Source organism: Ictidomys tridecemlineatus, chromosome 5 (genome assembly GCF_052094955.1).
Source record: "Ictidomys tridecemlineatus isolate mIctTri1 chromosome 5, mIctTri1.hap1, whole genome shotgun sequence".
Classification (NCBI taxonomy): Eukaryota; Metazoa; Chordata; class Mammalia; order Rodentia; family Sciuridae; genus Ictidomys; species Ictidomys tridecemlineatus.
Window position 1 is genome coordinate 197976707 of NC_135481.1, and position 70925 is coordinate 198047631.

Here is a 70925-nt window from a genome sequence, read left to right on the forward strand (position 1 = left end):
AAATCTCAATGGATTCAAAAGAAGGTGTGTGTCCTTCCTCCTTGGCCTGAGGGCACTGGCTAGACTAGGACCTGCAAGGCTGATTTCTGGGCTCACACGGAGTACACTGTAGTCTGGGCCACTTCCTCTTTCAATTCACACAAGAGGAACATAAATAAAAAGGTACTTAAGTGAGTAATTTGCAGACCATTCCCAGGAAACCAGAACGCGTGCACACAGGAGAGAGTGTGCGAGCACGCCGGTACTGTACCTTTAACATCACAGAACGGAAAGCAATTAAAAAAAAAAATCAATTAGGGAATGGGTGAAATTTAAGGTAAACCACACAATTCTCCAGAGCAGGAGACTTCAACCGCAGCTGGCCTAGAGCGTCTAGAATATTTATTCTCTGGCCCCGTGAGAGAGAGTTTTCCAACCCTGCTCTAGAGAACCAAAATGCATTCATGCAGGTGTGTCTTCAAGGTATAAAATTTTAATATGTTGTGGAAGAAAAAACAAGATTCGCAAGTGTGTGTGCAATATGATACGTTCTATTTTAAGTAAGTCTAAAACAAAACAGTGACACGGGTACATATGTGTGGACAAAAAAGTTCAAAACTCAGAGGAAGGATCTGAGGACTTCAGAACCCGGGCAGCGGGCAGGGCCGGGAGGAGCGGGAGGCCCATGTTAGCAGTACGTCAGCTTGTACGGCAGTCCCGAGTCTCAACAGGAACACTTGTTAAAGCTCCACGTTTTCATGCATAATTTAGAATAAGAACTATCTGATATAACAGTTGCAAAAAAAAGTCCCACCTCAGTGGGAAGATGGGCTAAGAATGTGAGCCAAGCTCAGCTAACACGGGTGGACATGGCTGAGCAGGAGTCGGACACACAGGACTGTTAGGCAGGGGTCATTTTAAGCTGCAATGTGTTAGGACAGCACCTCTTAGAGTCAGGCTGTGGGAACAGGATCCCACCATGTTCCACCTGTCCACTGGGCACGGTGCTATGGACAGTTCTGTGCCCTCCTCGACCCCCCCCCAACAAAGGCTGACAGCAAACTCTTCGAGGGACACTTCCTTGTCTGTTTCCACCTCTGCCTCCCTAGCACCTGTCACTGTTCCTCAGATCAACTGGCTATTTGTCCTACCTGGGCTGGAATAAATACAAGCCTCTATGTTCTCAGCGATGAACCTAAAATATTGATTTTAGAAATGTCAGCTGTGCAGGAAAAAAGTACACAACAGCCATCTGGTGCTTTTCATCCCCCAAGTTCAGAACTCCAGTGAACTCTACGGCAGGCGGACTCAACCGAAGAACAGAAACTAGACCTGCACTTGCCGATGTGGGAGAGAGTGTTAGGAGACATTTGAATGCCAAGCGGGTCAATCAGGGCATAATTGCCTCTGATAGACACTCCAGAAATCAGAAACATTCCCCATGTAGAGCTGAGTGCCACTTGAGAAGATGACAGCTTTCCTCGCCTTTGAAAGCATCAAAGACAGCCAAAGCATCCACTCCCCACCTGAGCCTCGCCATCCAGCACGGGTCTACAAGCCCGGAATGCAGAGGGGGAGCCGCAGGGGAGCCGCACTGTGGGCTGAAGGCAGGCCAGAGAGGCACAGACCCCCTCTCCAACAGGAGCACAGGCCCAGCCAGACCCAGAGGTTCCCGTGCCACCAGAGCCAGCCAGGCGCAGCAGACAGGCTGGGTCTCGGCCCTCACAGCACCTCCACCTCCACGGGACTGTGTCTCTTCACCTCCTGCACTCCCACCAAAGCTCTCCTGCGGGTTGACTTCAAACTTCACAACAAATCGCACAAAGTCCTTGTGAGAGCTGATACTTTTTTTTTTTCCAGGTCAAACATTAACACCTAATTAGAATTAATGTTAGCAGTTACTTGGCCCAGAGCAGAGGAGCGAAGGGACCATTATGAAGCAAGGTCATGCCTCTGGTTAAAACGTGTGATTACTTTAATTGCTTGTTTTAGAAGTTTCGACCACAGGTAAATGCACCTGCAGCTCCAGGAAGATTAAGTCTTGGGGGCTGGAGGTGTTGCTTACCGGCAGAGCGCTTGCCTGGCGTGGGCAAGGCCCAGCTCAATCCTCAACACTGCACAGAAAACAAAACGACGGAGCTGTTGATTAAGTCCTACCACTCAACTCCTCCATTTTTGTCTGAAAGAAAACTTGCATCCTCCTTCCAGAAAGGGTTTGTCAATGTTTTCATTGCTGGTTTGTTCTGCAGGGCCGGGGAGGAAACCCAGGGCTTGGGATGCGCTCACCAGCCCCTTGTCAATGAATTTTTAATTAAGCATTTATTTTGAGATAGCGATGGATTCACACACTGTTATTAGAGGTGCTCTGCATGCTCTTTACCCACCCCTTCGAGGTGCCCTGCTGAGCTGTAGCACTCCCACTACTAGGCTACTGGCATTGATTCCCCAGAGGATGAGCAGCTCCATCCCATCAGGGTCTTCCCCATGGTCTTTTATAGTCACAGCCACTCCCTCCCCACTCCTCCTGGCAGCCACCAATCTGTCCTCCATTGCTACAGGTTGCCATTTTAGGAATCTATAAAATTAGCAGAGAGTGTGCAGTCTTTGAGGCTGGGCTTTCTTCACACAACAGAATTCCCTCATGCTTCATCCCCGTTTGTGCATGTGTCAGTGGCTGGTGGGTTTACTGCTGAGTCATACCCCACCCCATGGCACGGGATGTGACAGTCTGCTTAAACCTCCACTCGCTGGATGTGTTTTCCCTTAGGAGTTATCATAAATGGAGCTACCATGAACATCCACGTGCAGGATTTTGTGTGAACCTATTTTCATTTTCTGGGACAAATGTCCCAAAGTGCAATGGCTGGGTGACATGGTGGATGCACGCTCAGGTTTATGAGAAATTGCCCAACCGTTTTCCAGAGTGGCTACACTACTCGACATTCCCACGCGCAGTATGTAGTGTGTCGGTGACATAGGCCTCTGCCCTTCAGTCCAGGAACGCCCCTGCGGGGAATCTATGCTCAGGTGACAGATTAAAATATGGAAAACCAAGAGATAAAAGTGCTTGACCCAGTGGACTGTTTGAACTCCGTGAAAGGGTCTGAAGCAAGTTAGATGGCTTTTTTACATTTAAGCCTAGGAGGAAAACATGTTGAAGTTTTATTTATGGAAAATAGAGTCAAGTGGAAAACAACGCATTGGCCTGTGTTTCTCAGGCAACAGTCCTGCTAAGCAGAGTATTTGTCTTGAACATACAGCTGAGTCCTCGGCACCACAGAGCACGTACTCTCCAGGGAGGAAAACAAGCCTGTAAACTGGGAAGAGACCTTCGTAAATACAAGCCTAACTGGACGTGAGAACTCAGGGACTGCTGGGGCCCGAGCCAGTTCTTGGGCTGTAGATGGGCCGAGGGTCCCAGAGAGCCTCCTACACGTGACATCAAGAGGGGAGCAGTGGGTGCAGTGGAAGGGTGACGCCGTGAGGAAAGGGGGCGTGGAGGAGGCTGTCATCCCCTTCATAGTGCACGGGAGGCCCAGCCTCAGAGGATCGTCAGCAGCTCCGTCTCCCTTCAGGCGGAACCCGAAGAAGATCTTTCTCAGCAATTGCATTTTTTGAGGAAATAGTTTTATTCTTTTAAAAGAGAAAGCGGCATCCCAACCAGCTAGCATCACAGGGGAAAGATCTTAATAACATTTCCTGTATCTTCAGGGTCTTTGGAGTTTGCTGTTGTTCTACTTTCAGGAAGCTCAATATACAGACATCTGAAGCAGAGACCACTTGGGTCCTGTGCAGCGTGTCCGGGGATCTGTGTTGCAGAAGCATCCATCAAAGAAGTTCTTGGAGCAGAATTCAGTCCATTTTTAAAAAGATCACAAACAGGAAATGAACTCCCAATTGAATCTTTCCTGCAGGAAAAAAAACACAGCACTTCCAGCTTAGTGTGAGTTGGGGCTGCCTTTCCCAGCCCCAAGCCTGCTTCTCCCTGGACCAGCTGGGGGAGAGGAGGGGCGCCTCTTCCAGACACCCCTGGTGTGTGCCTCCTCTGCACCTGGGCAGCCGGAAGCTCGGGGATTTTATAGCAAGGGAAGAAGATTCAACAACTCCAGCCCTTGGCGACCATTTTTGAAATCACAAATCTGTTGACCTATTTGACACCTTTCCCCCCTGGTGGAGAAGAAAAAGCTTCCTGGTCACATTTTGGAGCTAAACTGGGCTTGGGCTCAAACCCTCTTCCTGTCTTGGGAACTAAGGGCACCTAGCCTCACTGGGCTCCAGGTATCCCCCTGGAATTAGGACCTGGTCCAGCACCCAGGGCTGCCATGAGGACCACAGGAGGGTACGAATGTGTCATGAGCTGGAGACTCTGGAGGCTTGGGGTTGCCATCAATGCTTGTCACCCTCCTGTGGCTGCAGGTCACACATGGCTGGGGAGTCCCCAGCCTTGCTTTCCTTCAGATTCATTCACCGGCTCATCAAGCACCTGTTAGCTCCCACTGGGCCTCTGCCACCTCTCAACACTGCAGACAGAGCAGGGAGGTGCCAGGAAGCCAGGGTCGGGGCACTGCCTTCTGATCCAGAGAGAGGCTGCAGCATGTCACGGCTAGGCATGACCCAACCACGGAGATCAAACAAAGGCCAGCGCAGAGCGAGTGTGCGGCACAGGACGGCCTGGACGGGCCCCTTGGGAAAGGTGGTCATGCCCAGGGGAGGTCTATGAAAACCAGCAGGTTGGAGGGGATTGGCAAGGTGCTAGGCGATGGCCAAGGCTGTCTGTTCTGGTTATTCCTGCTGGTGAGGGCACTCCCCCCAGGGCAGCGGTGCCCCACCCTCATCCTGCTCTGCCCCCGTGCTTCTCCACCGCCCATCCCCCCAGCTGGAGGGCAGGGCCTTGATTTTGTCTTCTTCTGTCCTCTGGCAACTAGGGGGCATTTCTTCCAGGAAATATTTCTCCTCTACAAAAGTTGGTGAGTTGTGGAGGGAAAAGGAAGAAAACTAAATAGGGTGGTCTCCAAACCGTTGCCCCTACAGCTGTCCCAGGACTGTGGTGACTGAGGAAGGGGGAGGGGGCTGGCCCAGAGACCACAGGCCTCTGCAGCCAAGCCCCACCCAGTGCTTCAAAAGAGCCGGGGCCTGGCTTCATGCTGTCCCTGCAGGGCCCCAGGTGCACCTCCTGGCCATGCGTGTCCATCCCTTGTCATTCCACCTGGCTGCCCTCCGATGGGAGTCCTGGTGAAGCTCTGGACTGTCTGGCCCCTCCAGCCTCAGTGTCCCTTCCCAGGCTTCTGCTGGGTCTGGGTTGGTGCCTGGGCCACAAGGCTGTAGGCGTGGGGTGGACCTTTGAGGGCACAGGCCTGCTGCTGTCCGCTTTCTGTGCTGGTCTGTCTGTTGTTCCTGCTGGTCTCCACGATGCCCAGTGCAGAGGTGCCCACAGTGCCTCTCCGGGGTCTCAGGTGGGTCAGGCACACTGCCACCTGCCGAGCGGTGGTTCAATGTTGACGGAGGGTGAAGGCAACGATCAGGATGTCTGCGGGAGCCGTGCTGCTCCGGAGCAATCCAGAGTCTGCCTCGTTTCCTTCACATGGCCAGTTCTGCACTGGGACGCCGCCACGTGTCAGCAAGGTGACTCCCAGCCAGGTACCTGCTCTTCGTAATTGGAATGAGACGATAATAACTTTGTTGAACATTCTAGGTAGCGATGGTTTGGGGTTCCACACTCCAAGATGCAGCACTTCCCAGGGGTGTCCAGGCTCTGAGCCCACGTCTTTTACCCATGTGAAGGAAGGAAGAAGGGGACATGATGGACTCCATGTGGCTATTGGGACAGGCGGATACAAAGAGAAGAAAGCACAGGTGTGGGGTTCTGGACAGCGTGAGCCCCAAGTCCGGCACTGCTATCTCCTGTGGAAGCTCCAGCATCCCTGTGGTCACCACCGTCACATGGACCCACCATCAGGGCACCCAGTGGCCACCCTCAGTGTCCTCATTACCCTGGGGCCCCAGACAGGCTGTGACACTCTCGGTCACGGTCTTCAAAAGACGCAGCCAGCTCTGTCTGTTTGAGAGGCAGCCTGAGGAAGGAAGGTAAACCATCACTAGGAAGACCGCCCGTCGCACGCCAGTGGAGGCGCGGCCACCTGTCCAGGGCTGGTCATTAGCTCAGAATCACCGTGCTCCTAAGACCTGGTTCTGAGCCCTGGGCAGACCTCAGCTCACCCCGGAGATGGAACGTGAAACAGGATCAAGATGAAAGCGGCCAGAGACCGGAACGTGGGTGCTGTCTGCAGCTTAACGGCCCCTCATTTTGTGCAGCTGGAAGAGAAGCCCCATTCACAAATGACAATCAAATAGAGAGTTTTAAACAAGCATCTTCTAGGACGTTGGTTTACAGGGGAGGAAATGAATTGCTGTATCCTGCCAAATGATTGCAGCACCTACAAAACGGGAAGGTCGTTTTTCTGCTGAAATGTCATGGTGAGATTTTTAAAATAGATTCCCTGTGCGGTTTTAATAATGTCGAGGTTAAAGATAAGGGGGAAAAACTAGTTAACGAGGAATGTGCAGCTGAAGCATTGCTGTTGAAAGTGGACCTCAGGAGCACCTGAGTTATGTCAGTGTGACACCTCACCCTGGCACTGCTAATATCTTTGCATTTTCTATATTCATAATTAATAACAATCGGCCCTCAGCTCCAGGCTGATGGACCTGCTCCTACCTCCCTGCCGTCTTTCATGAAAGTAGTCCCCAGAGGCTTTGGGAGAAGGGAGAGGGAACAGGAAGTGGGTAAGGCCCTGCGAGACACTCAAAATAAAATACACAAGGTCTAGTCTTGGGTGGACGTTCCTCGGGGTCCATCCAAATTCTCTTGAGCTGACCCCAGGACAAAAAGCCCTCGGCAGGCAGGATTGGACCTCAGGACCCGACTCTCCTGCTGCTGTAGGTTAGTGATGGAACCGTCCAGCCGGCTCCTGGACAGGGCTGAGGGAAGGATCCTGGGCAGTGGCAGCTGCGAATGCTTCGGGCATGGTGTCTGGAAGTCACCAGCTGCTCCGTGCGGCCTGCATTCTGTGGGTGTCTGCCTAACTCTAGCAAATCCCTTTTCTACCTGACCTGAGTGTATCATCAGGATGCTTTCCCAGGACCGCTTATTGCTGCTACTTAAGGTGCACGGAGAGGCCCGCGGTGGAGGAGGCCAGCTCTCTGAGGTGCTCCTGGCTTCTCATTAATGGGGTGGGGTGGGCAATCTCCGTGGAGTTTGCTTTCCACAGCCAGTTCTCCAGCAGGGGAGGCTGGAGAGACATTTTCCTGCCGCCCCCTCAGCTCCTGTCTTTCCTAGCCATGTCCAGTTACTTCAGCTTGGCCAGTTCTGCACCCTCCAGCCTCCCTTGGCTTCCAAGAAGGTTGTGAGACATTTTTTTTTCTTAATAGAAAGTATGGGGAGGGAGTCTGGGAGTGGCTGTGGTTGGCCCCTGAGTCGAGCAGCTGTGAGCAGGAAGGGGCCAGGTAGGACAGCGGAGGACAGGGGAGAGGAGCCATCTGGCCTCACCCCTGGCACCCACCCTGCTGCACCAGGGCTCCGTGGTCATCCTCCCTGTCTTTCTCCTCCTCCTCTCTCCCCAGGGTCCTCGCTGTGGTGAACTGCCTACCATGTCCTTTCATGGTTTTAAAATGTGTTCTCCATAAATGTAATGGTTCCTAGTAAATACATAAATATTCTGTTTTTCAGGGTTCTTAATATGACATGATTCTTAATATTACATAAGTGGTGTGCTGTGGTCCCATGACCAGCCGCCTTCTCTCCTCCCCCTCAGTGTGAAGGGTCTGAGCTAACTAGTGGAGGCAGCTGCAGGTCATTGACCACCACGTCCTCTGCTGTCCTGTGGGCCCCACCCTCTGGACATCCCCCCTCGGGGGCCCAGGAGCTGTTCCCCTCCACCATCCTCTGGACAGTGCCGGGAGGCTCAGGTCTTCTTCCTTGGCACCCAGCTCTGCCTCTCACACTCGTCTGGGAGCTGTGCTCCTGGAACACGGCGTGTCACTGTACCATCTTCTCCCAGCTCGCCCGCTCCATCTGAGTCCTCCCAGCCACAAAACGAAGTTCCATTCTCCACGCCATCCACGCCAGCGCTGGGCGCCGAGGTCCGCTCTGTGTTCCTGGCTGCAGGTTCTTCACCACCAGTGAGTCACACGTTTCCCTCTGCTTGGTCCCCACTGCCCTCCCTCTTCTGTGGATGGTCTGTTCGTATCTCATGTCCTTCATGCTCCTATCAGTGGCTCGCCCTGCTCGGGGCGTGCCTGGGCGTGACCTGTGCCCTGTGCTCTGGGCACCCTCTTTGCTCAGTCACTTGCGCTGTCAGCTGGAACCCCAGCGTGTCCTTGGCTTTGTCAATGAAACCTTGTATTTTTCGGATGTTTTCCATTGAAATGGGGTAAGTTCACATTCGTTTGCTTTGTGGTTGTGTCTTTTAAGTCTAATTCAAGAATGTTTTTCCCCATTCAGGGCCGGGTCACGGCCTCGTGGGGCGCTGAGTTCCACTCTCAGGAGTGAGCCTGTGCTCCATCGGGCCTCCCCGGGGTATGGGGGAAGGTGAGGAGGCAGCGGCAGCGGCTTCAGGGGCGCAGGCAGACACCCTGGTGTCCTGGACCCCCGCCCAGGGGCTTCTGCTTCCCTCTTCTCTTCTGGTCCCTGTCCCCTTGGTCCCCAGGAGACTGCTTTTATATAACAATGGATATATAAAAGGCATCATTTTGAAACAGTAAGTGATCATTTGCTTGGGCTTTTGTCATGTCACGTAAGTCCCCAGGGGCTGGGGATGTGGCTCCTCAGTAGAGACTTGCCAGCACACAGGAGGCTCTGGACTCAACTCCTAGTATTTAAAAAAAATCCCTTTTATTGTTAATTTGCTAGAAGATTTTTTTTTAAATTATACTTGGATGCCGAGTTTTACATATGTGTATCTATTGATGGGCTCCTTATCTACAGATTTCCTATGTTTGCTATGTTCAATTAGCAAATGGCACGTGAGCAGCCTGACACGGAGTGGGCGTGCGGGCACTCAGCTTGCTGGGGTTTCAGGCAGGATCCAGCACCTGGGCTGTGGCGTGGGAGAGGGGGTCTCAGGCCCATGCTGTGACCAAGTCCACCCTTTGCTTCCAGGCTCCGGGCCATGAAGTCCAGCTCGGCAGGGCTTCTCTTCTGAGGATACCTGCCTTTTTGAGGTGATGGTGCTTAGCAGGAATACTGTAAGGCGTCCTCCCACGGATTTCTACCCTCTTCATTTGTCACTGACTTTGCTCGTGGGCCTGAGGAGCATGTCTGTGGTCCAGCTGACACGCACCCCTCGAGTGGTAGAGGTACCGTCCCTCTCCCAGGGCAGGGCCTCCTTAAGCGGGAACAAGCTGTGTCTGGCGCCCATTCTGTTAGGAATTTTCTCATGTCTTTCAGCAAGTGTCCATTGCACACCAGAACTGACCAGCTGCTCAGAGTGAGCCAGATGTCCTTCCCAAAGCTCAGGACCATATGGGCCGTAAGAACGTTGCTGACTCAGACTTTTGGGTAGGATTTTGTAACACTGTACACAGGATAAAAAATAAATCACTGATGAATCCTCTTAAAATATCCCTGGAAAGCACAGGTAAAATTTAGTCAAGGATCTAAGAGATGATCTTAGTAACACTCCCACCCACCCTGGGTCACCTTGCAGAGTGTGACGGTCCCGAGCCGCGCCTGGCCCCGAGCACGTGGTGGGACCTGACTGTGGCAGTATGTTGCAAACAGTGCACGCACTGTACTCGAAGCCCAGTTTCAGAACGTGCACTGAGTGGTCCCTCTCAGTGGATGTGCCTTTCTCACTGGCCCTGGGGGGTAACTGCCAAGCCTTCTGAAATAGCTGGAGAGCATTTCAACATTACTCACTTTTTTTTTTTTTAAAGTTCTGCAAGATTTTTTTAAACATGTCTTTATAATTACATCCATGACCACAAGACAACTGGGAAAGAGACCAAAGTGTGATTACAACAAAATATCTCTAGGGAAATGGATCTCACTGGAACTAGGCATCACCTACGTATGCCAGCCTGCCTTTGGGGAGACAGGGATGGCGGAGTTGTCCTGAGCCCTGAGGATGACTGAGTAACACCCCAAAGACAAGTCCACTTGGAACCTTGGGGACTTGTGCCTGTGGGCTTCCCTGGGACAGGGTCTCTGCACTGTGAGAGGTCCTACTGCACTGTGGAGGGGCGTGGCCTGCATCTAGTGATGAACTGACCTTACAAAGGACAGAAGAGGAGAGGACCGGAGCTCACGAAGCAGGAAGGTCATGGGAAGACTCAGGCAGAGGCTGGAGCCAAGCAGCTGAGCCAAAGGGGCACCTGGAGCCCACAGAAGGCTCCTGCCCTAGAGCTCATGGGGGGACACAGCCTGCTCCGAGCCTGATGTCAGATTGCTGCCCTACAGAACAACGAGAGAATGAATTCCTGTTCTTAGAAGGCACCGGAGTTATGGTATTTGGTCCTGACAGCCTCAGAAACTAATGTAGGTCACATCTTGTTTGGCATTGCTACCCCTGGGTGATAGGAAGCAGTGACTCTGATTGACAGATCATGAGCCAAAACAAAAGGAAACAAACAAAACCTCCAGCCTGTGTCGATGACGGTCACAAGGACACTGGTTAAGGTGCGTAGAATGGAACCCAATGCCAATCAGAAAACCAGGAGCAGAGACGGAGGGCATGGGCCCAGCTTCCCCTTGTTCCCCAGAGACTGCACACCCCTGGGGCCGCCCAAGCTGCGGAGCCCGCGGCCTCTTTCCCATTCGGGGGCTCCCAGAACTGGGGGCTTCTGTGGCACAGAGACCCCACACAGGCATCTCTGCCACACTTGAGAGTGGACACAGTGAGGGTGCTGAGCCGTGTTCATGGTGACCTGCAAGGAGAGGTCAGCAGAATGTGAGCAATCCTTCAGAGTTCCTAAGGCACAGCCTGGGTGAGAGTCCCTTGAGAGCAGCCAGGAGGTTGTGAGAGGGGACGGGCGTTTCAGGCCAGAGCCAGCCAGGCCAGCAGCAGAGGTGCCCTGGTGGGGCCGGACGGTGCAGCCACTGTTGGTGTTTGATGATGGGATGGAGACCGCCCTAGGGAGGCTGAGAGGGTGCCCCAAACCCAAAAGAGGAGGTAGAGTCCAAGCTCCCATGATAAAGAAGAAGGCGGGGGGGGGGGGGCGGGAAGTAGCTGCAGCTTCAGTCCCTGGAAGGCGGAAGCCCCTTGCTCACTTTACCCTCCACCCAGCACCTGGAACACCTGCTCCGTGAATTAAATCCACTCTTTTCTGCAGTCTGATGTTAGATTTCTATGTTTTATTTCAAAGATGCCAGCAAGAAACATATCTTCATGCCCTTGGGCCTAGGAACATCCCAGGAATCGGACCAGAACTTCACCTGGAAAATCTGTCAGTTGTCCTGACTTAGGGAAGGAGATTTTATTTTTTTATAAGTTTGTGCAAAAGCCACCGTCCCCATTATCATGCTACCTACAGCCTGGTGGGAGATAGACCATTTAATCAAACAACACACAAGTACAAGTGTTACTGAGCCCAGATGCGGAGGCTCATCCCATGGGGAATCCAGGGTCTGAGAGGCGAGTGTGGGGGACAGCATCTTCAGTGCCGAGCGATGGGCAGGAGAGGGCTGTGCTCACTGAGCAGCTCCCCTGCTCTGGGGCTGAGGGTTGCAGACGCAGTGCAGGGATCACGAGGCCCAGGGACAGGCTGGTCCAGGGAGGGTACTCGTGCCCCACCTGGTGGTGCCTGGCGATCTCCCGGGAGCTCAGGTGCCACCTCCCTCTCCTTTCTGGATCTGGAGTTTCCAGTCATGGTGGCTGTAGGTGTCTGTAGCCTTGAAGTGGGAGAGAGAGAAAGCAGGCGAGTCTGGGTCAAGTTAATCTTTTGTTTCAGTTTGGACAAAACATTTCTCAAAAGTTCAACATGTCTCCAGGCAGAGCAGAGCAGAACTGACCCCAAGGTTAAGGCAGCAAAGGGGACAGACCCGATAGGAGGACAGAGGCCAAGACTTGTTCCTGCTCCTGTCACCCAGGGGACATCTGCAGGCCCAGGCGTTGGTGTTCTCAGCAAATCAGCCTTCAGGTCCCTGAGGAGTGACCGAGACCACCTCCGTCATCCTGACCCACAGCTCAGAGGCCTCATCTACAGCAAAGCCAGGGGGACACTAGTAATGCATGGCCCAGCCTGTGGCCTTCAAAATCGGTCATTTTTATGCCAATTAAGAGAACGTGGGGTGTGAGGGCTTATTTAGGTTCAGTAACAAATCTCCACTGACAGCTGCAATTAGTCGTGTAGCATGAGGTTGTTGAGATGCATCCCGAGAGGTTCCCTGTGGTCAGGAGTCGGCAAGTCCTCCCCAGAAGGTAACAGCAAGCTGAGGCCTCAGCTAGCAACCAGGGGAGAGGGCAGGGCGTTCCAGGGAGCCACAGGCACAGAGAACCATGAATGTCTCATGCCAGATCCAGGTATTTCACACCCTCAAGGGACGCTGGGATTGGTGGTCTTCACCTGTGCTCCCTGCACAAAGCCTCACACCCTCTGGAAATGCAAGTTCCTGAGCTCCATCCATAGCAGCCTAGCAGGAAATCCTGGAGTGCTGCATGGAGGTGCCGCCGGAGTTCCAAGCAGAAGTCCTCTGCTGAGCCTGTCCCTCTTTCCTGCAGCCCCCTCCTCTGTCTCCAGGCACTGGTTCTGCCCACGCCCTCAAGGCCAAACCAAGAAGGAACTTTCCATAAGGCTCCCATGCGGCTCCCCCACCGGCACCAGGAAGTCCTCCACTCTCTTTGCCACGTGACAATAAGGAAAGGTGAAGACATGAGCGAGTGAGCAGAATGAGCACGCGAAGCCACAAATGTCCCCCCCACTGCCCACTCTCACTGACATCTCCAGTCCTAGTTCTAGATGGTGTCACTTACCTATGTTTTAGAATATCAGAGACATGCCAAAGAGATCCTGTCCTGGAGCAAAACTCATGTAAGCACCCTGAGCGTGCCCTGTCCCCACAGAATCCTCTCAAACAGCCACACTGCCCACCCCCGTCTCACGCCAGCAGCGGCCAGTTGGTGAAGGACCAGCTCTTGCTGCTGGGGCGACCACCCTTGCAGGCCAGCAGACTCTCCCGTGGGGCCCACCTGTTTGCCCCTGTGGTTAGCTCCCCTTCACCCAGAACGGACTCAAGTAGGGTTCACGGCTCAGGAATCTGACGTCAGGGTGAAAACAATTGCTGTAAGCAGAACCAAAGACCCTTGACCAGGCTGCCCGGCACATGGAGATTTCCTTGGCCAACAATACACAGGGGCAGGGGAAGACTTATTATAAGACAAGAAAACAGTGACCAGCCCCCAGCTCCTGGGCAGGAGGGTGAGGGAGTGTATTCAGATTCCACGTCTGTGTCAGCAGAGAAGTTAGGGTCTTGTTAGCCCCGGCTGGACGGCGACAGCAGCTCTTGTTTCTTCCCCTGCCTAAGGTGAAGATGATGAATGGGTTGCCGAAGGAATCCTGCAGTAAGCTTTTCCAATCCGAGTGTCCCTTGAGCTAACCATGTAACTGCTCACGACTGCACAACCGAAGATATTGATGAACAGTTTCATGACTCATTTGGGCAGATCCATGAAGCCAATTACTTCATAAGGCAGCTTTTCATCACGGCTACCTTCGATCCTCCATGGCCGGCTCATTGATTAGAGTTTGCCAGGGAGAGTGAGCGCGACAATCTGGGATCCAAAGCTGCTGACGGAGCATCTGGACATCAGGCTGGTGCCCCGACAGTGCGCGCACGGTTCTCCAGGCTGCCTTAATTATCCGGCCATTAGATAAGGACTAGCAGTTTGATGAGAAGTGGAAGAAAATCCACCGTCACAGTAGACAGAACACCTAATTCTGAGCTTCTGGTGGGATTCATCTGGAACTGCCCACCCCCACGTCTTATTGAAGAATTGGAACGCTGGACGCAGACACACATTTATGCATCATTTGCTCTGTTTGCAGGAGTCAGTTAAATTAAAATTTCAAAGTGAAAAAAGAAACACAACAGCACTTAATTTTGATTTTCCTAATTTAGTACAATAGAATTACGTTGAAGGACAGTGTCAGGGGTGCAGTGTGCTAGAAGCAAGGGGAACAGTCTGCAGCTACCAAAGGCACGTGCTCCACGCACATGCTTAATTGGGAAGTCAGGTGCAGATAAGACCTTTTTCAAATGATGTATTTTTGCACAGTTTGCTGTCCTTTAACCTTGCACAGATGCATAATTAATAGAGAGATGTATTCACTTAAATACGGACTTTTGGAGACTGCCTGCGGGCATCCATTCCATCTCAGAGATCCAATGGGTGTGACACTCTTGACATACTGCCATTGGAGTACAGAGTGGTTACTGCTGAGGAAGAAGCTTCTTTTGAGCAAAAACAAAAACAAAAAAAAGGAGGCAGGTGGTAGCTTCCTCTAGTGAGGACATTGAGCTTCCTTGGAATCAGTGACATTTAGTAGGACTTCAAAAGAGAATCATGCACAGAAAATCACAGCGGGTGTGCTTTCTCAGAAATACTGTTAATTTATTCTAGATTTTTTAAATCACTGCAAGAAATGTGAAAATGGTTTCCATACATCCCACACCTGTTTCCCTATTATTTTTAACAAAATTATCGAGATGTGATCCTCATAACATAAAATTCACCCACAAAGAACACACAACTCGACAGCTTGCCAAGATCTATAGACATGCAGCCGTCATGTAGCCAATTTAGTACATTACACCACCAGAGAAGGAAGACGGTTCTTCCATCCCTCACCCCGTCTTTCCTCCACAGCCCGAGGCAAGCACTGATCTGCTTCCTAGCCCTCAACGGTGTCAGTCTCTGATTTGGCTGCAAATCTTCACGTAAATGGAGTTGGGCAATGTGCCGTCCCTGGTGACCGGCTGCTTCCTGCAAGGATGCTTCCAAGGCTCAGTCGTTGCATAGTGTATGTCACTACTTTATTCCTTTTTATTGCCAAATTATATTCTCTGTGTAAGGATGCCGCAATTGATCTAATCACTTGCTCATTGATGATGTTCATGCTGTGTCTACTTTTTGGCCCATGAGAGGATCACTACCATGGACTTTAATGCTCAGGTTTCCTGGGAACACGTATTTCATTTCTCTTGAGTATACACCTGGGAGTGGAATTGCCAAGTCCTATTGTCACCAGAACAGGTGTGAGGAGTTCCTGGAGAGGGGTCCTTGACTTGGGATGAGTAGAGTCCTTGATATATGACATAAAATTCAGCACCTGCCAGTTGGAGACACAGAGAGATTCATTTAGAAAAGCAGATGAACATTTTAGGGAGAATGAGGCTACTGTGTGTCAGAGGGACACTTTTGGGGTCCCAGGGTCTTCTTTTACAGGAAACCGGGTGAGAGGTGGGTGTGGGAAAGTGTGTGGCATCAGCCAGGTGATCACAAGAGGGCTCATGGGGCCTGGCATTCCCAGGATCCTCAGACTTCATGCTGAGCCTGAAATTCACAGGTTTCCCAGGAATCTGGGAGTGCTGAGGGCCTGGGAGAAGAACCAGCCTGGGGAGGGATGGGCCTCGGAAAGTCGCAGAACCTGAATGAAACTGTGTCTCCCAGCCATTCCTTCTGTCTCCTTTCTACCTATTTTAAAATTCTCTGTCTGCCTCCAGAGAAATCTGGAGACTCTATGCTGGAACTTAGAGGCCCTGCCAGACGGTCTCCGAGGTGGCCGCCCTCCCGTGCTCTCCCCCAGCACGGTGGGCACCCGTCACCCCTCTGCACGGCCCTCGTCCTCGTCCACCTCTGACTGCAGCATGGCCGTGAGGGTGGCCTGCCCCTGTGGTTGGGCTTGGTGTCGTGATTCTTGGACGTGCCGATGTCTACTTTAAGGAAAGTCTGTTGGTGCTTTGGCCACTTTTGTTTTGCTCTCACAGCTTCCGTGGTTGCTGGGTACACTCTGTTTCCGTGCTCGAGCTGAGCAGCCCTGTGTACGATACGTGCACACGCCCTTCCTTCCCAGGCACTAGCCTTTAGCTTTTATGTCTAAGAGGTCTTTGACTAACCGAGGACGGGAGGGTTTACACCTCTGCGTTCTTCTCAGGTTTACAGTCTTCAATCCTGCAGGCAGGTCCTTGATGCCCTTGGTTAATTTTTGTGGGACAATAGGGGGTCAAATAACTCCTCCATGAGGACTCTCCTGGTCCTAGCGCTGTCTGTTGAAAGGCGCCTTGCTTCCTCTTGGAAAGCCACCTGACCATGCAGGCAGGTTCCCACAGTCTCGGTCCTGTCTGGTTGGCCTGTCTGTCTGTCCACGCAGCACTGTCTCACTGTTCTGGTAGTTGGCTTTGCAGTGGGTTTTGTCATCAGGCCATGTGAGGCCTGCAAAATTTTTCCTATCTTTCAAAACGGCCTTAGCTATCCAGGGTGACTTAAATGTCCATATAAACCTTGCTATCAGCTTGGTAATTTCTGAAAATCAGCCATCTGGGGTTTTGATAAGATTGCCTTGGAGTTGCAGATCAATTTGAGTAGAATCAATAATGATTAATATCAATTAAATACTTTTTATACTGAGTCTACTGATTTATGAACAGGTATTTTTTCTGAAAGGCTGTCTTCTAACATAGTTTGGACTTTTAAAAATTCTTCCACCATGTTTTATGGTACATAGTACATTACTATAATAAAATACCTGAAACTGGGTAATTTGGTCAAGAAAGAGGTTAGTTTAAGTCACAGTTTTAGATGCTGAAAGTCCCTATAAATTCCCCCCTGGTGAAGGCCTAATGTTAGATGGCATTGTGGTAGTACCACAGGCAAGAGGGACAGGTCACAAGACAAAAAGAGCCGCAGTGGGTTGGGATCAGGCTGCTGTATTATAGCAGGTCTCTGGAGAGAGCAAATCGAGAAACAACAGGAAGATTCCTCTGTGACCTAAGGAGCTTTCACCAGGCCTCAACTCTCAAAAGTGCCCCCAACCCTGGGCGCCAGGCTTCTCATATAAGAACCCTTAGGGGACATGCTCAAGCCATGTCCAACCACAGCACTGTGTTAATGATCTATTTTTATTTCTATCACAAGTTGAACTGTTTTGTTAAATTCATTTTTTTTGTTCATTCATTGTAATGTACAGAAGTAGAACTGATTTGTGTGTTTATCTTTTACGCTGGAACTTGACAAATTTAGTTATTATTTCTAATAATATGTTATTGGGTTCATTAGAATTTTCTACATTAAGGATCATGTCATCCTCAAAGAGAGAGAGTTTTCTTTCTTTCTTAGTCTGGATGTTTTGAGCTTTATTTCTTGCTGATTGCCTTGGTAGAACTCCACTACAATTCTAGCTGAATTAAACCGGCAAAAATGGTGGGTATGTTTTGTTCCTAATCTTACAAGAAAGAATTCAGTCTTTTATCACCAAGTTTGAAGTAATGGAGGATGTTTTCATAGGTGCCCTTTCTATTCCTATGTTTTATCAAATGTTATATCAGGATGAGGAAGTGCTCTTTCCTGAGTGTTTTTTTAAATGTTAATTAAGATAATTATGTGGTTTTGTTCCTTCCTTGATTGTACTGGTATGGTGTGATGCCGTAATCGACTTTTAGAGGTTGAACTAACCTTGCATTCTTGGGAATAAATCCCACAGGCTTGGTGTATGATTCTTTTTTATATATAGCAGAATTTGTTTTGCTAATATTTTGTTGAGGACTTTTCACATCTGTGGAAGAGGTTTCCAAGCTTGTCTGAGTTCAGAGTCCATTGTGAGCATCTGTTAACATCACCGTTATCTCATAAGAGATAATGTTATGTAGTTTTTTCCCTTGTGATGAGATCATTTAGTTTTGTTATCAATATCTTTAATGCTAGCCTTGAAGTATGAGTTAGGAAATGTTCTCCCCTCTTCTATCTTTTTTCCAAGATTTTGTGAAGAATAGATTGGTGGATAATATCTCATTATTGAGACCCAGGCTTTTCATTGTGAGTTTTTATTTGTTTTATTTTGGTTAACTCTACTTTTTACAAGTTTTGTATTTACAGAAAAATTACAAAGACAGCACAATCTTATGTGGCCCACACTCAATTTGCTAACACAGAGCATGGTTGTCAGGTAGGTTAATTGCCTCACAGATTCAAAGGATGAAACCATGAACACAAGGCTGAGAATGAATTAATGGATTTATTAGATTAAGAGAAGGAAATAATGGAAGGAAGGAAGGGAGGAAGGAAGGGGGGGAGGGAGGGAGGGAGGAAAGAACAAGGGAGGGAGGGAGGGAGGGAGGAAGGAAGGGGAACTCCCAAACAGGGAGGGTCCCAAGTGTGAGATGCCAATGGGTGTCTGTTATCTAGGGTTTTTTAAGGGCTCAATCTGTCCATATAGATTGGTGGGGTATAGGCTTCAAAAAAAGGCCAACAAATCTAATTTGTCTTCTTCAACAAATATGGGGAGACCAGTTTCAAAGCAGTTTTAACACAAGAGTGGGGGTGAGAGTTTGTGGGTGCGTGAGGAAGTGCTTTAGAGAGGATTTTGAGGTCCGCTGATGCTAGGGGTGGGGGTAAATATGGTAGAGCTCTCGGGGCAATGGCAGGATGTCCTCATGACCCGATGTCTCCTGCCAGAATGGCATGGTCTCCTTCCTCTTTCCCCTACCTGAGCCCTTATCCAGTCTGCCTACGGATGGTCTACTTCCTGCCTCAATTTCACCTGTTATTCACATCCAGCTTTAGCATGGTAAATAGTCTAGCTCATGAGCCAATATTGGTGTCTCCTTTGTAACCAAGCCCATACTTTATTCGGGTTACCTTGGCACAGTGGCACATGCGTGCTATCTTTCCTGAGATGTTCTTTGGCAAGCAATAATCTAAAATATGTTTCTCCACCTATGGATTCTTTTCTAGATTTTACCAGAGCACATTTTGTGCACATCATAGGTTAAAGTGTGATTTGGTATTTACTGTCATAGTCACTGTCAAGAGGTGTGACAGTCATTGTCAAGAGGTCTTAGATGTTCACAAAAGCTTTTAGTCATGAATTCTCTATTATATATTTTAGACCTAAGAGGCAGCACTGGAGTAGAGTATCTACTACTCCATGTCTAGGAAAGCACTGGTTCCTTCATGCTGCACACGTTGCTGGATGCCTGGGTGTGCCCAGTGGGGTTCTGAGTCCTGTTTCTGTTCCAAAGGACCATGTCTAGGCAGGTGGCCTTCCCAGCCCTTTCCTGAGGATGCCATTCCAGGATTTTAAAACCTCTGAATCACAGTGAAGATGTGCCATCAAAAAGCTGGACAATCACATTCTTGGCTCAGAATAAATCAGAGACCTTTAAATCAGAGACCCCCAAGGTGTGCAGCATGTGCAGCACGAGATACATGTGAAACCAGATCTCTGTGGCTCCTAGGCAAGCAGTGTGGGTGCCTCTGCTCACCGGGGCCTGAGTACCACTAGCTGGCCCTTGTCAACTTGAACCCTCGTCGCACTGAGTGTCTACAGCGTTCCCACGTCATGGTGTTCAGGGGACATCTCCAAAATGTGATGTTTTAAAAGTCACATTTGTGGAAATGCCTTTATACTCCTACACACACAATAAAGACCACGTGCCCATAAGAAATTCCTCTGTACATAAGGAATGTGTAAATGTGCTAATTTTAAAAGCCCCAAACCTAAGGGGGAAAAAAAAAAGAATCCCAGAGGGAATGATGTCAGAGTTAGAATTGTGGATGTGTGAAACCTACAGACACTTCACGTGTTCAAAAATACAAATTTCAAAGGGAAGAAATATCAAACCCCCAAACTGAAAACAAGCTGGAACAAATGGACCTAATTTTATATCAAAGTGGTAACATAATAACACAGGGAAGAATTATTCCAAGAAATCTTTGAAAATGGCAACCTGACGAAATCCTTGGTGGTTATGTTCAAAGGATAAAAGAGCTACAGAGAAATCTTAAAATTCACTCCGAGGCTTTATTGTTAGCAGTAAATTGAGTATCATAATTTTGACACCATCTAATGTATCTTTTAGAATAAATAGCTAGTTTGGAGTTAGTGCAAATATATACAAATATGTATACATATTACATCAAAAAAAGGTAAGAAAATAAATTATGCCTTGATAGATTTGAATTGGAGATAGGAATAACAAGTCATGTTTTAAAGTATGTACACACACACACATGCACACAACACATGCACACATGCACACACAGGTGTACACACGTATACTGGCACACACTATCCACCAAGAGGCTTTGGAAGGCATGACCCAGCAGGGTCAACAGCACACAAGCCGGGACTTGGTTCCTAAATCCATTTCCACTAAGAAAGACAGGGCTCAAAAGCATGCAAAGGTATGTCAAAGGCAATTCCATTCGCTAAATGTGGGATAATTCCAGCATCCTCCAAAAAACAAGCAACAAAAATGCTTCTTATTGTGAAATATAAAAGATAAAACACATGAGCCCTCAATAATATTAAAATGTACACAAAGCAGAGCAAACACCAATTAGGAAGCCCACGGTGCCGTGGGAGGCGAGGTCTGGCCAGGTCTTCCTGGGGAAGGGGTCTGAATGTGGCTGCAGGGTGCTGTGAGGGCATCAGCTCCCCTGGAGGCCAGGGTGCTAGGAGTGACCCTTTCACTCAAGGGGCAGTTCTGATGGGGACACTCTGAGGTCCCTCCCCTCCAGGGGGGCAGAGGATGTTGCCTGACCCTGTGTGCATACTGATTGCTAAGTGACCCCTGAGCCCTGCTCCATTTGGGCATGGTCTAGTGTAGAATCCCCACTGTGACCAGGAGAAAGGCAGAGCCCTGTCACTACCCACCGCTAAAGTGACCCCACAACCGTTCCTTACCCTGAAAGTGGGTCATGTGCCCAGAACACGTCTATCCTCAGTTAACAAGGACAACTCCTGTTTGGAGAAAGTAGCAAGAGTTAAATGAGGACAGAGTGCGAGGTTTAGGGAGTCACCCCTTCACCCTCTCCCTTCACCCTCTCCAAGTGGGGATCACCAACAAGGGCTTCAAGCAGCAGAGAGGGCCGCTGGGCTTCCCTGCTGTCTGCGAAGGGGATGGTAAGTATGTACTGTGAGGTCAGCCAGTGGCCATCTGTGGAGCCGTCCACTAGTTGATGCTTCCTGGTGAAAGCCAGAAGGGGGTAAACAACATCACCTGTGGTGTGGTCTTGTTCAAGAAAACATGGAACCTAAAGTAAATCAAAGCGTTGGTCGTTACTGTTGGCTTAGGGAATCCAGGGTTACGGGCTTGCTTGTCCCAGTGGTGGCCATCCTCATGCCAGAATGTGGGGCAATCTATAAGGTATCTGACATCGTCTCTGCAAAATCGTTACCTTAATTAAAAGAAAGAAAGGCAGCAGAGGTGGTCAGGTGGGGACAACAGGAAATAGGCGATAGATTAAACACCATGCCTGCCCACCCGCCCTGGACATCCATCCCCCGGGGCGTGGGAAGGACCTGCCGGAGTCTGGGCCGCCCTCTGGTGGGCACATTCTCAGCCTAGTGCTTCTGCACCCTTCTCCCTGAGAGCTGGGAGTGCCCAGTGGACCCCTGCCACTGTCTGACCCACTACGTCACCCTCTCAGGAGACGGGATCTCAGCGTCCTTACTGACACCCCCGTCACCATCTCTGGGTGAGGGAGGAGGCAGCCACAAGTCCAACCCTACACTGGCATTGCTGGTACTGGCCTTTCCAACTTGCAGTGACTGGACAGGGTGGTTGCTGGTCAAGGGAACCCAGGTATTTTTTGCAGGCTACTGGGAAAGAGTTATACTCTGTTACTCTACGTCAACCCTGGGGATGCCTGCCTGAGCCTCCAGGCCCATCCTCACCACAACAAGGGCAGAGGCCGGGTACAGTCCAGGAATGACGCAGCTGCAAGATGTACACAGACCCAGCGGAGAGGGACCCGCCTCTCCTGGCCCCTAGATCCAAACACACTTGAAGGCAGCTCTCTGGACTTCCCGGGAGTCTGAGCCCCCTGAGAGTCCCGTGCTTTACTACAGCTGATTTGAATAGCGTTTCTTTTCCTTGTGGTTAAGAAGGTGCTGAGTGAAGTAGATGTACCAGAGAACGTGTGAGCTTCATTTACTTAGAAAACTTAGTAGGAAAAAAGACGTGAATTTTTATTTTTAAACTTTAATTATGAAACATTTTAAATAAGCATAAAAGTTCAGATTATAATAGATGAGCCCTGTACCTACCCTGTGAACAAATAGAACACTTTGTCCCGTGGGCTTCAGTGTTCCTTACCAGAGCACAGTGTGGCTTGAAATGCAAGACAGGGCGTGGATTGTCTTTTATTGGTTCTGTCTCATGGGCTCTGAGGTATTTTTCTTATATTCTTTCCAGATTAGCAGATTTCAGCATATGTGCTGGGAAACATTAAAAAATATACATTGGGTCTACACTTTATCACAAATGATAGCATTTGAAAACATTAACTCATCCAATGATAGCACGCATCAGCACCAGCTGACCCTGCGCTCTTCCCGAATAGTGTGTATCGGAGCTTGTTCCTTATCATACCTGGCGAGGCCTCATTTCTTCTAAGAGCTGAAGTTTCCATGGCAGCAGCTCTGTTGATTCACCTCTACTTTGTGTCCAATATTTTGCTAAAGTGCACGATGTTGCAACAAATAACCTTGTACATTCCACACGGTGCAAGTGCAGGGCTGAGCTAGCGCACCTCTCTGGGAGTGAAAAGTCGGAGTCAAAGGGTTTTATATAGTTGTAATTTTGATACATCTAACCAAATTGTCCAGTGTAAAAGTCATTTCCATGTAAACTCCCCCTGGATATGTAAAAGGAATCTTCCTCACATGCCTGTGCAGTACCCATTGTCAGATCTTTGTTAATGTGACCCGAGGAGAAAGGGTATTTCTCCCTTGGCATGGAGCACCACTTCTCGTGGTTAGATGCGAGAGGTCCATCTTCTGTGATTTCCCGGCATTTCCGTGTTCATTTCTCTATTGGACTCAAGGAGAAGATGGTGTCTACCAGCTGAGGAGAGGGGCCTGGCACTGCCCTTCCCAGGATCAAGCTGGGTGGCAGCTAGTCTGGGGACTCCACTGGCCTCTCAAACTCAGGAGAGGTTTCTGTTGGTTAAAGGTCTCAGAGAGAGGTTCTTTACCACGGCAGCCCCAGAGGACTCAGGCAGATGGATTTCCCATGGTGAGGGCCTTAAGAACCGGTCCCGCTGCCCTCCAGTCGGAAGCTGATCCTGTTTCTAGGGCTTCTGCCCCCCCCCCCTTCGGTGGGTAAGCTCCATTTGAGAGGGACGATGCACTTCAGGAAGGACTAGGAGGGGCCATCTGAGCAGGTAGCCTGCTCTCCCTGGGGCTTGCTCCTGCCCATCCCGGCCACCTTCCTCTAGGGAGCGCTGACCCTGTCAAAAGGCACGCTGGCAGCTTGGAGGAGCAGGAAGCTCTCCCTAGCAGTACTGTGGGCACCTGTGTTCACTCCACTCCGCCTCCATGGATATGTCCAGTTACCGCGTCTAGGGCGGATGAAAAGCCCTCCTCTCTAGTTAGCGGTGTGCTGCCTTTACCCGGGAGCCACCCCCGCCCAGGCAGCAGCCCTGCATGGCCCTGGCAGCACTGCCCAGGCTCTGGCAAGACACAGTCTCCCAGCAAACCCACTGGCACCCCCCACCAGCACAGCCTTGGGAGGCCTGCCCTCCAGCTTTGGTGACCCGACTTGTTTCCCAGTCGAGCTCCTGGGCTGAGTGTTAACTCACTTGGTCCTGCTCCAATGCTCAGGCTCATGCCGTAGTAGCTTGAACTCACTTGTTGTGAGTTGATAGTGGAAGTGTTTGATTAAACAGCCAGCCTGTTCCTTTCCTCATTGCATTTAGATTTGAGTTAACAAAAAGCCACCACTGAGTAGTTGGTCACAGATCAAAGAATTAGAGCTGCTGGGCCTTTGAAGCCCCAGTACAAACACACGGGATGGCGCTCCGAGGCGGTGGTGTAGCTTTGGAACACTACGAGGCTTCTGTGACCACGAACAGTGTTTAAAGTTTAAATGGCTCTTGAATGAGTTCTTTCCCCATCTCCCCTCCTGTCCTCTTGCCACAATTAGACCATGGGCTCAGCTCATCAGCATGGCACAGAACATGGTGATCCTGGCCCTTGTGCAGGCCAGATGCAGGGGAGGCAAGAAGGGGCATTGACCTTCTGGCTCCCGTGCCCTTTTGGTCCCCTCCCCAGGGATTTCTTCTGGGCATTTGCTACAAGTTCCCTTAACATGTACCCAGGCTCTGGGACATAGGAAGTATCAACAAACACTTGCTTAATAAATAAAGTATCTCTAAAATGGTGGGCTAGGCTAATCAGACCAGCCCTGAGAAGCACACAGCAAGAACAATCATGTACACATTTAAAATTCTGCAAGAATACAGTAGGAAGTCAATGAGGTAGTGAAGGATGCCTGGGAAGCAGGGAAGGCAAGTGACTCTGCAGGATGGTCCTCTGTGGCATCAGAGTGAGCTGTCACGGGCCTGCAGCTCAGCTTCCAGCTGTCTCGGCCGTGGACTCTGGGTGGAGGTGAACCCAGATTGCTGCTGCGAACAGAGAGAGCACTCGCCGGGCTCCGAGCCGTTTCTACAACTGTGAAAACAGAGTGTCTGGCTCCTTGTGCAGAAGAACCAGGCACATGAGGTGGCAAAATGACAAGGAGAAAACACAGAGACTCAACATCCAGAAATTCTAAAGAAAACAAAAAAAACAATGAAACCTGCAACTACCATTAATTCCAAGGAAGCAGAAGCTGTGGGGAATGTCTACAAAGGAACTCGGAAAATATTTGGAAAAGGAATCAATTTGCTATTGCAAAATGTAAAACTATGTCAACAAGCATGTAGAAATCCAGCAATGCATCTAACGTAAACTAGATGCAGAATAATTAGTGGAGTCCATGAAAGATCAGAGGTCAATATCAAGAGTGAATCACGGAGCAAGAATTACAGAAAATGCAAAAGAGGGCACAGGGGGCCTTGGGGCTCGAGGCACACAAGTGTGCTGGATGCAGAGAGAAGAGAGGGCGGGGGAGGAAATAGACAGGAATGGCATTGTGCTGCAGAGCGCTTTCCAAAGCTCATAAAAGACAAAAGTCACAAATCTAGAATCTTCACAAACCAAACATAGTAAACAAACAAAAATATGCACCAAAGTACACGGTAGTAAATCTTCTGAAAACCAAAGGCAAAGGGATTTTAAACATTCTCAAAAAATGCCAGAGGAAAGGAGCCAGATTCCTTCAAAAGAGCAATGTTGACTGGAATTGACAACTCTCAGCAGAAGAGACGCACGCCAAAAACAGGTTAAATACACACGATGGGGCTGAAGCGAAATGGCTGGCAAGCCTAAAATCTGCCCAGCACAATAGAGCCCTGGTGAGGGAGAGGAAAGAAGCACGTGTTCAGACGGATGTGACCTGAACAATTCCGCCCATCACGCCAGCTCTGGAGGAAATACCCAAGTCCCCGTTCAGATGGCAGAGCTGCCCAAAGGGAGGTCGGAGAAAAATCAGGAGCTGGAAATGCTGAGGAGGGGCCGGCCGACCAGGAGGGCGACGCCACTCCCTGCTGGCGTCTCTCAGAGCAGCGCGTCTCACCAAGGACCAGCCCTCCTCACAGGTGCATTTCACTCCACATATGCCCGTTTTGGCCTCAGACAAAGACTCGAGGGAACCCCTGGGCTGATTTCTGGAGCTCTTTTCTGCCCCTCAAATTCTGCATGAATCTGTCTCAGCTCAGCATGTCCCCAGGTCACTCTGGTCCCCCTCCTGTGCTGGGCGCCAACGGCTTCCGGCAGGGAGCCTGGGCAGCGGGGGGCCCATCTGGCTCATGCCTCTCCTGCACCTGCGGCTCATTTCCATTCATGGTCCACTGTGAAATCCCCAGGTTTCTACCATTAACTTGACAGTGACGCACACCGTCCTTCATTCATGAAAACAGCCAATGGTGCCTGCTAACATCCCCTAGGACTCATGTGCTGTCCATGGACACCTGACTCTACAGTGCAAACTAACTAGACATGACCACATACCTACACGGTGGCCCCCAACCGGGAGAAAAGACGGTCAGTAGAATCAGACTCCAAAACGGCGTGATAATGCAGTTGGAGTTCTAGGGCGCCAGTCCGACTGTCGTAACGGGCGGCCACTGCTCAAGGGTGTCGGGAAACAGAAGGAGGAGAGCAGAGTTAATATAGGAAGGTGGAACTTCTGGAGGATAAGAGGTCACTGGGGGATCAGGAGCCCAGAGAAGGCCCCGTGCAGGTCCACAGGAGACTCCAGGTCCTGGGAGCCTGGGAGAGCTGTGGAGAAGACTTCTCACATGGACTATGGTCCGTCAGTTATGTGTCCAGAGGGACAGAAAGGACACCAGGTGTCCACATAACACCAACACTCGTCCAGCTGAGCTACAGACCTAAACCAGTGTGAAGGACGGACGAGGAAAGGTTCAAAGGGTGCACAGGGTGACTTCATGACCTCAGGAGTCGGGAAAACACTGTCTTAAAGCCCAGAGTACTCCAAAGCACAAATCAGAATGAAAAAAATATATTTCTACATTTGTGTAGTTGAAACCAAGCACTCCTTTCTCTCAAAGACACTACTAAATGAGAAAGGCCGCCAGGGGGTAAAGATAGTTATGAGGCACCTAACCTGTGAAAAGTGCCTGTCTAGGATGCACAAGGGCCCCTCACATCAGCAGTAGAAGGCCAGGCAGAAGGTGGGCTGGCCCTCTGCCGGAAGACGGTCAGGGGGTGTCATGAGGTGTCCCCCAAAAGCTCATGTGTAAGGAAATGTAAGAAGAAGATTCAGAGGAGAAATGATGGGGTTGTCAGAGTTGGGTCTTAACCTAGTCAGTAATTTCAACCCTGGGAGGAATTAACTGAGTGGTAACTGAAGTGGTGGGTTGGGAGGAGGTGGTTATGGGGGCCTGGCTTTGGGCATCTATTTGTATCTGGAGCGTAGAGTCTCTCTCTGCGTCCTGATCACCAGGTGAGCTGCTTCCCTTTGCCCCACACTCTGCCATGATGTTCAGCCGCACCTCGAGCCCTGAGAAATGGAGCCAGCCTTCTATGGACTAAGGCCTCCGAAACCCTGGGCCCTCAAATCAAGTGTTCCTCCCCATAGTTGTTTTGGTCGGGTCCTTTAGTCTTAGCAGCAAAAAATCTGACTAAACTGGTGGTGATGAGACTACCTGAACGTCACTGGCGGTCAAGGAAACGCCACGCCACCCACGTGAGTCAGCTCCCAGGCCCAGAGGAATGGCTGAGGGGAGCAAATCCAGGCACAGGCCCGGATGTGGGGCCAGAGAGTCCAGCACGCTGAACCGAAGGGAGCAGTCGCCCTGGGTGAAATCTTGGCCTCTGGCACCACACCAGCACTGTGGCCACCCACTCCACTGCTTCTCAGCACCCGTCTCTCACACAGGAAGTAAGGACGGACCAGCTTCAGCCCAAGAAGAACACCTGGTGAATCTCAGGTACACAGAAGAGTGGGCGGGCCTTACCTCGCACTCACACAGCGAGCCTGATAGTCCTAGGTTTGTTTGACGGAACTTGTAGGAACAGGAAGACAGGGTTATGGTAACAGGTGGAAGGGCAAACTCCCCTGGGCTGCGGAGAAGGAGGGGAGGGGTGGCAGGCGCGGCGGGGTGCAGAATGCCCAGTTCCCTCATCTGGCCATGGAGCCTGCGAGTCATCTAGTGACCCGTCCCTGGGACACATGTTGGGCATCTGTGCTCTTGTTATGTCACACTCATAACAGAGAAGTTACAGAAATGAGGGAAAGAAAAACAGCTCAGGGTTTGTGTCAGATGTTCTCCAAGGCAAAGCACTCCACCAACGGAAAGTTCCAGAAGGAGAAGGGAGACCCAAAGCCACACCCAAAGCGGCAGAAGAGGAGGAGTGGTGGGGTAGCTCCCTCACGGTCCAGGGACAAATTCTGATGTGGAAGAGGCTGGCGAAGAATCCAATTAGAGAGCCTCTGGTGAGGGAGGGTAGACAGGTAGATGGAAAATGGCAGACAGGATGATAGATGGATAGATGACAGGTTGATAGAAAGATGGTCAATTGATTGGTTGATGGATGGACTGACGGACTGATTTTAAACACGGTGTTACACATGTGTCCAGCTGTGGGAGGCTGAAGCAGGAGGACGGCAAGCTCAAGGCCAGCCTCAGCAACTTAGTCGCAAAACAAAAAACAAAAAGGGCTGGAGACGTAGCTCAGTGGTAGAGCACACCCCGGGTTCAATCCCCAGTACCAAAAAAAAAAAAAAAACAAAACCAAAAAAACAAGAAAACAAAGTATTTTAAACAACAAAGCTTTATTTGTTAAAAAGTTTTAAAGAAGGTTTACCAATGAGCAGTTTGTCAAATGAGTGGGATAAGCACTTACAATCTCCCATTTAGGGATGATCACCGGACGCTGTGGTGTGTGCTCTATGTCTCCATATCCATTTCAGGGTGTTTATCTATGTGAGCTCAATGAGAAGTGTTCAATAAATGCTATTTTCTTCCTTGCCTTCATCATAGGAAATTGCTTTTATTATCTAGTTTGAAACCTGTGATTCTGATCCAATGCTATAATACACTCTAATATAAAAGAGAGGAAGTTCTCTTTGTTTTTTATTCTAAAACTTTGACATTATGGAACTCAATAGCTGGTGGATGTAGAGTGGTGCTGTTTGGATGTGCATATGATCATTACCATCTAACATTGACTGAGCACCCACTGGAGAAAAGCCAGTGCATCACACACCACGGAGCAGCGTGTCAGAGGAAGGGGTGCCCTGGCAGCCTGCAGGGAGGAACCGTGGGTGGAGAGAAGCCGCTCTGCTTGGGGGGAGTGGGGGGGGGAGGTCTGGCTCCCGGGACCTTCTGCGTACATTCTTATGCCGTGCTTATTTAGGAAGCAAGGAACGACAGATTAAAGGGGGGATAGGGGGTGGGGGGAGAAGAGAACCAGTCACTTCCAACTCAGGAGAAATCAAAAAGGGCAACGCTGTTCTCTTCTCCTCTGGACTCTCCTGGGCCACTCCCTCCTGGTCCTCAAGCCTGGGGCTGGGGAAGCCCATGTGGAGTCTCCTGAGCTGCCCAGCTGCCCTCCAACTGCCCCGGCCTTCCCAGGGGAGGCTGGGGCTCCTGGGCCCGCAAGCACAGTTCTCCTTCCTGCCTGGAAGTTCTGTGCCGCCAGTCTTCCCCGCCTGCCCTTCGGGAACCCCCGGCACTTCCCTGCTCCGGCACTTCCCTGCTCCGCCACCTCTCCTGAGTCAAGCTGTGGCGTTCCTGTGCCTCTGCCTCCGCTCCCCCGCTCCCCCGGCACACGCCCTCCCTCACGCTGGCTCAGCCCCCACCGTGCTCATCATGTCCTTCTGCTGCGACTCTCACGACCTCTGAACAGGAGACCCGCCAGGCTATATCCAAGGTCAAAGGCCTTTCTGACTCCCAGCACCCCTAGGACGACGCGGAAATCAACAAGAGAGGAGCCCCGACTCCTCCCGGGTGGGATGCAGGTACTGCGACCAGGGGCCTGAATCCCCTTGCATGCCGTTTCATTCCCTGTCTCCCTGACTTTATTTATTAGCCTGAAATATATTCCTGTTTTCATTTCAGTTACAGCAAACTTCTTGTTGGGGACCGCAAATCAAGTCAAGATGGCGCCGGGCAGTTGGCCAGGAGGAGTGGTTTGTGAGGCAACGCCACGGAGCCATTAAGATGGTGGGGATTCCTTATTGGCTGATGGCCATAACTGAAGGATGCTAACTGAGTCAAGCTGTGTGTAACCAGTCAGGTATATATACCTCTGCTGTTTTGCAATAAGGCGGCTCCTGCTACCTTGGGTTCCCGCTCAGTTCCCACTGAGTTTCCCCGCCATAAAGCAGTTTCCGCTTCCACCTTCAAGTTGCTTGTCACCTCCCGGTTATTGTGCCCAGCTGGACTGCAGCAACTTCTGTTTATCTTCCAAGGTCAAACGCAAAATTCACCCTTAGTTCCCTCCCTTTCCACAAACTTCACCACACGTATTTCTGTTGCAGTCCTGCCTGGAACCTCCTCTCGTCACCTTGTGTGCCACTCACCTGTCAAGACGCTGGGAGCACTCTAGCAGGGCGTGCCTCCGCCTGCTCTCCTCTCAGCTCTGGGGTCAGAGGGGGGCCAGACGCACCTGTCTTTGGACCCTGCATCCCAGTGGTGGACAGCAGACATGGTCACTTCAGGGAGTTGGGAAAACCGAGTACTGGGGCAGGAGATGACCTTTCAGAGGGTGCGGCGTGGGGAGACCTCCCTCCTGGTCGAAGGTGAGTACAGGTCTGAATTAGAAGGAGGAGCCGGGCCTGTCAGGAGGCGGGGAGGCTCCAGAGGAAGGCATGGTGGTCTGCAAGTGGGGAGAAATCAAAAAGGGCAACGCAGAGCCCAGCAGGGCTCCCTGCAAGGAGGGCAGGCCCCGAAGAGCAAGGCGATGAGGACGAGGACACAGGGCGACACCACGGCCCTCTCCTGTGACTTCTGCAGAGGCTCCTGGGTGGCCCTGGGTGTCAGGAGACAGTGTTCCCTGAGGGCAGTGCACCTTCTGCTCACACCAAACTGCTTCACTTCCTGCAGGGCCTCCGCCCTGCTTGGCCCCAGCGCCCCTCCGTCCTCTGTTACCGATGTCACACATGTCACTTTCACAAGCTCTTAGCCCTGCTACAGTTGTCGCCTCCGACTGGCAGGACTGAGAACCCCGCGGAGCAGGTTTCTGCCCTCCCTCGTCTTGTCCCAGGAGCGGCCTGGCCCGCTTATTCCAGGAAGGTAGGTAGCTGGTGGTGCGTTCTCTGGTTCTGGTGTTGTTTGAGAAACAGAAGCATTTTCCTTTGTGACTCATACACTCAGTGTCAAGTCTGTCCTGACAAAGTTTTTTCCAGATTTTTAGGGCTTCTTTCTCGCCGTCTGGCGCAGTTTCTGATGAGAATCTTCTGTTTCGGCGTCTACCTTTCCTTCCTCTACCCCAGTGTCTCTGTCCTTTGAGTCCCTTCGAGGTTTTCTACTTACCTTTGGTCTCCGGTGGCGGGAGGAGGACATGTCTAGGTGATTCTCAGGTTTCTGAAACGTGAGTCTCTCGTGGCTGGTTCTCTGGACTTCTTGGGTCTGTGGCCTGTGCCCCTAGTGACATTTGGAAGGTGCCGGTCACGGCCTCTCCTGTGTGTCTCGTGCACGTCCTGACGTCCCTTCTGGGACTCAGTTACTCCTCTGTGGTCTTCCGTCTTCCCACGTCTCTGGGCTGCTCTGCTGATTGGTTCTCATCTCTGAATTTCTCTCAGGCAATTGACCTTCTGAATGCACTGATTTCCCCCGGATGCGTGTTGAGTCTGCCCAGGGAGTTCTTTAGCTCCGTCACCCTGATTTTTACTCCCAGTCTCCCTCCAGAAGTACCCCGTGTGTCCCTGTGTGCTGTTCCCTTCCAGGAGAGGCTTGGACACATTCATCACGATGGGTTAACTCTCTGTTATTCCAACACCTGAGCCATCCCGAGTCGTGTCTGTGGGTCACCTCTGCTGTTCGGCAGTGTTTCTGCCTGTGTTGCTCTTGGTTTGTACATGTTGGTGACTTGTCTGTCCAGGGTGGGACAGGGCAGACGGGCTTCAGTGGCTCTGGTGTCTCTGTGTGGGCAACCCCCCTGGCAGTGGGTGGGGACTGGGCCCAGCCAGCAACCAGTGGCTCTGGGTCTTGTTGTTGCCATGGCTACCAGCCTCATCACTCCGAGTTCCCGTGTGCTTTAGGTGGGATGGGGTGCTGGAGATGTTCTTAGTGATTCTCGGCTACCCTAGGCTTTGGGACTTCCCTGGGCACCTGTGTCTCCAGAAGGGTCTCTCCATGTTCCCGCCCCTCTCCTGGGTGGCCAGCTGTGGCTCCTGTGTGTGTGCTAGTCTGGGATGGGGACAAACCCCTTCTTACACCCTTTGTCTTAGAAAGGCCCTGTGTGCCTGGGTCTGCGGGTGGGACTTTCTCACAGACACTACCTCTCCTCGCACCAGGGGACCTGTGTGCTCACGGGGCCTGCGCAGGCACCTGAGTCTGTCCATTCTGTCTGGTGCAGCTGCCATGGTGACTCAGAGACCCTGCTCCATGCTCCCGGCCTGCACATCTGCTCACGCTCCTCAAGCGTCACTTCTGTGTGGACGGTCCTTAAATGGAGCCTCCGTGATCTGAGACACGGTCCCTGGTTTATTTCCCCTAAGCCAGCACATGCTCATCTGTGCTTCTGGCACCCGAGGTGCACATTTGTGGCTTTCACCCTTAGGAAATGTGAGTTCCTAGTTCTGTGGAAGGGCAGTCTTAGTTACTTGCATGCTGTGTCTCAAGGACTCAGTGCTTCCCAGGGGCTCACACATCAGGGGCCACGAGACTGATGAACAGATGCGCTGACCATCGTTAAGTGAATAAACCCTCGGCTGCTCATCCAGAAGTGTCCTGAGTGCATCGGCCCGTCACAGGATCAGATCCATGGCATGTCACCACCTGCGATGAGCACGATGGGGCTCCCACTTCTGTAAACCCAAGTGCACATCTCTATCCAGCGGTGTGGCGGGCAGGGCTCATTTTCCAGGTGGCAGTGACCCAACCTCATGCACAGTAGTCTCAGCTGTGCCCTAGCAGAAGCCAGCAAAGTGAAGACTTTGGGTTTTGAGTGCAGTGTGGTGAGAAGATTCCATGCAGCAGTGAACACAAAAGCAGTCGAAAAACATGATAAGAACGCCATGGCTCTGTGCCAATAAAACTTTATTGACACAAACAGACACGATGCACTTTCTGGTCTAGGCTGTAGTTTGCAGATCCCTGCTCTGTGGGATTATTGCCGGCTCCTTTAGGTCTTCTTTCAGAGGCCCACAGTTTTACCTGTAACCATCACATAACTTACATTTTAAATCAGATTATTCCAAACATACACCTGCAATTTTGTGCAATTAAGTTCAGCAATGTTTGCATGACAGGCTATCAGATGGACAGAAACTTCATTCCCTATTAAATACAGTTTATTGACCTATACTACACATTAGGCATCGGACTGCGTGCACTGTGCCCTTAATCTCCTCATTCCTACGCGGCAGGGAAGGAGGCAGTCACACAGTGGTGGTGCGGTGACCTGCGGTACTTACACCAGGTGCCGTCACTCTTGCTTTTTTGCATTTGTCTCCCAGGTTCTCTGGCAACAAGCTTGTCCCCAGCACATGCTAAATGAGTCCTGCTGCGTCTAACTGGAGTAGACATTCAGGCACGTGGAACAGTTCTCTTTCGTTCCAAGAAGAGGCATTTCTGGAGCTACCCCCCGAGTGCCAGGGCTTCTCCTCCTACCCAAGGGACTCCAGGGGGAAGCACTGTGTGTGACACTGCACTAGAGGATCTCTCCATTCAAGGAGTGGCTCTTGTCATTACATGGGATTCTTTGTGGACCTCGTCAGCCCAACCAGCTGGGGCACAGAGCCCAGTAGCCGCTGGGCCGTCCACCGCTTCAGCTGTGACATAGATCCATCAGCCTCGCAGACAGGAGACCAGGAGGAGATCTGCTTGTCTCTCTAGAGGGGGACGCACAGGTGAGCAGGTCAAATGTCAGAACGGGCCACAGGTGAAAGAGTGCATTTTCCATGGAAGTCCTAGATTACGGCAAGCCTGGAGGGAAGGTGTCATCAGAAGGCACCTCCAGCCTCATCGTCACCACCACGAGCTCCTGAGAAATCAATCTCTGTGCTATTTGAGCACCAGTTGAGTGCATGATGGCATTATGGTTGCCAAATGTTCAAGGGAGTTCAAGGTGACCAACCAGGACATCCTAGAGAGCACACTACATGTGCATGGAGGGAGAGTCCAGACTCCGCTAGGTCCCCTCCTCATGCAAGATCATCATATTCAATCAGGGCATGACTTCCCCTGCACAGAAAGATCCCCATCAACTCAGTGCCCACGGAAGGAGGAAAGAGACAAGGCCACCTGTGCACTAGCAGCAGCCCAGCTGTCCCTCTCCACAGCCTGGGGTCTGGCCACAGCCCTAGGAGCTTCTGTGGATGCCTATGACCACATTCCCCGTTGTTCCCTACCAAGCAAGGGGCATCCTGAGAGGCCGTGGGACGAGCCCTCTCACCTCTACAGTTTTCCCAGTCTGTGTGGCACTCTGTCCCACAATGACACACCGAGTGAAGGTGCTGGGACTGTGAACACAGGCCACTCCCCCAGCTGGGCAGGAGTCTAAGGACGCAGCCACCAAGCCTGCTGAATCTGGGGCTGGAGGAAGCACACAGGAGGGCTCCTCTTCTAAGGTTCCCTCCGGATGGAAATGAGGAGGTGGAGGAGGCGGGCCGCAGGCAGCTGTGGAGAACTGCAGCTCACCTTGATGTCCCCAAGGCTGATGTCACTGAGTGGCTGCACATGAGATGTCTGGACATTCAGGGACACAGAATTGCTTTCCTCTGATTGGAGTTCTTGAGAAATCAGTGTCTGCACTGCACATAGACCCCTGGGAGTTTATTTCATCCCTGAACCCCCAGTCTTCAGAAATTCTCCTTGTACTAATGAACTAGTGGTGACCTGACCCGACTTTCAGAGTCTGCTTGGAGGGCAGGTGGAGGAGTGTCCAGCCTGACTCGAGAGCTCAGTCGCGGGGCGCACCTGGGAGCCTGGGTCTGTGTTGACCCCACTCAGCCAGACCTGCACGATTATGAGCTTCCTGCTGTGTTGGATTGGTCCCTGCACAGCTCTGAAACGTGCCTCAGCCTTATCTTCCTGTCCTAAATTGGAAGCAGGGTTTGAAAAGGCATATTAACCAGAAAAAGAAAGAATACATATTCTCAAGCAGATGTGATTTGAGGGTTGAGTTCCTAGGTTTCTAAGACCCTGGAATAAATATGTATCACATGTGGTCCTGTGCTGTTCTCAGGGTGTCCTGTTCTCATTCTAAATAGGCCTGAAGTCCCAGCTGCTCCATTGCATGAAGCCGGGGGATGGCAGGTTCAAGGTCAGCCTCTGCACCTTAGCAAGAAGCCATCGCAAACAAGCAAACATTCCCTGTCATTTCTCAGGTGAATAAATGTGAACTGACAAGAATCTATTTCCTGGTGTTGACTGCAGGAATATGGTCCTGCTCCTTCCTGGGGCATGAAGACTTGCAATGCCCGGCCTCCTGCTCGGGAGGTTTCCTGTCTGGTGGAAATGGAGCTCTCCCCAGAGCACATCCCAAGTCCCACAGGCCAGGGCAGGGGTGTGGCAGAGTGCTCCTCCACTGCCTCTGAGGCTTTGCCTGGAGGAAGGGTCACGTGGGACCCAGTGCTCAGCTCAGTGGGTGACATTCCAGAAGGTGGAGATTGGCTGGGTCCCCCCAAGGTTCTTTCCTCACCGCCCCCCTCTCTGCTCTACACTCAGTGACTGGGCGAGCGGGAGCTCATTCCAACTGTTGCCACTAGAGACCAACTGGCTTCCTCAGGACCATGGTGAAACCCAGGCAGATGGGCCAGGTGGGGTCCAGAGGATGGAGCCCTCCCTCCACCCTTATCAAGATTACCTGTCCCGCTCCAACCTGTGGCTAAGGTCACCTGTCCCAGGGATTGTCCCTCCCTACAGGGAGTTGTTAATGACACCCCTTTCTGCCCGTGTTACCCCACCTTGGCCCCTCCAGCCCATCTGGCCATCCCACCCGCATCTCCTGGGCCAGGTCATGTACAGGAAGGAGAAAGATAAGGGGCAGAGAGCAGGAGAACAAAGGAGGCCTAGGACCTATAAAAAGGAGGACACCCTCACGTCTTGGGACACCAGGATGCCACCTGTGGCCCCCACCTCCCTCCTGGAAGAAGTCTGTCACCCCTTTTAAATAACCCTGCTCTATACGCTTGCCTCAGCCTGCTTCTCTAACGTTCAGACTCCAACATGGGAGGCACAGGGCTCCTCAAGGTAACCAGCCACCATCCTCACTCCTGGGCCTGCGGTCTGGCTTCTGGTATGGGCAAAGCCCTTCGCTGGCAGCCGGTACAGTGTTGGCCATGGGCCCCTTTTCAGTGAGGACTGAGCTGTGCTGATGTCACGCGGCCTGCTCCAGTGCAGGACGGGCCAGCTGGCTTATTCTGCTGCTCAGGAGGGTTGTCTGAAGCCACCTCTGTGATGTGGGCCTTTGCTGCTCCTGGGTACCCTGCGATTCACCTCCCCGAGGCCATTTCTGGCCGCCTCTGATATTAATCACCAAAGTGCATGAATCAGCCTTGGAAGCTGGGAGTACAAAGGCAGCCAGTCCCTTGCAGGATGCAGGTGAACGCTGACCAAATAGCCCCATCCCTCCAGGCCCAAGGACCTTAACCCTTCCTTTAGCATTTTCCACAGTATGGTCCACTTTGGCCCTACTGGACTCTAATGAACAAACAGTGGCTGTCCCCCACAGGTCTCTCAGAGCCCTTCACCTGCTGGACTGCTCTGACTCCTCCGGAGGCAGGTATAGTCCCCAGGTTGGCCAGCACGTCCTGTGGGGCTGCTGTTTGTTTATTAGAGTCCAGCAGGGCCAGGCGGACCATACTTTGGGAGATGCTGAAAAGGAAGGAATACACAGTGGACTCTCACTATTCATGCTCTCAAGTCCCAGGAGCACAATCGGTGAATGCCAACCAGCTGCTACTAGGGGTCATGGATCGATGACAGTTCACACAGGGGCGGAATAGTGTTTGTCTTAAATCATAAAACAACTTATCTTGGTGGATTCTATTTTCTTTACAGAAAAAGGAAATGTGGTCCAAAAGTTGCTCATGCCAAAGGCCATCGCACCAACAGGTGCCAGAGGTGGGGCTGGTGCCTGTCCTGTCCCCAGAGCTGGCCTCTGGTAGTTCTGCAGGGCCCCCTTCTGTGGCCGTCCTCTGGTCACCTGTGTGGGAGCCTCACCTCAGTGGTGCTCAGGTGGTAACACACGCAGCAACGGCTACCATCTTCACCCCTCTGTGTGCTGGTGAACGAGGCTGCCATGCCTGAGTATTGATTTGGGGGGTTACAGGTGAATTTTAGTGAGTAGGTAGATTTACAAATGTAGAATCCATGAATAATGAGGATCGAATGTGATTCACTACCTCTATCTTCAAGCAGCTTCATTATCGAGCAAAACGATATTTATGTGCCTGGACCCAGCTCTGACTCCATTTGCTCCAGTTAAGGGAGAACAAGTATTGAGTGGGAAGTTTCTGCCATTGGCTAGAGTGAAAAATATTTTAATTTTTTCCAAGAACTTCAAAAGTCACTCTTGTTTGTTCACATGCACATTTTTAAAGTGTGTAAATGAAACACATATTCATGGAAAAGAAGATACCAGAGAGCAGGTGTCTTGTCGCACAGTGGTCACTAAACGTAATTAATAGTCACTTAATCTGGTGAGAAGAAAAGTTCATGCAGCTTAAAGGCATCCTGGGGAAATGTACTGGGCTCCTTGTCTCACAATCGAAGTCTTTGGAATATCCACCATTGAAACCCTTCAATTACTGACTGTGGAAACCTTTCGACCTCTGCCTGTGGGGTCCCTGAATTCCCGCCAGGGAGCTGCTGGCTCGTCTGGCAGGAGCAGGGAGAACCTGCGGGTCCCCCGAAACCCCCCTCACCTTCTCACGTCTTCTCCTCCAAGAAGCAAAGCTAGACCCACACCCCTCTGTCTTCCAGTAAGGGCTGAGGCATGTGCAGGACACGGACGGGCAAGAGAAAGGCCCTGAGAGAGGAAAGGGCAGGAGAGAGGCCAGGTGGACCATCCCGCACACGGCTGCTCCTGGGGCTGTCCCACCTCGGTGTGTCCCCTCCCAGATGCTGAGAAACGCAGGTCCCAGCAGGTCCACCCGAGCCCTGCTGGTCAGATTCTGGTTGTGCCAAGTCCCTTAGGTCCCTTGGGTTTCGTGTGCATGGTGAGGATTAGCAGGACATTGCCCTGGAGGACAGCGGGAGCAGAGCTCTGTGCCTCCCTGTGAACAGCGTGGCCTTGTGCAGACTGGAGCTGGGACCTCCCCATCCACACAGAAAGTCGTTTGTTGATGGTGGAATGTGATGGACATCATTACCCAGAGTACACGTATGAAGACACGAACTGGTGTGAACATACTTTATACACAACCAGAGGTATGAAGAACTGTGCTCTCTACGTGTAATGCGAATTGTAATGCATTCTGCTGCCACGTATTTTTTTAAAAATAAATTAAAAAAATAAAAAGTAGTAGTTTGTTGACAGAAGTGCTGTTTTTCTGAGGTAGCATTAGGAAAAACAGTCTGAATGGAGCTCTTCTCTTAGTGAGACTTTCACAGGTGCACGTGCTGATCCTGAGTTCCCACTGCTTAGCAGATGCTGTGGAAGATGCAGAGGTCCAGGCCCTGCCCAAGAACCGTGCAGCCAGAACCCAGGGCTGAGCCGGGCCCTGGTGTGCTTTAGAGATCTCCCAGTGGTCCCCGTGTGCCCCAGAGCTGGGAGTTGCTGGCTCAGGTGGTTTTAGAAGGAAGGGGACTCGGGCCCTCTGAGAAGACGAGGTCCACTTTTCCAAAACCTTCAAGTGGACCGATGTTGTTTGTAATCCTGAGGTTTCTGGCAGAGTGCCGGGTGTGTAAGGCCCTGAGCGCCAGATGCCCGCCTCTCTGCTGCTCAGGGACAGGCACACCCAGGAGTGTACGTGTGTATGTGGATGTGCAGTCCCAGCGCCCATCTCAGACCTGCCTCCTCAGCACCCAGTGCCCAGCAGCCTAGGCTGTCTGCACGGGGCCACCCCAGCACTGAAATATTCATGAAAGATGGATTCCATTAAAGCATTTTTTTTGGAATCCTGTTATGCATACTTAATTTAAAAATGCATGCATATTTAATTTTCTCTTCACTGAGAATGTATTTATAAAAATAATAATAACTACCATCCTCAGAGGACAGAGAAAATAAGATGGGCAGGGAAGCAAGGAGAGAGCGCCCCCATCCTGGAAACGGCTGACACCGTGCGCGTGGCCAGGATAGGACGAGGGCCCACATCCTCAGCTAACGCAGCACCTCACCACGGGGCACCTGCCTGGCATGCCAGCAACCACATCACTGCCTGCAGCCCCCACTCACGGCCAGACGGTGAGATGGACACTCTGCCAAATTGGCCTGGGCCCCGTGGCTCCTGCTGCAGAAGACACCTTCTTTTGCTTTCTTTTCTCCTAACCCATTTAGCCCACCCCAAGCCACTGACCACCAGCCTGGAGGGTGATCCACGAGCACCCTGTGGGTTCTGCTCCCCAGCGCCAGGCCAACCCATGCAGGGTCCTTTCCTCTTGGGCACACAGTCTGGGTTGTCCCTGAGGCACCTGTCACCCTGTGGGATTGTGTGAGATGGAGCGGGTTTGCTCCTCAGCCCCAGAGCTGCTGCCTTGCCGGTCTAGTGCCCACGCCGTAGGCCTCCCCTGTAGCCACCTTCCTTGGCCCTCTTCCCAAGGCCCAGCACCCTCCCTCCCGCTCTCTCCATCTCTCCTTCCTCTCCACCATTCCCTGAGACGTCCCCTAGGGCTAGGATCTCCTCCCTTTGGGGTCACCTGGGAAATCCAGGTTTTCAAAAAGAGGAGGGTTACCCCTGGGAAGCTCGCAGGTAGCTGCCCAGATGGGGAGGGCCCTGGGCACAGCAGGTGGAGGACAGCAGCCTGGCCAGAGCTCGGGTTGAGGCGAGGGTGAGCAGGTGGGCTCCAGACTGCACACCGCCCCATAGGGCCTTCATCCCAGGGCTGGATGGGGCCAGGTCTCCCCGTGAGTCAGCTAGGGGCCCTGGCCAGAGACAGTGGCCCTCCACCCTCCTGGCCTCTGTTTCCCAAGGCTCCTACACAGCACTGGTGGTGTGACAGGCCAACGGGGTGAAAACTGAGCAGAAAGCAGGCAGCATGGCTGAAGGGCCCACCCCACTGTCTTGGGCAGACAGAAGAATCCACACAGGAGCACTTTCAGGAGAAGAGCTCCTTGGTCCCTGGCAGCCACAGGAGGGACAGCCTTGGGGACTGAGGCTGGGAGCGGTGCAGGGACAGGCCTTGCTTACTTGTGTTGCATGTGAGCAGGTCAAGAATGTTCCTGTTTGGAGGGACTCTGAAGTCCCAAGGGGGAGTTTTTGAAGGGTTAGGTAATATGTACAAAGAAAACAGCCCCCTCTCCCCCGGTACACAGCAACCGTCTTTTCCCAGGTGTAAACACCTGGGTGTCCTGCAATTTGGTCAACAGAAAGAACACCCCCAGCAGCTGGGCTGCCACGCTTGCACATCTGCATCCTCCAAAGACAACCACCGCCCAGATTCCCAGTGTTATACGTCAGGGCTGGAAATAGACCCGTGGATGCTGAAGTCCCACGCCTGGCGTTGACCCCAAGTTAGTCCCGTGAGCCCTGCTGCTGGCTGAGGTCTGTGGTGTGATCATAGTGTTACCTGTCTCTGCTGTCGACCAGAGTCTCCAGGCCACACCAGCCTGATAAAGCTGAGGTGGACACCTTGAACATGCGTTTTGGGGACAATCTGTGTGCCTGTGTTTGGGGTATAGACCCAGGAGGGCAGGGGTGTGGAGGGTATCTAGGCCAAACCTAGTCAGTGGGACTACTTTTCCAAAGCAGCTGTGAGGCTTCAGCCCCCCCCCCCCAGCATGTGAGGGCTCAGCCTCTCCACGTCTCACTTCAGCCACTGTGAGCTGAAGGGTCAGTGTGGCTGGACCACACCCTTCCCAGTAGCATTGCTGACCACCCCACACATGTGTTGCCTAAGTGCACAGACTCTGGGCAGGACCACTTCCACTATTTTGCTGATTTCAATAGGTCTTTCTGACTTTTTTTCTGGGTAGTGGCTCTCTGCCTGCTCTTACACGTGACCAGCTCATGCCATGGCTCTCTGTGGCTCTCCCATTATGCTCCTCATGGGGTCTCCATAGTCAAGTCTGCAGTTGTAATGAAGTCATGTTTATCTTTATTTCCTTACAGTTAGGAGTGTTAGTGTGCGTGTATAGTCCATGTGTGCTCTGTGTGTGTCTGTGTGTTTATGCTCTGCATGTTTGTATGAGTATGTTTGTGTGTGTGTGTGTGTGTGTGTGTGTGTGTGTCTATGAGTCATGTGCTGTCTAAAACCCCGAAGGCTGTGCAATGCTCCCTTCTACTCTCTTTTCGGGGCTTGTTTATATTTTCATATTTATATCTAAAATCCAGCTGGAATTGATTTTTTGAATATGGAGTAGACAGTCAAAATCTAATTTAAAGTTGAATTTATTGGTTTCCGATATGCACCCAGAGGAAATCACCCCTTTTAGGTGTGCAGCTTGGTGGATTTGGGCCAACATATGCCAACATATCATCATAACCAGAGAAAGACATTGAGAATGTACATTTCTGTCACCCCTGGAGCTTCAGCAGGAACCTGGCAGTCAGCTGCAGCCCTGGAGCCTCAGCCAGCTCTGGACTGATTCTTCTGGGGCTCATGCAGGTGGAGCTGGACAGCCGGCCGCATTTTGAGACCAGATTCTCTGACTTGGGGTATGGACACAGGACACCTCGTTTATCCATGTATAGGCAGTCGTGTTCAGGGTGTTCCTAGTACGAGAAGATTCTAAACAAAGCTGTTATAAAGTGACCACCAGCCAACTTTGTGTGGACAGGAGCGTTGATCATTCTTGGATAAATTCCTAGTGCAGGGATGCTGGATTCCATACGCTCTGCCTTCTTACAGAAGCTGCCAGCCCACTCTCCAGCCGTCTCTGCCGTTTGACCTCCTCCAGCACACTCAAAGCTCCATGGCATCTCCAGTACTTTTTCCCACTGTAGTCAGTGGGTGGTGGGGTCTTGCTGTGGCATTAATTTGCTTTCTCTGACGGCGCGGGGAGCTCAGCATCCCGTCCTGTACCCGGTGCGCTGTCCATGCCAGTGTCTCGTTCTTCACGGGAGGTTCTCAGCTGGGACACTTACCCGTATAGTCTGGAATTTACCTTTCATCAGACGGGTGCTGCAAACACCCTGCCAGTTGTGACTTGTCCTTCTATGTTGAGCAGCGTTGTGAGGAACAGTTCTTAATTTTGATGAAGTCTAGCCTACTACTGTTTTCTGTTCGTGGTTTGTGCTTTTTGAGTCTGAAGAAGTCGGTCTACCAAATTCCAACAGGACACCCCTCGTACTGGACTCAGGACGTAGCTCAGGGTCCTCGTCCATGTCTATGCTCCAGATCAGGACGATCCTCCCTGGGCTGCTAAGGAGGGTCAAGCTCCCCTCTTGAATGTCGACATCCAGCGTTCAGGCACTGCTCATTGAAATGCTGTGCCATTCCTTCTCTGTTGAGTCACTGGTGTTTTTATTGAAAATCAACTGACCACATGGGCGCATTCCCCTTATTGGCTCTGACTTTGCCTGTTACTATATACTGACTTTATCTAAGATTTTTAAAGATAGATTTTACATACTGTGGAATCAACCAATTTAAAGTGTGTCATTTGGCATCTCTTGGCATAGCCACATCAGCGCGACCTCACTCCACAGCATCTTTACAACTACTAAAGGAAACCCCTCATTCTGCCTGCCTTCGGTCATCAGTGATCTGTCCCTGTCCATGGACCTCCCTGCTCTGGCCTGGCCCCTGAGTGAAATTGCAGGTAGCTTTTGCATCTGGCTGCTCCTGCTCAGAGCACTGTGTTCAGGAGTCCCCTCTCCTAGCCTGTCTGTGCCTGGCTCCCTTTGCCACTGGAGAAGGCTGTGTGGTCATCAGCGTTACACATGTGGGTTGCTTTTTCTTCTGGCTGTGAACACTCATGTCCAAGTCTAGGTGTGGAACTGTCTTGTTCCCCTGGGTAAGCACCTGGGGGAGAACTGCTGTGTTAGTGTTTTGAGGGTGCTGGTTTTGCAAAGTAGCAGCGTGGATTATCTTCCATTGCAACACACACAGGTCTGGATTTTTCCACAACCTCACCCACACTTGAAATCTGCTTTTTTGGGTTATACCCACCCCAAACGGTGTGAAAGGTCTCACTACAGTTCTGACTGTTTCTGCTAGTGACAAATGACGGATACGACTTCTTGTGCACAGGTCTGTTGTGTGTCTTTTTTGACGAAGTCTCTGTTCAAGTCCCTGGTGCTTCACGGATGGGTTGCTCTCCTCCCTCTTGTTGAGGTGTACAGAATTCTTTATGCACTTTGGATCCAGGTTCTCTGTTGAGTGTGAGATGTGAGAATATATTCTCCCAGTCCCTGCACTTCTCGTGATTGATGGTGTCCTTGAAGCAAAAGTGTTTTAATTTTGATCCTGTTCCATGCGTCTAGTCTTACAGTGTCATGATTTTTGCTTTGGTGTCAGATTGAAGAAATCATTGCCTAACTCAGTGTCACGAGGACAAGTGCCTGTTTCCTTCCAGGAGACTTCCAAGTGTGGCTCCTTCCTCTAGCTCTGCCTTGTGTTGAGCTGACTTTCATGCACCCAGAGGCAGCGCACCAATGCTTTCTCCTCTGCATGGATGCTCGGTTGCCCAGCACCATTTGTGGATAAGACCATTTTCCTCCATTGGGTGTTTTGGGTTCTCTTGTCAAAAATCTATTAACCATAACTGTGAAGGTTTATTTTTAGAATCTCAACTCCATTTCACTGATCTATATGTCTATCATTATAATATGTTAATTGCTGTAACTTTGTATTAAGTTTTGGAATTGAGAAATGGGCATCCTCCTCCAACTTGGTTCTTCTATTTCAAGTTGTTCTAATGATCGTGGATCAGTTCCTCACACTGGCTGATGCCTACTTTTAATTTCTATTTAAAAAAAAAAATCAGCAATGCAGTAGCCAGGACACCTGTGGGAAGAGGAGAATCCCTAGGTAGCCGGACGGTGCGGCCATATCTTTCCACCATGGCTTGACAGGTCACCTTGTTTCCTCTTTTTTGACTCCATCTAACATTGCTTTGTGGTTGGGAGCCTAGAGCTTGCCTGCATTGCTGGGTGCTCCTTGGTGTGGGGCTGTTTTGGAGACGTTGTAGATGGATTTCTTTCTTACCTTCATTTTCAGATCCCTTGTTGCTATTGTAGAGAAGCAATTGCATTTTGTGTCCTGTTTTTGTGTCGTGTCACACTGCTGAGCTGGTCTGTTAGTTCTAATAGTGTGTGTGCATGTGGAGTGTGTGTGTGTGTGTGTGAGTGTGTGTGTGTGTGTGTGTGTGTGTGTGTGTGTGTAGGGGGGCGATTCTGGTCCCTCCTCCTTCTTATACATCCATCAATATCCCGGGGGGCCCCGGATCATTTCATCCAGTGCTAGAACCACCAAGGCCTCCTCTGAGCTCCAGTCGCTGCAGTCTCCACCCTCCGACATGGAGGAATGAGCGTGGGGAGCGAGCATGGAGGCCTGACCCCGGGAGGACCCTCTCCAACCACACCCAGACCATCGCCTGTCCGTCTGTCCCCAGGAGGAACACCGCTCCCTCGTGTCCTCTCCTGGGGATGCCCCCGGAACCAGAGGACGGCTCCCTCACTAATCTGTCAGGAAGTGCTTCACCTCTTCTCTTTGGGGCCTCCCTCTCTCACTGGATCCTCAGTCTTGCTGTAGGACCCTTTACTGAACGTGGACAAGGAGTCTCCAGCGATCATTGCTGAAGTGTCTTCCACCGCTCTCAGGTTTTGCTCTGTGTGTTCTGGGCTGTGTTGCTCGGTGCCTGTCTCTTTAGCATTGTTAGGTCTTCCCTAGGGATTGACACTATTATCATTATGAACACTCTCTTTCTCTCCAGTATTTATACTTTTCTTAAAGTTGATTTCACCCCTACGGTATTAATTAAGATTCATTAATAAACTTTAAGATGTTAAGATACTAATTAAGATATTAACATAGCCATTCCAGTTTCTTTTAGTTACATCTAAAACCAAGCACTATCTTTTTCCACTCTACATTCAAACCACTTGTGTCTCTGAGCTTCAAACCTGCCTCCTTTTAATAGCATGTGGCCGGGTCACACATGTTAACCATTCTCCTGATCTCCACCTGCATGTTGGTGTGCTGAATCGACTTTTATATGTAAAGTGATTTTCCAAAGGAGCATTTGGGTCTCCTAGCTTGCCATCGCTTTCTGTGTGCCGGTTTCTCTCGTTCTTCTGTTTTGTGATTTCCCGCCCTTTGTGTTGCAGGATGTCAGGCAGAACTGTGAGTGGCTCTTTCTGTCCTAAAGAGTCTCAGTCTTGTGAAAAGGAGTCCTGCCTAGAATCACATAGCATAAACCTAATAGAAGAAAAAATATAAAGTCTGAATATCCTTTTACCTTTAAGAAGTAAAAACATTATTTTACAATTTCATATATCGAATCACATATTCATGAAACAATTTCACTGCACAGAAATAATGACAGACTGTAGAAAAAAAATAGAAAACTCCAAGATTTATTTTAAAAATTTCACATGAACTTGATATCTAAACCTGTAGGGACAGTAATGCAAATAAATACAGGCTAATTTAATTTATGAAAATAAAGGTATTTTTAAAAATTACAAATAGAAAGGAACTTTTGGAGTGGTGGTTAGGCAAGGGTCAAAATCTGTCAAAACTCATTCAAAAGTCCAGTTCAAATCTGCGTATTTTATCATATGCAAATTATATAGCTCAATGGAGTTGATGGAAAATATTTTTTTGCAAAATGAATCCCGTCGCCATTTTAAAAATGTAATAAAGCACAAATGATTTCTCTCAGGGAATCAACATTAGTTTAAAGTAGAAAATCAGAAAACATCCCATTGCACAGACAGATTAAAGGAGAAAATAGTTGGTCACTTCACTACTTACAGAATAAACAATTCCCTGGAATTCAGCTCTCACTTAAGACTTTTGAGAAACCATCGTGAACAACATGAAATGCCAGCAAAGTGGGGATCCTGCAGACAGGCCTGTGACATCCCAGACACCAGCCACCCCTTCCCTGTGGCTGTCCATCCCCTTTGGGAAGTGGAGAGGACGCTGGTAGCCAGCCTGCTCTTAGATCAGTCCCTGCTTGTGCTTATGTGCGTGAGGCTGTCCGGCAGGGTCACATGACCCCCCCCCATGCCCACGGAGGTACGGGTCCCCTCCCTGATTTCTTCTCAGTCCTGTTTTGTCTGACACCCGCTTGGCTACCTCAGCTCCACTTAGCTATCATTTTCGTGATCATTTCCTTTCATCTCTCTGATGCAAGCTCTCCACATCCTCTGCATTTAATATGCATCAGAAATGTAAAAGCCAGTGCTTTTAATCCAGTCCAGCCATCTTGGTTCTCTTTCAAGCAAATCCTTTAGAACATTTATATCACACACTCAGGTTTATTTCACCCTCCAGTGAGTGCATTTATGTGCCACACAGTCTACATTTCCTCTCTTTTCTTGGATTTTGGGGCGAAGTAACCAAGCTGCGTCATCTTTTCTCTTCATCAGTTCAGAAGTTATTCACTTACCTCTATTATTTTGCTTGCTACCCTAAGGTTTATAAAATGTCAAAATAACCAAGTCTGGTCAGTCCCTGCCTCGGTGGCTGGTCCACTGTGTCGAAGTCACCAGCACTCCAGAGGTCGGTTTAAGTCACGAGGTCTTCACCTCCCTCAGAAGCTGGTCTGGCCGTCAGCTCCTCCTCCTCTCGTCCTGGGTCTGTCTCTTTCTCTTGGGTTCAAGCACCTGGGACAACACACAGAGGATTCCTTCTCCTCACAGCTCATTTGGTGATGATTCTCCCTCCTCCACTTTCTGAGTCCCGCCCTGACGAGTGTGGAAGTGCCACCAGTGGAAATACACGTCCTGCACTTCACCTGCCCGACCCCAAGGCTGGGCCACATGCAGCAGGGCGGTTCCCCATCCTGGCGGTTGAGAAGGACCACACTGCTGACGGCTGGCTGGGAAGGGTGGCGCTCACGATCCTGTGCAGCTCCTCTGGTGCCCCCTTCCCCAGCGCAGTGGGACTTTCCACGTGGAGCCGTGGAGAGTCAGCAGCCCCCTGCACAAGCCGCTCAGATTCCTGACCGCACTGTGCCTGTCGCCACCCTTCTCCTGATCTCCTAGATCTTCCATCTAGGATCCTGCACCTCTGTCTGAATTTCAATTTCTCTCCCTTTTGTGGCTGTGAGACCATCTCTTCTTTGCCTTCCTTCTGCCGTGTGTGTGCGTACGTTCTTCTTAGCATCTGGAGAATCCTGCTCCCGCCCTGAGGTCCCCTGCACCGCAGTGGCATGCTTGCCCTCGTCTGTCCTCCTGTGCTCACCACCCTGTCCTTCTGTTCCGCACTCAAACCTTCTCAGAGTTTCTCCGCTTCCCTCGTTCCCCTTCCCTTTTACCCACTGACTCCATCCAATACATTTCTAATTTTTAATCACTGCCCACACTCTCTGTTTCTCTGAATTCCTGTTCTGCATGGATACTTCATGCTCATAATGTCCAGCCTGCATTTCGTTGGGCACATTCAGCCTGTTTGTGTTCCTTCTGTGTCTGATCAGATCTGAATTCCTGGGGCCCAGATGAATTGAGGGTTATTTCTACTGACTCCAGCTCATAGTCTCTTTTCCAAATTGTTACTTGTGATTTTTGACTGCAAGTTTCTGTTTTTGGAAGCTTTCTTGGGTAATGAGGAGGGCTCTGGATTAGTTGGCTCATCCAAAGAGGACTTGCTCCTGAAGCACAGCCGTCTCCCCCGGGGCCACCTCACAGGATGTCCCCAGCCTAGGGCTGACCAGGTGAGTGGGACTGCCATAGGGGCCAGCACACCGTCAAGTCAGACATTTTCCCCTGCCCCACACAGAGCAGGCCCTGCCCCCTCCCCCATGACTGCAGCATGAAGGCCGAACTCAGGAGCGTCCCCCGGGTCAGCCCAGCCTCTGGGAGCAGCTATGGGCGGCACAGGTGGACGCCCTGTCCCTCTCCCCTGAGCTGTGCACCTCGGGGCTGCTGGTTGCTCTCAGGGTTGTTGTTGGTTTTATTTTTACTGTCTTTTGAGACAAAAGAATACTTTAAAGATTTAACAAGTATTTTATTCAGTGTGGCTCAGAAAAGTGTCAGTCCGTGTTTGTGTCCACAGCCCACAGCCAGGAATGGGGCCTCTGGCCCTTCCATCCCTGGTGCACGCCCACACCGTCTTCCACATTAGAAGCTCATGGGACACCCACTTTACAGTCCTTTCTGTGGCGTCCTCCCATGGCTGACGCAGTGGACAGAGGTGGAGGGAAATGACTGAGTGCGGAGAATTCTGAGAGCTTGAAGCAGCACAGAACCAGACTCCAGGGGCACAGACGAGAGGGAGGGGGCGGGTGGAGCGTGCCCAGGAGTCTCCAGGGACAGTAGAAAGGAGAGAGGGACGGGCATCCGAAGAGACTCCACCCGGAGAGTCTGGGACAGGGGGGGGCCACTAGGCAGCTGGAGGAACAGAGGAGGGTGTATTGGAAAGGGACAAGGAATCCCACAGAAGCCCAGGGCAGGATGGACGTGTGGACAGGACGTGGCCAACCTCAGATGCCAAGGAGAGTCTAGAGCCTCCAGCAGCCTCGCTCATCGCCTGCCCCATCTGCTCGGTCCCTTGGTGCCCTGGACTTGCCTCAGCCGGGGTCTGGGTGCCCAGGGCACACTGGCCAGGTCCACAGCTCTGCCTGGGCTTCCGTCTCGTCTTGGGGCTCACCTCCTCTGCCTCCTGCTGCCTCCTTCATTTTCTCCTTCCACGCGGTGAGGACGGCTGGCCCAGCGGGCGGCTTCAGGCCTGAGAGTCAGGCCCTCTGCCATGAGTGACTCCAGCCAGTTAGACCAGTGAGGGTCAGCCGTCCACCACGGCCAGTCAGCCACTTCCAGGGGGAAGGAGGGCCCATCCTCACATGAGGTCAGAGGCCATCCTGCGTTTGGAACGGTGTGGCGGGGGATCCCGCGTGGAGACGAGGGTTGTGGGCAGGACGGGGACCGCCCAGAGCCAGCAGTTCTGCAGAGCTCAGGAAGCAACGTGGCCAGAGCAGGGTCAGTGGCCCCTCAACGCAGCTCTGGTCACGTAGCTCCTCCCCGGCTGCCCCTGTCAGGACGTTTCGCCCGGTTGGTTTCTGTGACAGAGGAGATTTTCCAAAGAGAAAATCACAGTGGTGGCAAGTAAACCGCCACCTTTTCCACTCCCACTCCCAGGCACGTTCTCTGATCCGTTCCCAAACCACTGAAGAGAGAAAGACCACAGCCCCCGCTGCAGCCCCCCACCCCGGGGCCGCTGAGGACAGCAGTCAGACTCCGGGGACGCCAGCGAGGGCCACCAGGCTGTCCCACGTCTGCTCCCCAGGGGCTCCAGCGCCTCCCCGGGACGGGTGGGTGGGGTGTCGCGTGAGCAGATGGCTGCCTCGTGTAAGTGGAGCAAATATTTTAAAATAATGTTTGACAGAGGGAAGGGGGAGGCTCAGCACGTCCATCTGCAGCACAAAGCCCCCGCCTGGTGGGGAGAGCAGGGCTGCGAGTTCTCAGAGAGGACGGGAGGTCTGCTCCCTGCTGCTGCCCAGGCTCCTCACAGGGTCTCCCCAGCCCTCCTTCCTGGGAGCTGCCCGCTCCTGCCCGCCCCCTGCCCGCCCCCTGCCCGCCCCCTGCTGACTTTAATCCTCACCTTTGTGCTGGGGGCTCCCTCTGCCCTGTGGTCACTGCCATCCTGAGCTCTGCTCTGGGGCGACCTGGTCCTCACACAGGATCCCAGTGCTCACGCCTCGTCCTGGTGTCCCCTTTCCCTTGGTCAGGTCAGTCCCCTTCGGCCCCTGGCTCTTTGTACTCCAGGCTCTAGGGCCAGGGAAATGGACGGTTTTCCAAAGACAGTGTTTCACTGATGGAAAAGGTTGTGTCTTCCTGGATGCTTTGCATTCTGTTCAGATTTTTAAAAAATAACAAAACAAAACAAAACAGGACAAAGAAAATGAAAACAGTAGTTCCTCAGATTCAGCCACTTATTTAATATTTTTTTCTGGAATCAAATCAACTTCAAATTCTAAAACAAATTACATCAAAAGGAGGCTGAATCGTGGCCTCGGATGGTCAAGCAGCGTCCCTTTGCCACAAGGAGAAAGCCAACCTGAGATGAAAGCCAAGGGCAGAGCTGTGTCATGATTAAGCCCCCGAGGAAGCTCTGAGCCCAGGTTCCCGGTGCCGAGGGCACAGAAGTCACACGGAGCCCACAGGGAGCTTCTCCAGACACGGGGAGCTTTCTCTTTCTCAAAGTGGCCGTCCCTGTCACCTGCCACACTGCGGCCTCTAGTTTGTCTTCCCCTGGGACCGGCCAGCAGTCACCTGAGCCTGGACCATGATGGCATGGCTGGGATAGTCCTCAGCACCCTCCAAACCCTCCGTTTCACCCCTAAAGCCACGGTGGATCAGAGAGGCCAGTGTGTCCCCAGGGTCCTCAGAGCCCCCGGGAGCTCATGCCGCCCAGCAGCCGAGGGGAGGGTCTTACCCTCGCTCCTGGGTGCACACGTGGTTCACACTTGTGGAGCAGCAGGGCAGGGCAGGCTCTGACTGTCAAGCGCACGCTTTTAGTACCGTCTGCCATTCTTGCCAAACGTGAGAGGAGCATTTGAATGAATCCAGGCCTCAGACTGAATTGAAGCACCCTCGGGTGGGACAGTGCCTCTGCCAGGCTGAAGTTCTGAGGTGTGTTGACATCTCCTGAGCAGCTCTGGCCAGGGACATCATTCAGTGGCTCGCCAGCCTGGACTGGTGCAGCTGTGCACCTCAGCAACCGGGTGACGCTGAAAATGAAAACCTGAGCGATCCCTGGGCTGTCGGGCTTGACACAAGCTGCTGGTGCTGATGGTGCTGCGTAGACTCGAGCCTTATCAGAAAGGAGGTTGATGGGGCCAGGAGGAGGTGGAGATGCCGCTCACGTTCCCGGGACAGCGCCTGGCCCTGTACATTTGGACATTGACTCGGGAACCCGCAGTTCCCTGGCCGTGCCCCCGGCTCACTGTGCCCAGCTACTTCCCTTTGTGGGTGGAGGGCAGAGCCTGAGCACGATGGCACACCTGTCCCGCTCCTTGCCAACTCTCTCCTGCTCATGTCCACACCCCAGACTGTGCTGGACACGACTGAACCCCGGGAGGACGTGTCCCTCAGTGAGATGAAGATCCGCAGAGCGAGGGGAGGCTGCCCGCTGGCACTGGGAGAGCCAGCTGAAGTGTGTTTCCTGGGCCCTCCTCGTCCCCTTCACAGGTGGCCCGTAGCCACCCCAGGGCTGGCTCTGCCTTCTCTCACCCCCGGCCTCTCACCTTCCCACAGTCCAGGAGGCCTGGGGGGGCACGTCAGGCTGAGTCTGCCCCTCACGGTCCAGCACACATTTCTGTCTTGTCCCCTGTAGAGGGTGTGTGGCAGCTAGTCTAACTGAACACGTGGCGTGACCTCAGGGTGAATGATAAAGGATGGATGGACGGACAGATGGATGGACGGATGGATGGATGAATTAAATGAAAGAAAGCTCATTGTAAGACTGGGGACCTGCCACGGCTCATGTGCTTTCTGCTGGACTTATTCTGGAACTTTGAGTCAGGCAGGAGAGGAATAGTACCACGTCAGCCAGAGGCCAGGGTCAGCCAGTGTCCCACGAGGAAGCCTCCAGGAAGGCACGTGGGGACAGTGTCCCACAGCTTCCTCTGCATGGTCACACCTGGATGTCACTGGGCCCCCAAAACAGCAGGACTGCTGACTGTGCAGTAAGATCCCAGCCTCTTGCTGCTGCCCAGAGTTTAAGGCTCTGGGTTTAAACACACACCTTTTCTTCCTGGAGAGGCTCCCCGCTCGTGGGGAGGCTGCCGACAGGGGCTGCACTGGCCGGGGCCTTCCTCACAGCCCAGTCTCCTGAGGGACCAGCAGCCTCCTCCCACCACATGGGATGGGCAGCCTCCTGACCACCTCGTGGCCGGGCCTCACCAGTCCCCGGGCTGCTTTCTCCTGGGTCCTCCCGGGGAGTTGGCTGGTCACAAAGGCCTGGGTGGCTGTGGCTTGCTTGGCTTCAGTTCAGAGTCTCTGAGTCCTTGCAGCGAGCACCCTGGAGCGTTGGTACTTTAGACTTGGTAAGTCAGAGTCCTCTGCTCAACTTCAGCTTGGCAACGTTGTATAACTTCTTGGCAAGAACAAATAAAGTCATTCTCACAGGGAAAGACCATTTTACCAGCTATTTCTCCCCAAATTCTAAACAATACACACACAATAAACACTAATTCTTGTGAAGGAAAATGCCTGCTACATAATTCATCAAGCCCATAGGCTCCCTGCACACCGCCACTCAGGAGTGTGTTGACACGCAGGGCCAACGATTTCCAGTGTGATTAAGGACCCGGTTGTGCCTGGAGAGCTCTGCCCACCCTTCCCCTCCCTGGCCACCTCTCACCCTACTGCTGCTCCTACCCTCAGGAGAGGGAGGAACGGACAGCCTGGGGGAGACCAGAGAGTCCAACAACCTGAGAGAGCAATGGCCTCATGTCCACCCAGCGGGATTGTGACTGCTTTGTTCTGAAGCAGCAATGGCTGTTGTCCTTGGTGATTCTCCAAGGGCTTCTAGAAGTGGCTGGTGCCCGAGCCTCAGGGAGGAGGACCTCCGGCCTTGCCTGGCCCTGCTCTGCCTGCTGGGCGGTGGGTGAGAAGCATCAGTGCAGCCCACAGAGATCTTGGCCATGAACTTGGTGGAACAGAGGTACCTGCTGGGGCATCTCAGTGCTGCTCTGGAAGGAGAGAACGTCCTCCCTTTCAGAGGGTGGACACACAGACCCACACGCCCTGTACAGCACAGCCTGGGGAGAGAGACCATTACAAGTGTGTTAGAGGGGCTGGGCTCACGGTGGAGTGCTCGCCTAGCACGTGTGAGGCACGGGGTTCAACCCTCAGCACCACCTAAAAAAGAAATAAAGATATTGTGTCCACTATAACTAAAAAAAAAAATTAAATGAAGTATCTCAGTGTTCCGAGCTCACAGGTGCAGGCTAGACAGAGGCTCGCACGGACGCAGTAACACTGAACAGACGAGACGCTGGGCAGAGCTGGCCACATCTAGGCGGACACATCCTGAAGACATGGCGGGACTTGGAAGTGAAGGAGCACGTCTCGGAAGGCTATGGAGGAAGGGAGGGGAATCATGATTTTTTACGGATAAGCTAATACGATATATTGAAACCAGGCACATAAATATGGAAATAAGAACCAAAGAACACCACCACATTTAGGAAAGGACAAATCTGAGACACTTTCAAAGTTTTCAGATATTAGTTCTTCTGCCTCTGAATCATTCACTTCCTAAGAACATCGGAGGGAAACGGACCGTGGGATACTTGATAAGCTGTGGTCCCAGATCCACGTCTTGGTGACACTGTTTCCATAATTGTCTTTATTTTCATCTTTCATATGATCAAGGGGACGAATTTTCACTTAAGAAAGAGGAATCTCATGGACTCTCATTTAACTCTTGGGGATAAAAATACCAAGCTGGGCTGGGGACAAGGTGAATGGCTCTCACTTCAGGTTCCTGGTCACAAAGGCTGGAGTAGCGTAGGAATGGGGTGGTGGCCCGGGAGGGTGAGTTCTTCTCATGTAGAAAGTTCTATTTTTTTTTTTTTTTTGTTCATCTTAGTCTCTAATGTTTTGTGTTTTTTTTATTGGTTGTTCACAACATTACAAAGCTCTTGACATATCATATTTCATACATTAGATTGAAGTGGGTTATGAACTCCCAATTTTTACCCCAAATGCAGATTGCAGAATCACGTCGGTTACACATCCACATTTTTACATAATGCCCTATTAGTAACTGTTGTATTCTGCTACCTTTCCTATCCCCTACTATCCCCCCTCCCCTCCCCTCCCATCTTCTCTCTCTACCCCATCTACTGTAATTCATTTCTCTCCTTGTTTATTTTCCCATTCCCCTCACAACCTCTTATATGTAATTTTGTATAGCAATGAGGGTCTCCCTTCATTTCCATGCAATTTCCCTTTTCTCTCCCTTTCCCTCCCATCTCATGACTCTGTTTAATGTTAATCTTTTCTTCCTGCTCTTCCTCCCTGCTCTGTTCATAGTTGCTCTCATTATATCAAAGAAGACATTTGGTATTTGTGTTTTAGGGATTGGCTAGCTTCACTAAGCATAATCTGCTCTAGTGCCATCTCTATTTTGTTTTTAACTTTTTTATTGCACACAGTTAAGCCACACGACACGATGGGAGATACACATGGACCCATATGCAGTGTATTTCACTGTAGATATTGTGAGATTATCACACGGACAAGAGAATCAGCAAGCCGTCAGCTCACCGAGTTTCCCTTGTGTGGGGTGTGGCAGGTGAGAGCCTCTTGGACGATGCCTGCCTGGTGTCCGATGTGCCATCACTGTCAGCTGTCCTCCCTGGCCGCACATCAGACCTCTGGTGCCACTCGTGCCCTGTGACTACAATTTTGCCCCCTTTGACCTGCATCTCCCTTTCCCTCCCACCCCACCACTGGCAACTGCCATTTTGTTTTGATTTCATGCCTGTGACTTTGATCGATTCTACGTATAAGTCACATCATGCAGTACTGATTTTCCGTGCCTGGCTTAGCTCATTTACATAATGTACTCCGTCCATTCTTGCCATGTCAAATGGCAGGATTTCCCTTTCCAAGGGCTGAATAATACACCACTATGCTCTCTGTGTGAGTGTGTGTGTGTGTGTGTGTGTGTGGTGTGTACATGTGTGTGTGTCCCACAATTTCAACTTTCCTTACCTCTTGATGGATGTGTAAATTGTTCCTGTGTCCTGGCTGCTGTCCACCCCCCTGCAGGTGTGAGAGCACAGTCACCTCCCTCCATGAGATGCGGACTCCGTCCCCTTTGGACATACATTGGAAGGGGGTCGCTGGCTCCTGTACGGCTCTGTTTTAATCTTTTGAGGAGCTTCATGTGATTGTCCACAAGGGCAGCACCGATGCCCATCCACACAGCAGTGTCCGCGGCTTCCTTCCTCACCCCTCCCGGTGTGGGGGTCTCCTGCTCTGTCTGCCCACAGTCGTCCTGATGGGGTGCGCTGGTTCTCCTTAATCTTGGGTCCACGTTTGTCTGCTGACCCGACGTGGAGCACCTTTCCATACAGGCTGTACCTTCGTGTGTCTCTCTGGAGAAATGCTTTCCCAGGGCTTTGCACTTTCTAATGAAGTTATTTGCTTACTTCTGCTATTAAGCTATGTGTTTCCTTGTGTGTTTTGAATCTTAACCCCTCGCCGGCCGCGTCCTCCACCTGCGGCTGCCTTTGGTGTGGCTGACGATCTCCTTCGCTGTGAAGGGCTTTTTCGCTTGACTTAGTTCCACTTGTTGATTTTTGCTTTTGCTGGTGCTGGGAGTAACTAGAAAGAACAAGAAAAATGAGCACCAGACATGCAGTCAGAGAAGTGAAATGGCCCTCTGTGTCAACGGCGTGATCGGGTCCATAGGGAATGCTGAGAACTGCACAAAGAGGTCAGAACCAGTGAACAAACTGGGTAAGACTGAGAACCAACACTCAGCGTGCAAGTCAGCTGCCTTTCCTTTACCAAGACTGAGAATGACCATGTTTATGAAGGAACTGGACCAAGGGGGCTAAAGGATCCCCACACCCAGATCATAAAATACAGGCAGAAGACATTGCAGACACACGTACATGGGAAGGCAGCCTGTGTTCATGTCCGGGAAGAATTAACATTGTTGAAATGTCCACACTGCCCAGAGTGACCTACAGACTCAATGCAATTCCTGTCAAGATTCTAATGACATTTTCATTGAAAAAGAAATAAGATGCCTCTAAAATTTCTGGAACCAGAAAAGAGTCTTCCTAGCCAAAGCAGCCCTGAGAATGAATCCACGCCAGAAGGTCGCTCCTGCTCATCTCAAGTTGTCCTACAGACTGCAGCCGCCCAACAGTGAGGAGCTGGCTCAAAAGCCAGCACGTCACCATCATCCAGGACAGAGGACCTCCTGGTCACGCTGAGTCACTACCTGAGGCGCACTGAGAAGCCACGGGGAAAGGCAGTCCAGAACCCTCGGATTTGGGGAAATCAGATGTCCACCTGCGGGAACGAAACAGGAGCTCATCTAAACCCAGATACAAGACCAACTCGAGATGGACGGACAACCTCGCCTTAGACTGGAAACGGGAGACAGCTCCTGGGCTCTCCTTGGCAAGGGCTTATGGGCCATGACTAGTGAATCCCCCTTCACCTTCTGTCCACTGCCTCCTCACATGGGACCAACCCCAGGTACACTTGGAACACCCCCTGGCACGGTGACGGTGCACTGGGGTGGCACAGAGTGAAGCAGGAGGAGATAGTCTGGCTCTCACCTCCAGACGCCTCCCAGCGCCTCTTGGGTAAACAGATGGTCACCCAAAGGGCAGACACTCGTCTCCTCCTTCATGGGAGGCCCAGAGGTGCTGGGTGAGTCACCTGCTGCGTAACACCTCCTCCCCAGGCCAGGCCCGCACCGCAGCACGCATTCATTCCCAGGTGGTTCTGTGGGCCAAGAGGCTCTGGAAGTCTCCTGCGGCTGGACAAAGGACAGGAGACCGGGCTCCAGGTCCGCGCTCATCTCATCCTGATGGCTGCTCCGGATGTGGCTTGGCACAGAGGGGTGTTGAGGATGAGGAAGCAAGACCAAGCTGGACACCAAGTGCCTTTCGCCCCGACATCAGAGGGCGTGACGCCACGTCAGGATCCTATCAGCCACGTAGACTGAGCCACAGGGTGTGTGAAGGGGATGACACAGGGTGGGAGCATCAGGGACAAGGCCCCACAGGAAACTGGATGACGTCATGTTCTATGGGTCGTCATGGCAACAGTGAGCAGGAGCTACCTTCACCAGAGAAGATAGGGAGTCTGAAAACAGACATGGAGAGAGCGCCTTGTCCGGTCCACACCTGAGTCTCACTGCTATCCCTGCAGCTTCTAGTCACCCTGCCACAGAGAGATGCTACCTATATCTTATTGCTGCCTGATGGAGGGGAAATCAGCCCGTTTTTTCCCACTGCCTCAGCACAGGGGGAGACTGTGTTTCAATAGATACCCTGGGAGGCTTTGAGACTTTAAGCCAGGGGGCTTTGCCCAGCCTTAGATACCCTTGGGTTGAGTCCAGATGCCTGGCTCCCCTGGGCCACCTGCACATGGACAGCCCGCAGAGTCAGGGAGCCCTGCTGGACATGGTGAGGGTGCTGCCTGCAGCCCCAGGGATCCATTGATGTGAGGATAAGAGCCTGGCTCCTGTGCCCCCCAGGCCCTGGGCCACCCATGAACCCTCCACCGTAGCCTCAGTGTCAGCCCCTCTTAGGGCCCTGGCTCTCCGCCACAGCCGTCCTCATCTGCCCTTCCCCCCTGTTGACCTGGCTACACCTCAGGGACAGCCCCCACCTGGGGCCACAGGGTGGTGAAGCAGAAACCCTGACTGAGGTCTCGCCTGCGACCTCCCCTCCTCCAGAAGCTGTCCACCTCCCCTCCTGCAGGGGGGAGCTGAGGTCCCCCCTGCAGGCAGGGTGCCGGCACCACACCCTGTGGCAGGGCTCTGTCAAAACCACTGTGTGCACACAGGGCTGCTGAGGCTGGGCTGCGTGCACATGGTCCTTGAGCACTCTGAGCGAGGGCCGGAGGCGCCTGGCCAGCTCAGGCTGTCCCAGAGCCCTCGCTCCTCAGTCCCAGACGGTGGGTCGGGAGCATGGCCAGCCCTCGGTCAGCCCCTCGGTCAGCCCCTGGGGTTCTGGAACTCCAGGCCATGAACTGGGTTTCTCAGCATAAAGGTCACTGACGGCTGCCTCTGGGTGCGGACGCCCCACCACGCAGAACGGCACGGCCCACGGGAGCTGGTCAGGAAGCCACAGCGAGGTCATCGTGTTTTGTGGCAGCCTAATAACAGCTGTGACCCTTTCCAAGGAGGATTATTAAAGGGAACCACAGCAGGAGCCCAGGACGAGCCATGGATTACAGCGATGACTGCAGCCTCCGTGGCAGTCCCAGGGCGCACAGAGGGACGCCTTCACGCCCACCGGAGGGGGCTTGGAGGATGCCCAAACTTCGCTCCTTCCTGTTTCCCGCAGCGATCCTTCTCTGCTCAGAGCCCAGCACAGAATCAACCCCTGGTGTGATTCAGATTAAAACAGACAACCAGGCCAGGCCCGGTGGTCCATGCCTGGGATCCCGGTGACTCCAGGCTGAAGCAGGAGGACTGCAAGTTCAAGGCCTGCCTCAGCGACCTGTTATAAAACAAAGCAAAACGAAAACGGTGCACGCAGGGCCTCGCCCACGTGTCAATCTCAGTGGGAAAAATGTCCACCTGTGAGCAGTGGGAATCCCCAAGCGTACTCTAGTGGCTAAACAGTATGTTTCTCACACAGTATGTCTTCAGGAGGTGGTTGGTTGCCAGTCTGGACTCTCCTGTGCCATCAGACTCGTGGCTTTATTCAGCCTCTTGCTCTTGCCCTTCTGGTGGACTGATTTTTGTCACATGTGCTGAATGTTGTCACATGGTGGCTGCCACAGCCCCAACATCATATCAGTGTCCCAATAGAAGGCTGCTTCCTTTACAAAGTGGTGAGCTCTTCTGACGCCCTCAGCCGACTTCTGCTCACTTCCTTCTTTCCGGAACTTAGCCCTGTAGCCAGCAAAGCAGGGCCAGGAGCATCCCTCCTCCCCGCTCTGCCCACATTTTGTTTCTGGAATCAGCTCTTGGGTTCCAGGTCCCTTCTGTGTATGAGCTTCCTTTTTTGCTTGTGTTTTTAAGTAGTTTCACAGTTAAAGCCTGTGGTCAGCGGAGCAGGTTCAGCGTGATTAGAGCCCTTCATCGCGACAAGCAGAGGGCGTGGTCAACAAGCAAACTTTCCCTTTTCAGGTCTTCGCGGCTTCCTCGAGGGACAAGCGGAGTGTCTGTGTGGCCGCAGTCTTCTGTGTGGCTGTTGCCACCCCACGGCCCCTCGCCCCCTGGACCCAGCCCCGCGTGCCACTCCAGGCCTGCGGTGCCCCCCCAGCCTGGCAACCCTGGGGCCTCCTGCTCGTGGGGCGCCGTGCAGGGCGGGAAACGGGACGCCACCTCCCTGCTGCACCCAGGAGACCCTCAGCAGAGACCTGTCGGCCACGATGGGGCCAGGACCCCGCGGGGACCCACGGGGGGGCCAGGCAGCCGCCAGAGTGCGAGGACTGCAGAGGAGAAGGACACGTGGCAGGCCCTCGGGTGGCCAGGCAAACTGCCAAGCTCAGGTAGTGGGTCCAGGGACCTTCCAACGGGGTGTCCCTGAAGCCGACCTAAGAAAGGGCCGCCAAGAGGTGTGAAGTAGAGCCCTTCCCACTGCCGACTGCCCGCAGGGGTCACTTCCCACTAGGCCGACTGCCCGCAGGGGTCACTTCCCAGGATCTGGATGCTGTGCCTGGAGCCCAGAGCCCGAGGGCAGAATAAGATGCAGGACAGGGTGCGGGGAGATGTCCCTGTCACCACCCTCACGCCCTGCCCATCTGCATCCCTGTTCCCAGGGCACCTGTGCCCACGTGGCCCCTGCCAGGAGAGCCCCCGAGTGCTGGAGCCAGGGGCCTGGGCCACCGGCCTGGCTGTGCCCTTCACTCTAGCGTCCTCTGTTCCCTCTGTCACACTGGGAGCTGGTGGGGACCAGGCTGCTCCCTAAGGCCTATGGGGCTTTTCTCCTGTGTCCACACAGAAGAGACGCAGGTTAATATTTGTGGAATTGATCCGACTCTCAGGCAAAGCCCAGAACAGGATCCGAATCTTCCTGTTGTATCGATCTCTGCATCCACCTTGTTAGCACAGAGCCCCCCTTAGCTCAGGCCCCCTGTTAGCTTAGGACCCCCATTAGCACAGAGCCCCCTATTAGCTCAGGCCCCCTGTTAGCTCAGGGCCCCCATTAGCACAGAGCCCCTATTAGCTCAGGCCCCCTGTTAGCTTAGGACCCCCGTTAGCTCAGAGCCCCCCGTTAGCTCAGAGCCCCCCGTTAGCTCAGAGCCCCCCGTTAGCTCAGGGCCCCCCGTTAGCTCAGGGCCCCCCGTTAGCTCAGGGCCCCCCGTTAGCTCAGAGCCCCTGTTAGCTCAGCCCCCTGTTAGCTCAGCCCCCTGTTAGCTCAGCCCCCTGTTAGCTCAGAGCCCCCCGTTAGCTCAGCCCCCTGTTAGCTCAGCCCCCTGTTAGCTCAGCCCCCTGTTAGCTCAGCCCCCTGTTAGCTCAGAGCCCCTGTTAGCTCAGCCCCCTGTTAGCTCAGGCCCCCCGTTAGCTCAGGGCCCCCTGTTAGCTCAGCCCCCTGTTAGCTCAGCCCCCTGTTAGCTCAGGGCCCCCTGTTAGCTCAGAGCCCCCCGTTAGCTCAGCCCCCTGTTAGCTCAGCCCCCTGTTAGCTCAGCCCCCTGTTAGCTCAGAGCCCCTGTTAGCTCAGCCCCCTGTTAGCTCAGGCCCCCCCGTTAGCTCAGGGCCCCCTGTTAGCTCAGAGCCCCCCATTAGCTCAGTGCCCCCCATTAGTTCAGGGCCCCCTTTTAGCTCAGGCTTCCTATTAGCTCAGAGCCCCCCATTAGCTCAGAGCCCCCCATTAGCTCAGGGCCCCCTGTTATCTCAGCACTCCCCATTAGCTCAGTGCCCCCCATTAGCTCAGTGCCTCTGTTAGCTCAGAGCCCCCCATTAGCTCAGTGCCCCCCATTAGTTCAAGGCCCCCTGTTAGCTCAGAGCCCCTCAATAGCTCAGAGCCCCCCATTAGCTCAGAGCCCCCTTTAGCTCACTGCCCCCTTTTAGCTCAGGGTCCCCCCATTAGCTCAAGCCCCCCATTAGCTCAGGGCCCCCCATTAGCTCAAGGCCCCCCATTATCCCAGGCCCCCCGTTAGCTCAGGGTCTCTGTGAGCTCTGAGCCAGTCCTCCATGCACTCTAGGGGCAGATGGAGGAAGCCCAGCCCCACAGGCTTTCCATGCCCCCTCCCCAGAAGCCTCCAGTGCACAGGAAGAGGGGGCTTTGTTTCCCCTTAAGACGGTGTTTATTTATAGCCACACTTCTGAAACAGACCCCTCAGAAGAGCCCATTAGATATGAGCTCTGATTAATGAATATCACCATGCAGCAGAAACATCCCCCGCTACTTCAACTTCCCTGCCAAAACATGACAATGCACTGGAAGCCAATTTGTCCTAAACAACAGACTCTAAACTGCAATTAGCAGGAAGGCTGTTGCTGAGGCCACAGGAGTGCTTCCTCGCATTCAGAGCAAATCCCGCCTGGGACCGGCATTCCCGTTGGTGTTTCGCACCAGCCTCCCCAGGACCCACAAGGAGGCCGAGTGGATGAACTGCAGACCTTCAGCCATCACAGGGAGGTGGCCGCGGGCCCTGGGGCCTCCTCTCTTCTCTCCCTCCCTGTGGTGGTGGAGGATCTAGAGGCCATCTGGGCCTCCAGGCGCAGGGCTGGGGCTGTTGGGCTCTCTGAGGTGTCCGTGAGAGGACTAGGGCTCCGGCTGGAGTAGGGTGGCCGTCTCAGCCCCAGCCCCTCCTGAGATCACAGGCTGAGCCTCAGAAGCCTCTGCTACCCCAAGTGGAACCTGCTGGGGACCAAAGACATGAGGCCTGAGACCCCAGGTGACAGCCAAGTGCATCTGGCCCTGCAGCAAGAAGCCCGAGTCCTGTTCCCTGGACGCCACCTCTCCTTCCAGGACCCCGCCACTTCCCAGAGCCTTCAGGAACCGCTGCCCAGGTGCACACACTCAGGCACATGGTGACAGTTGGCACGCAGGCACCTCCCACACGCACTCCCCTCCCCACCTGCCCCTTCCCCTTGGTCAGGCAAAGCCAGGCTTCTGGGGCCTCAAGGTGACTAGAGAACTTGCAGAGTCTTCTTTAAAATGGAAGGTAGGCAACAAAATGAACGTCACTCAACACCAGAATGTGGGTCACAATACATATTTCAGCCCTCGGAGTCCAGGCCCTTCCTTCTGATATCGGCCTTGTTACTGGGGATGTGAGTCCCCACTACAGCCTGGCTTCCCCTCCCCAGCTAGAACATTCCATGGCTCCCAGCAGCTCCAGCCTCACAAGGCCCAGAAAGGGCCTGTGACTTCTGCTTTATTAGCTCTTCTGTGAACCTGGCTCTGCGGCCCTCAGAGGGCCTAGTGCATGGCACTGGGGGATGGCTCTCTCCGTCTCCCAGCAGATTCTTCAAGGCCAATGACCTGACCTTCCATCAATCCATGCCAGGAGCTGAAGGAGAGAGGGGATGCAGAAAGAAGACCACAGAAAAAGCACAACCAAATCCAGAATGGAGATTTTAAAGTCTTGATTCAAGCAAATTAAATATCAATGCACATTTATAAAGCATTAGGAAATCCGAGCATTCAATCGCTATTTGACAATATTGGGAAGTTATCAATAGTTTAGATGTGATGTTATTAGGTCATATTAAAAAAGAGGCCTGGTCCTTCGAAGGATTTCAGGGTGACATGCAGGGGAGGAGTGTGGGATGTGGAGGGAGGAGGTGAGGGGAGTGGCCACCGGTGGCACAAGCCTGGCCGAGGCTCATGGTGAGACAGCATCGGGAGCCAGGGTTTATCATGTGTTTTCAGGTCTGTTTGAAAACTTGCACAGTAAAAATGAGCACAAGAAAAAGGAGGTTGAGTCAAAGGTCTATGTGGTGGAAATGTGATGGCAGAGAGTGGCCTGAGGGACAGGGAGGGACAGGGACAAGGGCAGTGTCTATCCCGTGATGAGGACTTGCTGCAGGAGGATTTTCCCCAGAGTTTTTCTATGGGCATCTCCCAGAGGCTGGATCAGGAAGCCCAAGGAAGACACATTCATTCTTCAGCTACTAATCCACGTAGGACAAGAGTGGGTCTGGACACGGACACTCGGCCCTTCTACATCTCATCTCTGTGAGGACCCAGATTTCACAGGCATCCCACATCCCGGTTCGAGACCCAGAGGCAGGAGCAAGAGGTACAAGTAGGCGCCCAAGGTACAGAGCAGGAACCAGGCAAGGACGCTGCGGTTGCTCCCACAGGAGGCTGTACAGCCCAAGGGGGCTGGTCTGCATGGGAGGGTGGCCGTCCAGAACCCAAGAGAGGGGACAAGCAGAAGCTCCATCCCCTTGCCACCAGAGGCAGGATTCTCGGGCACCCTCGTAGGAGGGGCTATGGCTATACCCAAAGCAGGCAGCATTGCAGGAAGGAGGAGGGGATCTTGCTATATGGGGAGGAGCGGAGGGAAGGGTGTAGGTGGAGAGTCCTCTGTGTGCAAGTAAAGAATCAGACTGCGGCTCCACTACGGGTGTGAAGGAAAATTATGGGAGTTGGTAAAATCAGAAATCCAATGGGACAGGGAAGACTCCAGGTGTTCAGACACCGGAACTCCTCGGAGCGTCCTCGACAGGTGGCGCTGTGCCACACGGGTCCTCTCCCATCTTGAGTCATTCTGAGCAGCATTCGCCTTCCTGTGGGCAAAACATGGCATGTGGGACCCAGAGCTCCCTAGGAGAGGCAGGGGAGGGGCTCAGGTAGGAAGGAAAACTGGGAGATGAGCCAGAGAAAAGGGAGTGGATGCTAGAGATGCAAGGTGAGGTGCCCCAGGTGTGTCGAGGTGCCCCAGGTGTGTTGGGGTGTCCCAGGTGTGTCGAGGTGCCCCAGGTGTGTCGAGGTGCCCCAGGTGTGTCTGAAAGGTGCCTGTTTGTCAACACTGGGGAGCCTCTGGCTGATGAGTGGGAGGAGAAAGGCTTCGTGCGGGGCCTGCATCATGCTGCCCAGTGCAGGTGACAGTGGGGAGTGCAGGAAGCAGTGCCATAAGAACCTATGCATCCCACCAGAATTAAAAGAGGTCTGTGCCTTTATTTTACCATTTGAAAACAATGTCTGCTCCTTTCCCCCAACCTTGTCCCCAAAGTCACAACTCTCCTGAGACCCTTTTATTATTATTTCTTGGATTATTAGGCTGACAAGACAGTGTGCACTGGTCACGGTGCCCACAGTTCCGTGTGCTTTTGCAGTTACCTAAGTACAGTCATAACCCTGCTTTTGCAAGATACTTTTTGAAAACTTTTGTTTTAATGAGTTATACATGACAATAGAATGCATTTTTGCACATTGATAGATCATACATAGATGGAGCATAATTTCTCATTTTTCTGAACGTATTGCAGAATCACATTGGTTCATTCAGTCACATATGTACATACAGCAATAATGTCTGCTTCATTCTACTATCTTCCCTATCCCCACATCTGCTCCTCTCCCCTCCCATCACTTCCCTCTACCTAACCTAAGGTAACGCTATTCTTCCCTAGTGCCCCCCGCCGCCTTATTGTGAATTAGCATCTGCATATTAGAGAAAACGTTCAACCTTTGGTTTTGGGGGAACTGGCTTATTTCCCTTACCATGATATTCTCCAAATACATCCATTTAATGGCAAATGCCATAATTTCATTCTTCTTTAAACTCAGTAATACTCCATTGGATATATATGCCACATTTTCTTTATCCATTCATCTATTGAAGGACACTTAGGTTGGTTCCACAGTTTAGCTATTGTAAATTGAGCTGCTATAAACATTGAAGTGGCTGCATTACTGTACTATGCTGATTTTAAGTCCTTTGGGTACAAACCAAGGAGTGGGATAGCTGGGCCAAATGGTGGTTCTATTCCCAGCTTTTTGAGGAATATCCATACTGCTTTCCATAGTGGTTTCACCAAATTACAGTCCCACCAGCAATGTATGAGTGTACCTTTCTCCCCACATCCTCGCCAACATTTGTTGTTGGCTGTATTCTTGGCCATTCTGACAAGAGATGAAATCTTAGTGTAATTTTGACTTGCATTTCTTTAATTGCTAGAGATGTTACAAATTTTTTCATGTTTGTTGATCGATTGTATTTCTTCTTCTGTGAAGTGTCTGTTCAGTTTCTTAGCCCATTTATTGATTTGATTTTTTTTTTTGGTGTCAAGTTTTTTGAGTTCTTTATATATCCTAGAGACTAATGTTTTATCAGAGGTGCATGTAGTAAAGATTTTTCTCCCAATCTATAGGCTCTCTCCTCACATTATTGATTTTTTCCTTTGCTGAGAAGAAGCTTTTTAATTTGAATCTATCCCATTTATTGATTCTTGATTTTACTTCTTGCACTTTAGGTGTCTTGTTAAGGAAGTCAGATCCTAGGCCAACATGGTAAAGATCTGGGCCTACTTTTTCTTCTATTAGGTGCAGGGTCTCTGTTATAGTACCTAAGTCTTTGGTCCACTTTGAGTTGATTTTTTCGCAGGGTGAGAGAGAGAGGTTTAAATTCATTTTACTACATATGAATTTCCAGTTTTGCCAGCACCATTTGCTGAATGGGTTATCTTTTCTCCAGTGAATGTTTTTGACAACCTTGCTAGTATGAGATAACTGTATTATTGTGGGTTTGTCTCTGTGTCCTCTATTCTGTACCATTGGTCTACATGTCTGTTTGGGGGCCAATACCCTGCCATTTTGTTACTATAGCTCTGTAGTATAGAGTAAAGTCTGGTGTTGTGATGCCTCCTGCTTCACTCTTCAAACTAAGGATGGCTTTAGTTATTCTGGGTCTCTTATTTTTCCAAATGAATTTTATGATTGCTTTTTCTATTTCTACGAAGAATGTCTTTGGGATTTTAATAGGAATTGCATTGAATCTGTATAACACTCTGGGTAGTATGGCCACTGTGACCATGTTAATTCTGCCTACCCAGGAGCAAGGGAGATCTTTCCGTCTTCTGAGGTTTTCTCTGATCTCTTTCTTTGGTGCTCTGTAGTTTTCATTGTAGAGGTACTTTTTACACAGACATCTGATACACTTTGTCGATACACATAGAGCTCTTACTCTCTCCATCACAGTATCCTACTACAAATAAGCTCCCAATTTATCTACTCACTCCTTTTCTGAAACCCAGTTTGTTTCTTCCTTTTTTCTTTCCTACTTCCCACGGTAACTGGCTCCACAAACATTCTTGTGCCTGGTCACAGCAGCCCCAAGACACCTGGAGGTGGATCATGCGCACACTCCCAGTGACACGTATGTTGAGAAGTCCGTGTGGACGTGGCCGCCCTGACCTGGGGCGTGCGGGTGTTCCTGGAGCTGGCTTGTCTCCAAGGTCTGTGCGTTTGGCTGAAGGACACCTCCCAGCGAATCTACCTCCTGATGCTGCAAGTTATGAATGTCACCTCACATGGCAGGAGGAGCTTTGCAGATGAGAGGCAGTTAAGGCTCTCTAGTGGGGAGATTATCCCGGATCATCCCACTGAGTCTGATCAGGGTCCGGGAGAGAGGGCCAGGGCCTCAGAGACAGAAGGCACGGGATGACAGAACCGGAGCTGCTGTGCGGCCCTGGCAGTGGAGGAGGAGGGACCAGTGCCCAGGATAGGGAACGCAGCTCCGGCTGCCGGGGAGACAGGACTGGGCTCTCCCCAGCCCCAGGAACCGCCTGGAGCCCCAGGAGGAAAGAGCTCTGCAGGCCCTGACTGCGTCCAGGACCGTGACTTCGCCCCTGGGCTCCAGAACTGCAGAAGAGCACATGTATAGCTAAGTGACCACTTGGTGGCCATGTGTCCTGTGGGAAGAGGGGACCGGCCAGCCTGGGCTTCTCCCCTCTGCTGGAGCTGGGCTGGCAGGAAATGCCCTGCCGGGGGCCGACCTTGTTTCTCTGCGGACTCTCCAGGCTGATCCTTCCTGTCATGTTTGTTGTTCACTTTGTTTTCTGACCCTAGGAATTTCTTGTTAAAATATTTTTCCAGGTTTTTCTTACCCCTATCATTTTTAAAAATCATCTTCTTTCTCTGCATGTTCTGGATAGGAAACGTTGCCCCTGATGCATGTCGCAAATCACTTTCCCCAAATTTGTGAAGTTGGCTTTCATCATCTATGTGTCTTGGATTTCATTGAGTTCAAATTGTACTCAACTTTTTTCTTAAGCACCTCTTCACCGTCCCAGGGAGAGGAAGACACCATCCGACACGTTCCTTCGAACACTTGCTTTTCGCAGTCAGGCCTTTAATCCATCTGGAGGGTATTTCTGTATATGGTGTTATGCAGGCACCTAAATTTATCTTTTTCCATATGTCTACCAGTTGGCTCTGCACCGTTATTAAACAGTCCACCCTCCATCCATCTGAGAGGCTGCATCTCCGTCCGTGAATCCGCAGCTCCCGCAATGGCCGCTGAGGTTGATCCTGCCGGCTTCTCCCTCACAGCTGCCTTACCCTCCTCCGGCCCTTCACAGCCCGATGTGGATTTCAGAGTCAGCTGTTAAGCTCTGTTAACCTCTGAGATTTGGGGTGGGACGGCATCAAATCTGGACATTGGTCTGGAGCATGGCCCTCCTCCTCACTCGCTGTCCAGTCAGTCTCCTGGGCTGTTCCTTCTATCTCCAGCACCTGCCCCTGAGCCCAGGCAGTCCCTGGGGCTCAGTTCTGGAAACCACATCCTCCCCTGTCCAGATGGAGTCTCTGAGCAGTGACCGGAGACTGCAGCTTGCTTCAGAGTCTCCTGGAGGGCTTGTCCATTGGCAGGCAGGGCCCCACCCCGGATTTTCAAGTTTGGGGTTGGACCAAAAAAACTTGCATTTCTAACAAATGCTGCAGGTCCTGGGACCACTCTTTGAAAAGAGCTTTCCTATGTGAGAAATAGAAAGTCCAGTGGTCCATTTTCAGAATAGAGCCTTAATTAGATCCAGTTGTAGGCACTTTAACTGTAGCCCTTCCCTTTGTCCTCCACAGTTTTAAAATCAGCCTGTGGTGTAGACCGTAACCCTGTAAGGGGGAGGGGCAGCGCTACATCAGGGATGAACACAGGCCTCTGCCCGCCCAGGTGGGCTGCTTGCCCTTCTGCAGAAGTCGACTGTGCCTGGCTGAGCTGCTTCCACGCACGTGTTCCGTTCCTTGCACACCCCAGGATTTCTAACACCTGCACTTCACAGAGTCTCTTTTAAACATTTCTTCCATATAGTGACAAATTCCCAATTTTATGTTCAGCCTAGACTGACCGCCTCCTCCAGTTCCACTATTTCCAATGCGATCATTGTCACTTTGTGTGTTCCAAACTAAACTTCTCACAGCTGCCCTCTTGGCAACATGCCCCTTCCGAAGCCTTCTGCCTTCAGGGACCAGAAAAACTCTCCTTCAAGTGGTTCTGGCCCAAACCTGAAGTCATCCTTCCCCATTCCTTCCTCTTCTGTGTACAACTGATCAGCGGTCTGCTGTCTCCACTCTCCAAGTTGAACTCGCTGTCCCCACCTGCATAGTCACCAACTTGGATGCTGGTCACTTTGATGGCAGCAAACCCTCCAGTTTGTAACCGGGTCTCCACGTTGCTCCCTTTCAGTTTACTGATACAGAGAAGTTGACTCATTCAGGACCCAAGTTAATGTTGCTGCCTTGTTTAAAAAGTGTCCAATGGATTCCAATTTCACCAGTGACCAAAGCCTACAGTCAGGGCCCTTCCTGAGCCGCCCTGCCCACTCTCCTGCCCGCAATCCCAGCATTCCCAGGCACACCCCACACACCAGCCACGCTGGGATGGCTGCCCGCTATCCTTCAGCATCCAAACATTCCCTTTGTGGGGCACTGGTGGCTCTTTACCCTCTGCCTAGAACAACTTTGCCCGATAGCCTTCTAGTACAGGTCCTGACCTCCCTCGGGTCTCTGCCGCATGGCACATGCTCAGGATTATTTCGTAGAACAGCAATTCCCTCCACGCCGGTGTTCCCAACTTCCCTTACTTGTCCTGGTTTTTCTCTCCACGTGATTTGCTAACATTTGATATAGACTATGCATTATGATATAATCCCATTATGTAGGAATTTTTTTTCTCTCAAGACCACCTGACCCCTAAAAATTGCTAAATATATGTTTGTTGGATAAATTAAAATGTTGAGTTTTTGTCCATGAGCATGGTACACTTCATCATTTGTTTATTTTTCTTTCTTTACTAAAAAAAGTGTGATTTTTTATATGAAGGGTTTGTTCGTCTTTTATTAGATTGATCCTTACTCACCTTTAGACTTCTGGGTATTACGAATACCATTTTAAAACACAGAATGGCCTTATTGTATTTTACTGTTTAGGATCCTGACTGAGTTCTCCATGCTTTTGTGTCTGCCTAAGTCATTTAGCACTTTCCTTATTTTTCATGGTTTTCTGTTTATCCTTTTGGTTTCCCATGCAGTTATATCATCTGCAATTAGTGACTATTGAGTCCTTTCTTCCTAACCTTTAATTCGTTTTTTTTTTTTTCTTTTTCTTGTCCTACTGCATGGGCTAGGGTGAATGAATCTTCTTTCCAATCTTCTCGGTTTTGTGTGTTTGGTTTTTCGTCTTGCTCTATGGTCTGGGGTGTTCAAAGTAATTGACTAATGATCCCTTCCGTCCCTGCCAAGCTTTTAGCTTTGTTCTTATTGCTGTTTTGTTGTTTCTTTTTCTTGTCTTGCTGCGTGGGCCAGGGCACCCAGGGTAATGACAAATAATGAGGTGACCAGCATCCCCGATTTCTTCTGAGTTTAATAGGGGAATTAAAGCCCCAAATCAATCCAGCTACATTTAGAGCCATTTTGGAAAACTTATAAAATTCCAGTGGCTGAGTCCTCTATGCACTTATTGACCAGGGTGAGGGTGGGCATCAAGGTGGCTTTGGTTCCTCTATGGGAAGTCTTAATTTCAGTGAGAACCAAGAACTCCAAGGCTACAGAACAGAGTTTGCCACTTGTTTCTCAGTTCTCTCCGTCAACTGTACCTGGTGATTTTGTTTTATTTCTTGTAAGGACCAGCTATACGTTTGCCTTATATCCACCATTTCTTGATCTTGTAGAAGGGTGTGAGGAATCTATGCTATTAGACATTTCCAGAATCAGAAAACCAACTTCTCCACACACTCAGTCCCACGGTAGGGGATGCTCTGGGCTGCTGTCTTCCTGGACAGCCATAAAATTCCTTGGGATGCTTGTCAATCTCAGGACCCAGATTTCTCTGCTGCTTTATTTCATCTTCAAAAAGGTTTGCCTCACACAGGACGGTTGAATTTTTAATTTTCTGGCTCTCCCTATCTGAAGCGCCCATATACCTAGCAGGAAAACACAGCCAGCTCACTTTGAAGCCAGACAGGATTTTTTTTCCAAAGAAAAAAATGGCAGGAATCTGCCCCTGTTTTATAGGCAATGCCGCCTGAGTGCTAATCTAACAAACAGTGCTCCTCTGTGGCCCTCACTGCTGTACTGGGGCAAGCTGGAAGATGAATTGTCCTCATAAGTACAGTACCTGCGCCCCAGGCATCGGGAGGAGCCTGCTTTGATATGCAATATCTCCTCCAAACATCCCTTTTCAGTGACTGCTTTGCTGGGTCATTTCCAAAGGGGACCTGGAGCACACATTCCCACAGATTCCAGAAGACAGAGGGACCCTCCGCCCACTGCCCACTCCACGGCTAAAGCCCTGGAGCCAGGGGACCTCACTGCTGGAAGGCCACCCTGTCCACACTGCTCCACTGCACAGTGAGAAGCAGACCTGCTGTCCAGGGCCCCACTGTCAATCAAACCTGGAGGACAGTCTTTCCACCAGGGAGGTGATCCTGCAATCCCTACCCCCCACCAGCAAGTTCCAGTAAATGTGAAGACCAGGTAGATAAAAGGTGTGCCCAGCCTGTCAGCGGGAACTGGAGTGGAGGCCCACCAGGAAGGGGATCTTCCTGGTCATGCACTGGCGTATCTAGGTAGGTGGCCCTGGGCAGCTGAATGTAGAGTACTGATGGCAAGAAAAGTGAGAGGAGGGGTGGAGAGAGAATAGTAGCACAAACTCAGCATCTTTTACTTTCTAGTTTTCAATGAAAATACACAAAATTATATATTAAAATAGACAAATACCTAGATGGGAGAAAGCAGTGCACTTGCTGCAGTATCAGGGAATAATGTGAGCCGGAGGAGAGAGCCCGGTCAAGGGGTGGACTGGACTGACAGAGCTGGGCCTGGCAG

General features: G+C 51.6%; 2 long non-coding RNA genes across 2 annotated transcripts; both read left to right on the forward strand.

Annotated features, from left to right (window-relative positions):
* Positions 1-8284: 8284 nt before the first annotated feature.
* On the forward strand, positions 8285-11306 carry LOC144378212 (uncharacterized). Its single transcript, XR_013439898.1, has 3 exons — positions 8285-8408; positions 9137-9333; positions 9425-11306. It is a non-coding gene; the product is annotated as an uncharacterized LOC144378212 (long non-coding RNA).
* A 17712-nt stretch (positions 11307-29018) lies between these two features.
* LOC144378213 (uncharacterized) lies at positions 29019-35130 on the forward strand. Its single transcript, XR_013439899.1, has 4 exons — positions 29019-29566; positions 29667-29844; positions 30089-30349; positions 33230-35130. It is a non-coding gene; the product is annotated as an uncharacterized LOC144378213 (long non-coding RNA).
* The last annotated feature ends 35795 nt before the right edge of the window (positions 35131-70925 follow it).